Source organism: Nicotiana tomentosiformis, chromosome 6, assembly GCF_000390325.3.
Source record: "Nicotiana tomentosiformis chromosome 6, ASM39032v3, whole genome shotgun sequence".
Taxonomy (NCBI): Eukaryota; Viridiplantae; Streptophyta; class Magnoliopsida; order Solanales; family Solanaceae; genus Nicotiana; species Nicotiana tomentosiformis.
In genome coordinates, this window is record NC_090817.1 from 51045970 (window position 1) to 51118058 (window position 72089).

Genomic DNA, 72089 nt, shown 5'->3' on the forward strand with positions numbered 1-72089 from the left:
ATACTATAAATACAACTTCACGAAATTAATTTAAATAATGAAACTACAACTTTAGCAAAGAATAGAAAGATCGCCCCAAAAAGTCGATTCGGGCCCACGTCTCGAAATCGGGTAAAAGTCACAAAATACGAACATCCATTTGACCACGAGTCTAACCATACCAATTTTACAAAAATCCGACACCAAGTCGCCACTCAAATCCCCAAATTAAACTCTCCAAATCCCTAGCCTCAAACTCCTAAATTCCACCTTAAATGCACACAAACTAGGTGAGAAAATCAATGGGGAAACATGATTATTGATCAAAAATGAGTACAAGAGACTTTCCTCAAGAAATCCCTCGAAAATGCTCTCAAAAATCACCAAGATCCGAGCTCAAAATGTTTAAAATGAAGCAAAATCGCGAAGCCTTGTATTTAAGTGTTCTGTCCAGCACTTCAGCTTCTGTGAAAACTTAGCCGCATCTACGGCGTCGCAAAAGCGACAACATACCCGCTTCTGCGATTTCACTCGCTCCTACGGTCTCTTAATCCACTCCTGCAGGCCTCGCAGTCGCTTCTGCGGTCCCAACTTTCTTGCCAAATTCCGCTTCTCCGGTTCAAAGCCCGCTTCTGTGGGTGCGCATCTGCGCACTCATCCGCTTCTGCAATCACTCTTCCGCATAAGCGACTCCGCTTCTGCGGCCTTCACACCGAAACTGCAACCAAAAACCATTTCATCCTGCCCCGCATCTGTGCCCAAATGCTCACTTCTACGAGCTCGCACTTATGGTCAATCTTGCACAAGTGCGATTACACCAGAACTGGTGCACTTCAGCCATTCTCCCAAGTCCAAATTGATCTATTAACAATCTGCAAACCACCCGAGGCCCCCGGGACCTCAACCAAATACACCAACAAGTCCTAAAATAATATACGCACTTAGTCGAGTCTATAAATCACATCAAACAATGCTAAAAATACGAATTGCACATCGATTCAAGCCTAATAAACTTTAAAACTTCAAACTTCTTCATCCCACGCCGAAACCTATCAAATTAAGTCTGATTGACATCAAATTTTGCACACAAGTCATGACTGACATTATGGACCTACTCCAACTTCCGAAATAGGAATCCGACCCCGATATTAAAAAGTCCACTCCCAGACAAACTTCCCAAAAATCATCCAACTTTCCAAATTTTGCCAATTGACGCTAAAATGACCTACGGACCTCCAATTCAACATCCAAACACGCCGCTAAGACCAAAATCACTCTACGGAGCTATTGGAACCGTCAAAACTCTATTCCTGAGTCATCTTCATACAGTTCGAACTATGGTCAAATCCTACGATATAAACTTCCCTTTTTAAGGACTATGTGTCCCATTTCACTACGAAACCAAAGACAAATCCTCCCGGCAAGTCACAAAACCCAAAATTGAAATAGAGGGAGAAATAATTAGGGGTTCGGGTCTAATACACCCAAAGCGACCGGTCGGGTCGTTACATCCTCCCCCTCTTAAAACAAACGTTCGTCCTCGAACGAGTATAGAGATATACCTAAAGTGGTAAAAAGATGAGGATAACGGCTGTCTATATCATGCTCGGTCTCCCAAGTCGCCTCCTCGACCGGATGAACCCTCCACTGAACCTTCACTAAAGCGTTGCTCTTTGACCTCAGCTTTCGAACCTGCCTATCCAAAATGGCAATCGGCCCCTCAACGTATGATAGATCCTTGTCCAACTGGACTGAGCTAAAGTCTAACACATGGGACGGTTTGCTATGATACTTCCGGTGCATGGAAACATGAAATACTGGATGAACTACAGAGAGACTATGTGGTAGTGCAAGTCTTTAAGCAACCTCTCCAACCCTCAAAAAAATCTCAAACGACCCGATATACCCAGGGCTCAACTTGCCCTTCTTTCCGAACCTCATAACACCCTTCATGGGAAAAACCCGGAGCAAGACCCGGTCTCCAACCATGAATGCAACGTCGCGAACCTTCCAATCCACATAACACTTCTATTTGGACTGGCTGTACGGAGTCAATCCTGAATCAATTTAACCTTTTTCCAAAGCATCATGAACCAAGTATGTACCCAATAGCCTAGCCTCGTCTGGCTCAAACCAACCTACTAGAGACCGACACTGTCTACAATACAAAGCCTCATACGGGGCCATATGAATGCTCGTCTGATAACTATTGTTGTAGGCAAACTCCGCAAGTGGCAAGAACTGATCCCAAGCACCCCCAAATTCCATCACACACACACAAAGCATATCCTCAAATATCTTAATGTTGTACTCAACACCACCCGAGTACCCAACTCAAGCTGTACAGCTCTCCAGAACCGTGATGTAAATTGCGTATCCCAGTCAGAGATGATAGATACCGGTAGCCGTGAAGCCTGAAAATTTCGCGAATGTAAATCTGAGTCAGCTGCTCCGAAGAGTAAGTAGTAACCACAGGAATGAAATGAGCTGACTTGGTCAATCTATCCACAATCAACAAAACTGCATCGAACTTTTTCTGAGTCCGTGGGAGTCCAACAACGAAATCCATAGTGATCCGCTCCCATTTCCATTCTGGAATCTCTAGCTTCTGAAGCAATCCACCCGGTCGCTGATGCTCATACTTCACTTGCTGACAATTTAAGCAACGAGCTACATATTCCTCTATCTCAGCTTCTAAAGCAATCTACCCGGTCGTTGATTCTCATACTTCACATGCTGACAATTTAAGCAACGAGCTATATATTCCACTATGTCCTTCTTCATCCGCCTCCACCAATAGTGCTGCCTCAAATCTTGATACATCTTTGCGGCACCTAGATGAATGGAGTGCCGCAAACTGTGAGCCTCCTGGAGAATCAACTCACATAAACCATCTATATTAGGCACACATAGACTGCCCTGCATCTGTAATACACTGCCATCCCCAATAGTGACTTCCTTGGCATCGCCGTGCTAAACCGTGTCCTTAAGGACAAGAAGATGGCGGTCATCATACTAACACTCTCTGATATGATCATAAAGAGAAGACTGAGAAACCACACAAGCCAAAACTCGACTCGGCTCGGCTCGGAAACATCCAATCTGACAAACTGGTTGGCCAAGGCCTAAACATCCAAGGCTAAAGGCCTCTCTACTACTGGTAGATATGCTAAACTGCCCAAACTCTCCACCTTGCGACTCAAGGCATCGGCCACCATATTGGCCTTCCCGGGATGGTAGAGAATGGTGATGTCATAATCCTTAAGCACCTCGAACCATCTTCACTGATGCAAGTTTAGATCCTTCAGTTTAAACAGATGTTGTAGACTCCAGTGATCGGTGAAAACCACACAAGGAACACCATACTAATAGTGCCGCCAAATCTTAAAGGCATGAACATTAGCTGCTAACTCGAGGTCATGGATAGGATAGTTCTTCTCGTGCACCTTCAACTGTCTAGACACGTAGGCAATCACCTTACCATCATGCATCAACACCGCACTGAGACCAATGCATGACGCATCATAATATACCGTATAGGAGCCCGAACCAGTAGGCAACACCAACACTGGGGCTGTAGTCAAAGCAATCTTGAGCTTCTGAAAGCTCTCCTCACACTCCTCGGTCCACCTGAACGGAGCACCCTTTTGGGTCAACCTAGTCATAGGTGCTGCAACAAATGAGAAACCCTCTAAAAATCGACGGTAATACCCCACCAAACTAAGAAAGCTCCGGATCTCCATAGCTGAGGACGGTCTAGGCCAACCTTGCACTGCTTCAATCTTCTTCGGATCTAACTTGATCCCCTCACTCGACACTACATGACCCAAAAATGCCACTAACTCTAGCCATAATTCATATTTCGAAAATTTTGCGTACAACGTTTTTCCTCTCAAGGTCTGAAGCACAGTCCTCAGGTGCTTCTCATGATCCTCCCGACTCCAGGAGTACACCAGAATGTCATCAATAAACACAATTATGAAAGAGTCAAGATAGGGCTGAAATACACTATTCATCAAGTGCATGAATGCTACTGGGGTGTTGGTCAGTCCAAAAGACATCACAAGGAACTCGTAATGACCATACTGAGTCCTGAAAGCAGTCTTCGCAATATCTGACTCCCGAATCTTCAACTGATGATAGCCGAACGCAAGTCGATCTTAGAGAACACTCTGGCACCCTGAAGCTGATTAAATAGGTCATCAATACGTGGCAATGGGTACATGTTCTTCACTGTAACCTTGTTCAACTGGCGATAATCAATACACATTCGAATAGAACCATCCTTCTTCTTTACAAACAAGACAGGAGCAACCCAAGGCGACACACTGGGCCGAATGAAGCCCTTATCGAGAAACTCTTGTAGCTGTTTCTTTAATTCTTTTAACTCTGCTGGGGCCATACGATAAGGTGAAATAGAAATGGGCTGAGTGCCCGGTAACAAATGAATGCCAAACTCAATATCCCTGTCGAGTGGCATGCCCGAAAGATCCACCGAGAATACATCTGAATAATCCCTCACTACCGGAACAGACTCAACGGTAGGAGTATCAACATTAACATCCCTCACATAGGCCATATACGCATCACACTCATTATCAACCATTTGCTGAGCTTTAAGAAATGAGACAACTCTGCTAGGAACATGATCTAAGGTACCTCCCCACTCTAGCCGCAGTAGACCTGGCATAGCCAATGTCACCGTCTTGGCGTGACAATCAAAGATTGCGTGATAGGGCGACAAATAGTCCATGCCTAAAATAACATCGACATCTACCATACTGAGCAATAATAAATCAGATTTGGTCTCAAAATCACTAAGAACAATCAAACACGACCGATACACACGGTCAACAACAATAGAATCACCCACGGGTGTAGACACATAGATAGGTAAACTCATAGAATCACGGGATACACCCAAATACGGAGCAAAATAAGATGACACATAGGAATAAGTGGAGCCTGGATCAAATAAGACAGATGCATCTCTATGATAGACCGGAACAATACCTGTGATGACAGAATCTGATGCAACTGCCTCCATCCTAGCAGGAAGGGCATAATATATGGCCTGGCCTCCCCCTCTAGGGCAACCTCTACCTGCTCGACCTCTGCCTCTAGCTGGCAGTGCAGGTGGTGTGGTAGTTAGTGCTATAATCATAACTTGAGGACCCGGTGGAGCACGCGATGCCTGAGAAATCTGTGGAGGTGTATCCCTCCTAAGTCTGGGGCAATCCCTCACCACATGATAAGTGTCACCACACTCAAAACAAGCCCTCGGAGGACGTGGATACCTCAGTCAAACTACCCAACTCATATGCTCACCACCACTGATAAGTCGCTCCTCTAAGCTGGAACGTAGTAAAAGAAACCCCACTAGTCTTTGCAACACCCATAGTACGGAGGATATGGTGGCACTGCTCAAGGAAACCCTGGGCCTCCTATGACGCCAAGCCACTAAAAGTAGGAGGGTGGTACTTCTTGTACCTCTCAAGCCTGAGCTGGTCTGCCTCAGAAACTGCTGCCCTAACCTCGGGCTGAACTAGAGTTACCAGTTGCATCGATATGATATCTGGAACTTGGTCGACCTGGACCCGCTGCTTTGTGGTACTGGTGATGGGATTCTATGCTCCTGCTCCGGCCTGAGATGTTGTAGGAGCAAGTGGTATTGACCCAGCCTAATCCAAGGTGCTGAACATGCTCAAAAACTGGGCGAGAGTCTCCTGAAGGGCTGATGCAATAACAGGCATCTCAGGTGCCTGCCCTCTAACTGGAGCTACTGGTGGCTCCTCTGTAGTAACTCGTGCGGGTGCGCTGGCTGCACTATGTGGATGCCCTTAGCCTCTACCCAGGCCCCGGCCTCTCGCAACTCTAGCAGGGGGCACGAGTGTCTGATCATATGATCCAGTTGTACGTGGCCTCACCATCTATGAAAGAATAGAAGGACAAAAATTTAGAATCCGAAGTAAAAATCTCACACGATAAGGAATCAAAGAAGTGAAACTTTTCCTAACATTTCCATAGCCTCCCGAAGGTAAGTACAGACGTCTCCGTACCGATCCGCGAGACTCTACTAAACCTGCTTGTGACTCATAACACTTATGAGCCGAGAGCTCAGATACCAACTTGTGACGACCCCAATTTCCCTCCGTAGAGTATCATGATGGCACCTAGTCTTTAAGACTATGTAAGCCTAAATATTTTTGGAATAACTGAATATAAAACTGAACTCAAATCTCAACACATGAAATATAAATACGATCTGCGATTCAACTAATTTACAACTCCCAAAACACGGTAGAAACAAGTCACAAGCTTCTAAGAGAAAATACTAAGTGTCTCTATTCATCAGAGTCTAAAGAAAATAAGGAAAAACAACATAGTAAGGATAGAGGGGGGACTCCGAGGTCTGCGGACGGTGACAGATATACCTTGAAGTCTCCATGTACGGTCCAGTTCACTAGTATTTGGCCTGGTAGGAAGAACCTGGATCTGCACAAAACGATATGCAGAAGTGTAGTATGAGTACACCACAACGGTACCCAGTAAGTGCCAAGCCTAACCTCAGTAGAGTAGTGATGAGGTTAGGTCAGGGCCCTACTGGAATAAAAGGTAATGAGGCAGAAAATATAAAAATACAATGAAGTGACTGAGACATGAACAACGAGAAAATTTTAGAAAGTTAACAGCACAGCAAATAGAGGAAAACAATAGGGGTGCTCTCGAGGTATAGCCTTTGTCACGACCTGGTTCCCACCTTCGGGACCGTGATGGTGACTAACATTTCACTTGCCAGGCAAGCCAATGTTAAAGGAACCTTAAGCCAATTTTTAATCAATTAAAACAAGTAAAACCAGTTAAACCGAAATGAAACCAATACGGAATGCGGAATATCATAAAACCCATAATATTTAAGTACAACCCGGATCTGGAGTCACAAGTTCACGAGCATCTAGAGTTTCTACAAATAGGGTTTCAATTAAATGCAATTGTCTCGAATGAAAAGAACAGTAAATAAGGGAAGTGGAAGGGGACTTCAAGGTCTGCGGATGGCAGTAGATCTACCTCAAGTCTCCAAATGCAAATCCGAGCTGGTATGCCTCACAGACAACTGGGACCAGTACCAAAATCTGCCCAAGAAGTGCAGAGTATAGTATGAGTACAACCGACCCAATGTACTCCGTAAGTGCCGAGCTTATCCTCGATGAGGTTGTGACGAAGCTATGACAGGATACCCACGTAAATAAACCTGTACAGACGGAAATATATGTACAAAATAACAACAAATAAAGAATTTACAAGTACTAGTGGGAAGGGTATATGCGAAAAGGGTACAAAATACGGTAACTACAGTAAGGAATAATAACAAGAATCAGTCAATAAGCCTTCAATCAACAAAATGAACAAGCATAATGAATAAAACTGCATGGCATCACCATTCGTGCTTTTACTCTCATCCTCACCATGAAACAGTAATAAGGGCATGGCATCACCCTTCGTGCTTTTACCCTCACTCTCACCATAAAATGATAAATACGGCACGAGATCACCCTTCGTGCTTTTACTCTCAATTTCATCATGAATAATAGATACGGCATGGCATCACCCTTCGTGCATTAACTCTCAAATATGGCACGGCATCACCCTTCGTGCATTAACACTCAAATGCGGCACGACATCACCCTTCGTGCATTAACACTCTCCCTTACCATGTGACAATGAACATATAACAACAGGGAGATAGAATAAGCAAGATTAAGTCTTATGTCAATAATGGTTCCACTATACCAATCTCTACTTCAGAATCAATGCTCAATTATCACAGATAGTCCATAAGTGCGAAAAGAACAATCAATTTAGTAATTAACTAGTCTAATCATGGATGTTAAGATCAAAAAAAGAAATAAATTACAAGGAACAAGTCCCACCCGCATGCTTTAACCCAAAAACAACGCATAAGTACTCGTCACCTCACATATACGTTGTATCCAACATTTAGACAAGTAACAAATAGGCAAACAAGTCTTAATCCCTCGAGTCCAGGTTAACCACGATACTCACCTCGCTCCAAAAGTCAACTCAACGCTCTACCAGAGCCTTTCCCCTAGAATCTGTCTCCAAACCACTCGTATCTAACCACAATTGACTTAATAACGTCAAATATTGTTAAAGGAATCAATTATAATGCATAAATTTAGGATTTTCACACTTTTCCCCAAAAAGTAAAAAATCGACCCCGGACCCGTTTGGTCAAAACCTGAGGTTCGGACCAAAATCCATTTTCCTATTCACCCCTCGAGCCCGATTATGTAATTAGTTTCGGAATCCAACCTCAATTTGAAGTTTAAATCCCTAATTTGCAAAAACCCTCAATTCCTCCTAAATCCCTAGTTTTCTACCATGCAAGAACAAAGATTAGGGCTAGAAATTAATGTGTGATGTTAGAAATAGAAGAAAATGAGTTAAAGTGTACAAACCTACGAATTGATATTGAGTTTTCTCTTAAAAATCGCCTTTAGGCCGAGCTCTAATGGAGAGTTTATGAAAAAATGAAAGAATCCCATTTTGGTCTATTTTGAATCACTGGGCGTCAGGCCTTCTTCGCGTTCGCGAAGGGCTTGCCGCATTCGCGAAGTGCAGCAGCCTATATGGCCTTCGCATTTGCGAGTCCTTCCACGCGTTCACGAAAGCTGCTCCCCCCTCGCCTTCGCCTTCACGAGCCAATGCTCGCGTTCGCATAGAAGAAACAATGATAGTCGCGTTCACGAAGGGTAAGGCCCCATTGCTCCACATTCACAACCCAGTTACCATGTTCGCGATGACAAAAATCCCACCCAGCCCAGTTCACTCTTCGCGTTCGCGGGAGTGCCTTCGCGAACGCGAAGAAGGGAACACCAGAAACCAACAGAAGTTAAGAAAAACCAGATGTTTCAAAGAACTAAGGTCCGTAGGCTATCTGAAACTCACCCAAGCCTCGGGGCTCCAAACCAAATATGCACACAAGTCCAAAAACCTCATACAAACTCGCTCGTGCAATCAAAACAACAAAATAATGCCTAGAACTACGAATCGGACACCAAATCACATGAAATTTCCAATAAAACTTTAGAACTTCTATTTTAAAAATCGGACGTCCAAATCACGTCAAACTAACTCCGTTTCTCACCAAATTTGACAAACAAGTCATAAATATAGTAATAGACCTATACCGAGTTCCGAAACCAAAATACGGACTCGGTATCAACAAAGTCAAACATCCGTTCAATTTTTAAATGCTTTAAATCTTTAAACTTTAATTTTTTAACAAATTGCAATAACTCAAACTTGGGACCTCCGAATTTGATTCCGGGCATACGCCCAAGACCCAAATCAGGATACGGACCCACCGGGACCATCAAAACACAGATCAGTGTCCGTTTACTAAAAATATTGATCGAAGTCAACTCAAATATATTTTTAAGGCAAAATTTCATATTTTTTCAATTGTTAACATAAAAGCCTTTCGGAAAAAGACCACCGTACTGTGCACGAAAATCGAGGAATGCTTAAAGGAGATATCGGAGGCTTCGAAACACATTTTTAAGGTTTAAAACTCTAGATGGCCTATCGGGTCATCACATTCTCCACCTCTAAAATAATCGTTCGTCCTCGAATGGACATAGAAAAATACCTGGACTGGTGAAAAGGTGTGGATATCTACTCTGCATGTCCGACTCGGACTCCCAAGTAGCTTCCTCGACCGGCTGATCTCTCCACTGCACTTGAACTGATGGATAACTCTTAGACCTCAACTGTCGAACCTGCCGGGCTAGAATAGCCACCGACTCCTCCTCATAAGTCAAATCCTTGTCCAATTGGACTGAGCTTAAGTATAACGCATGGGACAGATCTCCGTGATACTTCCGAAGCGTAGACACATCGAACACTGGATGGACTGCTGATAAACTGGTTGGTAATGCGAGCCTGTACACCACCTCACCCACTCTCTCCAGAATCTCAAAGGGTCCGATGTACCTATGGCTCAACTTGCCCTTCTTTCTGAACCTCATCACACCCTTCATGGGTGAAACCCGAAGCAATACTCTCTCTCCGACCTTGAATGCAACATCACAAACTCTACGGTCGGCATAACTCTTATGCCTAGACTGAGCTGTGTGAAGTCGATCCTGAATAATCTTGACCTTATCTAAGGCATCCTGTACCAAATCTGTACCCAACAACCGAGCCTCCCCCGGCTCGAAGCATCCAACTGGCGATCGTCACCGCCTCCCGTATAATGCCTCATAGGGAGCCATCTGAATGCTTGACCAGTAGTTGTTTTTGTATGCAAACTCCGCAAGTGGCAAGAACTGATCCCAAGAAGCCCCAAAATCTATAACACAAGCATGGAGCATATATTCTAATATCTGAATAGTGCGTTTGGACTGTCCGTCCGTCTGAGGATGAAATACTATGCTCAACTCAACCTGCGTGCCCAACTCACACTGTACTGCCCTCCAGAAGTGCGAGGTGAACTGCGTACCTAGATTCGAAATGATAGACACGGGCACACCGTGAAGACAGATGATCTCGCAGATGTAATTCTCAGCCAACCGCTCTGACGAATAGGTAACTGCCATAGGAATGAAATGCCCTGACTTGGTCAACCTTTCAACAATAACCCATAACGCATCGAACTTCCTCTAAGTTTGTGGGAGTCCAACAACAAAATCCATAGTGATACGCTCCCACTTGCACTCAGGAATCTCTAACTTCAGAAGCAAACCACTATGTCTCTGATGCTCACACTTTACTTGCTGACAATTTAAACATTGAGCTCATAAGCAACTATGTCCTTCTTCATTCTCCTCCACCAATAATGTTGCCGCAAATCTTGATACATTTTGGCAGCACATGGATGAATAGAATACCGGGAACTGTGGGGCTCCTCAAGAATCAACTCACGAAGCCCATCTACATTAGGTACACAAATACGACCATGCATCCTCAAAACTCCATCATCTCCAACCATAACCTACTTGGCACCGCTGCGCCGCATTGTTTCCCTAAGGACAAGCAAATGAGGGTCATCACACTGCCGCTCCCTGATGTGCTCAAACAAAGAAGACCGAGCGACTGTACAAGCTAGAACATGACTGGATTCTAAAACATCCAACCTCATGAACTGATTAGCCAAAGCCTGAACATCTGATGCAAGCGGTCTCTCACCGATTGGAATGTACGCAAGGCTGCCCATACTCACTACCTTTCTACTCAAGGCGTCAGCCGCCACATTGGCCTTCCCAGGGTGATACAAGATGGTGATATCATAGTCTTTCAATAGCTCTAACCACCTCCTCTGCCTCAAATTGGGATCCTTTTGTTTGAACAAATACTGTAGACTCTGATGATCCGTCAAAACCTCGCACGACACGCCGTAAAGGTAATGCCTCCAGATCTTCAACGTATGAACAATGGCTACCAGATCTAGATCATGAACATGGTAATTCTTCTCATGGACCTTCAACTACCGCAATGCATATGTGATCACCCTGCCATCCTACATCAATACTGCTCCGAGCCCAACACGACATGCATCACATTATATCGTATAAGATCCTGAACCTGTGGGCAACACCAACACCGGCGCTGTAGTCAAAGCAGTCTTAAGCTTCTGGAAGCTAGCCTCACACTCGTCTAACCATCTAAATGGGGCACGCTTCTGTGTCAATCTCGTAAATGGGGCTGCTATAGACAAAAACCCCTCCACAAACCGATGGTAATAACCCGCCAAACCTAAGAAACTCCGGATCTCTATGGTTGAAGTGGGTCTAGGCCAGTTCTGAACTGCCTCAATCTTCTTAGGATCCACCTAAATGCCCTTTGCCGATACTATGTGCCCGAAGAAAGCAACCGAGTCCAACCAAAACTCGCACTTTGAAAACTTAGCATACAACTTGCTATCTATTAGAATTTGAAGCACAATTCGAAGATGTTGCTCGTGCTCCTCTCGACTGTGGGAGTAGATCAAGATATCATCATTAAACACAATCACGAAAGAATCCAGATAGGGCTTGAACATCCGGTTCATCAAATCCATAAATGTTGCTGGGGAATTTGTCGGCCAAAATGATATAACTAGAAACTCATAATGCCCATATTGAGTCCGAAAAAACTGTCTTTGGGACATCGGATGCCCTATCCTCAACTGATGGTAGCCAGACCTCAAATCAATCTTCGAAAATACCTTGGCACCCTTAAGTTGATCAAATAATTCATCAATCCTCGGCAATAGATACTTGTTCTTGATGGTGACTTTGTTCAACTACCGATAATCTATGCACATCCTCATCGACCCATCCTTCTTCTTCACGAACAACACAGGCGGACCCCAGGGCGAGACACTAGGTCTCATGACGCCCTTATCAAGCAAATCTTGCAACTCCTCCTTCAATTCTTTCAACTTTGGCGGGGCCATACGGTATGGCGGAATAGAAATGGGCTGAGTGCCCGGAGCCAAATCAATACAGAAGTCAATATCTCTATCGGGTGGCATCCCCGGCAGATCTACAGGAAACACCTCTGGAAACTCACGAACAACTGGTACCGAATCCATGGAAGGAACCTCCACACTAGAATCGCGGACATAAGCCAAATAAACTAGACATCCCTTCTCGACCATATGTCGAGCCTTCACATAAGACATAACCTTGCTGGTAGAATGGCCATGAGTCCCCCCCACTCTAATCGAGGCAACCCCAGTAAAGTTAAGGTCACTGTCTTGGCGTGACAATCCAATATAGCATGATAAAGTGACAGCCAATCCATACCCAAGATGACATCAAAATCTACCATATTGAGAAGTAGGAGATCTACTCTAGTCTCAAGACTCCCAATGGTAACCACACATGAATGATAGACATGATCTACAAAAATAAAATCTCCCACAGGTGTGGACACATACACAGGAGCACTCAAAGAATCACGAGGCACAACCAAATATGAAGTGAAATAAGATGACATGTAGGAATAAGTAGAGCTCGGATCAAATTAAACTGAAGCTTCCCTATGGCATATTAAAACAATACCTATGAAAATAACATAAATTGACTCAGCCTCAGGCCTGGCTAGGAAAGCATAACATCGGGGCTGGGCCCCACCACTCTGAACCACGTCTCTGGGATGACCTCTAACTGGCTGGCCTCTACCTCTAACGGCCTAACCTCCACCTCTAACAGCCTGACCTCCACCTCTGGCTGCCTAACCCCTGCCTCTAGCTAGCTGAGCAGGCGGTGAAGCAACCAGTGCCGGAACCATGGCATGAGAACCGTGCTGCTGTGAGCTGCCCGGTGCCTGAGGGAAAAATCTAGCAATGTGCCTCGGGTCACTACAAGTGTAACAGGACCTCGGCTGTTGTGACTGCTAACCCTGAAACTAACCCTATCAACCTATGTAACCACCCTGACAACTCTGGAGTAGAGGTGTACTAATAGGAGCTGGTGGTGCATTGTAGGCTAGCTAATCGGGGTGAGACATATGAGGGCCACGACCACCTGAAGCACTGTGAGATGCCTGGAGCGCTGAATGATCCTCTACCAAAAGTACCCCTACCTCCAGACGAGGCGCTACTGAACCCACCGGAATGATGAGGCATCTTAACAAACCCCTACCCTCTATCCTGAGCAGTAACCACCTCGATCCGCCTGGCGACATTGGCAGCTGCCTAAAATGATATCTCACCCCTAGTCTCCTTGGCCATCTGTAACATGATAGGGTGAGCGAGTCCATCAATAAACCTTATCACCCTCTCTCTCTCTCAGTAGGAAGCATAAGAAAAGCATGACGGGCTAGATCCACAAAATGCGTCTCGTACTGAGTAACAGTCATACTGCCCAACTAAAGACGCTCGAACTGCTTGCGGTAATCCTCTCTCAAAGTGGTAGGGAGAAACTTCTCTAGAAATAACTGTGAGAACTGCTCCCAAGTAAGTGTAGGCAACCCAACTGGTTTGGTCAACATGTAATCTCTCCACCGCCTCTTGGCGGAACCCGTCAGCTGAAATACAGCCAAATCGACCCCATTGGTTTCAACTATACCCATGTTCCGTAGCACCTCATGGCAGCGGTCAAGATAATCATGTGGGTCCCCAGAAGGTGTACCACTGAAGTGAACTGGGAAGAGCTTTATGAACTTTTCCAATCTCTATAAGCCCTCAAAAGACATGGCGGTCTTGTCACCGCCTGTACCGCAACAACTGGCTGAACTACCCAAATTGGTAGGGCTGTTGGAGACTGATACTGGGGAGCCATCTGCTCCGGAGTGTGAGTAGTGGGAGTTTGTTCTCCTCCCCGGCCTGAGAGATGGCTGGTGCCACAGGAAATGCACCGGCCTGGGCCACACTCTCCATAAGGCCCACCAAACAGGCTAGAGCGTCCTGAAGCACTGGGGTGGCGATGAACCCCTTTGAGACCTGAGTTGGTCCAACAAGTACAGTCTGAGCTAGAACCTCCTCATCAAAATCTACTTGAGGCTCCACTGTTGGTGTTGTTGCTCGAGCTCTAGACTGAGCTCTGCCTCTGCCTCGTCCTCTGCCCCTAGTAGGAGCTGCCACTGGGGGATCCGGCTGCTGTCCAACTGAAGATGTAGCATGTGTTCTCGCCATCTGTGGGAGTACAAGAATAGAAGAGTTCAATCAGCAACGATAGAATAAAATTGCACAACAGAGAAGAATAGAAGTGAAATTTGTTCCTAAACTTCATAGCCTCTGGAAGATAAGTACAGACGTCTCCGAACCGATCCTTCAGACTCTACTAAGCTTGCTCGTGACTCGTGAGACCTAAGTAACCTAGTGCTCTAATACCAACTTGTTATGACGCGAAATTCTCACTTTCGGGGCCGTGATGGCGCCTAACATTTTACTTGCTAGGCAAGCCAACGTTAGAGGATCCTTAAGCCAATTTTTAATCAATTCAAATATGTAAAACTAGTTAAACTAAAATGAAACAAATATGGAATGTGGAATATCATAAAACCCATAATATTTAAGTACAACCCGGATCTGTAGTCACAAGTTCACGAGCATCTAGAGTTTCTACAAACAAGGTTTGAATTAAATACAATGAAAAAAATAGTAAATACGGGAAGTGGAAGTGGACTTCAAGGTTTGCGGACGTTAGTAGATCTACCTCGAGTCCCCAAATGCCAATTCGAGCTGGTACGCCTCACGGACAGCTGAGACCAGTACCAAAATCTGCACAATAAGTACGGAGTGTAGTATGAGTACAACCGACCCAATGTACTCCGTAAATGTCGATCCTAACCTCGATGAGGTTGTGACGAGGCTATGACAGGAAACCCGCGTAAATAAACCTGTACATATGGAAATATACATACAAAATTACAACAAATAAAGAATTAACAAGTACTAGTGGGAAGGGGACATGCGAAAGGGGTACAAGATACGGTAAATACAACAGGGAATAGTATGAAGAATCAGTCAATAAGCCTTCAATCAACAAAATGAACAAGCATAATAAATAAAACTGCACGGCATCACCATTCGTGCTTTTACTCTTAGCCTCACTATGAAACAGTAATAAGGGCACGATATCACCCTTCGTGCTTTTACCCTCAATCTCGCCACAAAATGATAAATGTGGCACGGTATCACCCTTCGTGCTTTTACTCTCAATTTCATCATGAACAATAGATACGGCACGGCATCACCCTTCGTGCATTAACTCTCAATTATGGCACGGCATCACCCTTCGTGCATTAACACTCAAATACGGCACAACATCACCCTTTGTGCATTAACACTCTCCCTTACCATGTCACAATCAACATATAACAACATAGAGATAGAATAAGCAAGATCAAGCCTTATGTCAACAATGGTTCCACTATACCAATCTCTACTTCAGAATCAATGCTCAATTATCACAGTTATTCCATAAATGCAGAAGGAACAATCAATTTAGTAATTAACTAGTCTAAGCATGGATATTAAGATCAAAGAAAGAAATAAATTACAAGGAACAAGTCCCACCCGTATGCTTTAAGCCAACAACAATGCATAAGTACTCATCACCTCACACATACGTTGTATCCAACATTTAGACAAGTAGCAAATAGGCAAACAAGTCATAATCCTTTGAGTCAAGGTTAACCACGACACTTACCTCGCTCCAAAAGTCGACTCAAAGCTCTACCGGAGCCTTTCCCCTAGAATCCATCTCCAAACCACTCGTATCTAACCACAATTGACTCAATAATGTCAAATATTGCTAAAGGAATCAATTACAATGCATAAGTTTAGGATTTCCACACTTTTCTCCAAAAAGTCAAAAATCGACCCCGGGCCCGCTTTGTCCGCCATTTTCCCATTCACCCCCTAGCCCGATTATGTAACTAGTATCGGAATCCGACCTCAATTTGAGGTCTAGATCCCTAATTTGCAAAAACCCTCCATTCTTCCTAAATCCCTAGTTTTCTACCATGGAAGAACAAAGATTAGGGCTAGAAATTATTGGGTGATGTTAGAAATAGAAGAAAATGAGTTAAAGTATACAAACCTACGAATTGATTTTGAGTTTTCTCTTAAAAATCGCCTCTAGGCCGAGCTCTAATGGAGAGTTTATGAAAAAATGAAAGAATCATGTTTTGGTCTATTTTTAATCACTAGGCGTCAGGCCTTCTCCGCGTTCGCGAAGGGCCTGCCGCGTTCGCGAAGTGCAGCAGCCTATATGGCCTTCGCATTTGCGAGTCCTCCCACGCGTTCACGAAGGCTGCTCCCCCTGGCCTTCGCGTTCGCGAGCCAATGCTCGCATTCACGTAGAAGAAACAATGATCCCCCTTCCTAGGTCACAAGCCTATGCTTTCGCGGGAAGCTAGTCGCGTTCACGAAGGGTAAGGCCCCCACCTAGCCCAGTTCAATCTTCGCGTTCGAGGGAGTGCCTTCGCGAACCCGAAGAAGGGAACACCAGAAACCAGCTCAGGGCTCCAAACCAAATACGCACATAAGTTGAAAAACCTCATACAAACTCGCACGCGCAATCAAAACACCCAAATAACGCCTAGAATTACGAATCAGACACCAAATCACATGAAATTTTCAGTAAAACTTTAGATTTTCTATTTTAACAACCGGACGTCTGAATCACGTCAAACCAACTCTGTTTCTCATCAAATTTGATAGACAAGTCATAAATATAGTAATGGACCTATACCAAGTTCCGAAACCAAAATACGGATCTGGTATCAACAAAGTCAAACATCAGTCCAATTTATAAATTCTTTAAACCTTTGAATTTTAAAGTTTCAACAAATTGCGTTAACTCAAGCTAGGGACCTCCGAATTCGATTCTAGACATACGCCCAAGTCCCAAATCATGATACGGAACCACCGGGACCGTCAAAATACGAATTCGGGTTCGTTTGCTCAAAATGATGACATGCGTTATCTTAAATGGATTTTAAGGCAAAATTTCATATTTTATCAATTTTTAATATAAAAGCCTTTTGGAAAAATACACGGACTGTGCACGCAAATCGAAGAATGCTTAAAGGAGCTATCGTACGCTTCAAAACATAGATTTAAGGTTTAAAACTATAGATGGCCTATCGGGTCATCACAACCTCGTAGTCTCAAATGTAAATGCACAATAAGGGATCTCCCGAGGTAACGCCTCGTAGTCCCAAAAGTAAATACACAACAGGGGGATCTCCTGAGGTACCGCCTCATAGTCCCAAAAGTATATACACGATAGGGGGGGTCTCCCGAGGTACCACCTCGTAGTCCCAAAATTAAATACACAACTCATAACCTATGGAAAAACTAACTTACAGCAAGGAATCATACAGTTAAAGACTGAATACAAGATCATGGAAACAAGTAATTCACATAAGCATATTGCACAAATTTCAAGTAAGGGTTAAGACACGTAGACATGTGATACTAGGCTAAACATGACAGCTACATATGCGAAGGCAATTCAGTTAAGGAATTTGAAAGAAGACTACTCAGCAAGAATCAAAATTTCCATAATTAGCCCGTGTACGCACTCGTCACCTCGCGTACACGGTGCTCACATATCACAAATTGTTACAACAGTACCAAATCCTAAGGGGATTTCCCCCACACGAGGTTAGACAAGTCATTTACCTCATATCAAGCTCAATCAGTCAATGAGAATGCCTTTCCCTCGTCTTTCCGACTCACAACGGCCCAAATCTAGCCAAAATCAATTACATACTATAAATAAAACTACAAGAAATTAATTTAAATAATAAAACTATGACTTTAGCAAAGAATCAAAAAATTGCCCCAAAAATTTGACCCAGGCCCACGTCTTGGAATCGAGTAAATGACAAAATACGAACACCCATTCGACCACGAGTCCAACCATACCAATTTTACCAAAATTCGACACCAAGTCGCCACTCAAATCCCCAAATTAAAATCTCCAAATCCCTAGCCTCAAACTCCCAAATTCCATCTTAAATACACACAAACTAGGTGGGAAAATCAATGGGGAAAGAAGATTATTGATCAAAATGAATACAAGAGACTTACCTCGAGAAATCCCTCGAAAATGCTCTCAAAAATAGCCAAGACCCGAGCTGAAAATGTTAAAAATGAAGCAAAATCGCGAACCCTTATATTTAAGGGTTTTGTCCAGCACTTCCGCTTCTGCGGAAACTTAGCCGTATCTGCGGCATCGCAGAAGTGACAACATACCCGCTTTTACGGTTTCCCTCGCTACTGTGGTCTCTTCTTTCGCTCCTGCGGACTCGCTTCTGTGGGCCTCCCAGCGGCTTCTGCGGTCCCAGCTTCCTTGCTAAATTCCGCTTCTGCGGGTGCACATCTGCGCAAACTCGTCTGTTTCTGTGGACATACCTCCCAAGCACTCGTCTGCTTCTGCTATCATTTTTCCGCAGAAGCGACTCCGCTTCTGTGGCCTTCACACCGCACCTGCGACCACAGATCATTTCCTCCAGCCCCGCACCTACGCCCAAATGCTCGCTTCTGCGAGCTCGCATCTGCGGTCAATCTTGCGCAGGTGCGATTACACCATAACTGGTGCACTTCAACCATTCTCCCAAGTCCAAATTGATCAGTTAACCATCCGGAAATCCCCTAAGGCCCCTGGGACATCAACCAAATATACCAACAAGTCCTAAAACATCATATGAACTTAGTCGAGTCTCTAAATCTCATCAAACAACGCTAAAGGTACGAATTGCACATCGATTCAAACCTAATGAACTTGAAACTTCAAACTTCTTCATCTTACGCCGAAACCTATCAAATCAAGTTTGATTGACCTCTAATTTGCACACAAGTCATGACTGACATTACAAACCTACTCCAACTTCCGAAATTGGAATCCGACCCCGATATCAAAAAATCCACTCCCGGTCAAACTTCCCAAAAATCTACCAACTTTTCAACTTTCGTCAATTGACTCTAAAATGACCTACGGACCTCCAATTCACATCCGAACACGCTCCTAAGACCAAATTCACCCTACGGAGTTATTGGGACCATCGAAACTCCATTCCGGAGTCATCTTCCCACAGTTCGTACTATGGTCAAATCCTACGACTTAAACTTCCCTTTTTAAGGACTATGTGTCCCATTTCATTCTGAAACCAAAGACAAATCCTCCCAGCAAGTCACAAAACTAAGGAAATAAAGGGAGTTATAATTAAGGTTCGGGGCTAATACTCTCAAAACGATCAGCCGGATCATTACAACAACAAATAAAAGTAAACAACAGGAGCACTCCCAAGGTACCACCTCGTAGTCCCAAATATAAATACACAATAGGGGGATCTCCCGAGGTATTGCCTCGTAGTCCCAAAAGTAAATATGAAACATGGGGATCTCCTGAGGTACCGCCTCGTAGTCCCAAAAGTAAATATGCAACATGGGGATCTCACGACGTACCGCCTCGTAGTCTCAAAAGTACATATGCAACTCATAACCTATTGAACAATGAATTTACAGCAAGAAATCATACAGTTAAAGACTGAATTCAAGATCACGGAAGTAAGTAGTTCAACTAAGCATGTTGCACAAATTTCAAGTAAGGGTTAAGACACGTAGACATGTGATACTAAGCTAAACATGACAGTTACACTTGCTAAGGCAACTCAGTTAAGGAATTTAAAAGAAGACTACTCAGCAAGAACCGGAATTTCCACATTTTGCCCTTATACGCACTCGTCACCTCGCGTACACGACACTCACAAATTATTACAACAGTCCCAAATCCTAAGGGGAGGTTCCCCTACACAAGGTTAGACAAGTCACTTACCTCACATCTCGCTCAATCAATTGATAAGAATACCTTTCCCTCGACTTTCTGACTTCGAACGGCCCAAATCTAGCCAAAAGCAATTACATACCATGAATACAACTACAAGAAACTAATTAAAATAATAAATCTACGACTTTAGCAAAAAGTCAAAAATCGCCCCAAAAGGTCGACCCCGGGCCCACGTCTTGGAAGGTAAAAGTCATAAAATACGAACACCCATTCAATATCGAGTTCATCCATACTAAAATTACTCAAATCTGATACAAAATTTTCGATCAAAACCTCAAAATTCGGCCTAAGAATATTTCCACTTTTTTCACAAATTTCACAACCCAAATTCTTAATTAAAGGACGAATAAATGATATCATAGTGGAAATAAATCAAAAACAAGTCAAGAATTCTTATCCAAATATTTCCTCTGAAAAACCCTCGAAATTTTGCCTCAATCCGAGATCTCTACGTTCACAAATGGAGAATGAAATTAAACCCTCGGAATTGGCTATTTCCTGCCTAGCGAAGTCACACCTGCGAATCCACAGCCGCATCAGCGGCTCCGCACCTGCAAAATTTCCATCGCAGGTGCGGTTCTAACCTAGTCCAGGCTCGTCCGCTTCTGCGGACCCAAATACGCCTCTGCGCTTCCGTTCCTGCGACCAAGGAGCGCTTCTGTGCATTCGCTCCTGCGGACCTCGTCCGCATCTACGATCAACATGCCTCTCTGACCTTTCTGCTTCTGCGCTCATACTTCCGCAGAAGCAACTCCGCTTCTGCGGCCTTCAAGTCGCACCTGCAACCATAGTCCACCTTCTCCAGGTCCTCTTCTGTGCTTGGCCTCATGATTCTGCGGACCCGCACCTGCATCCAATCTTGCACAGGTGCGGTTGCACCATAATTGGTGCACTTCAGCCATTCTTTAAACTTCAACTTGATCCGTTAACCATCCGAAATCAACCCGAGACCTCCAGGACCTCAACCAAACATACTAGCAAGTCCTAAAATATTATACGAACTTAGTCGAGCTTCTAAATCACATCAAACAACACTAAAAATATGAATTAAGTATCGATTCAAGCCTAATGAACTTTAAAACTTCAAATTTCTACAGCTGATGCCAAAACCTAATAAATCAAGTTCGATTGACCTCAAATTTTGCACACAAGTTATAATTGACATTACGGACCTACTCTAACTTTCAGAATCAGAATCCGACCCCGATATCAAAAAGTCCACTTCCGGTCAAACCTATGGATGCTAAAATGACCTATGGACCTCCAAATCAATATCCGGATACGCTCCTAAGACCAAAATCACCCTACGAAGCTATTAAAACCGTCAAAACTTCATTCTAGAGCCGTCTTCATAGAATTTAAATTACGGTAAATTCCTAGAACTTAAACTCCTAATTCAGGGACTATGTGTCCCATTTCACTCCGAAACCAAAAATAAATCCTCCCGGCAGGTTACGTAACCCCAAAATAAAATAAAGGAAGCAATAATTAGGGGTTTGGGACTAATACTCTCAAAACGATCGGGCGGGTCATTGCAAAAAGATTCATAAAGTTCATCAAATATTTTTCACGCTATTGAATCAGCTGGGTGCCTCATTATTTCATCATCAATGCTTTTGTCATGATGCCATCTCATCAGAGAAGAAATTTTTGAGGACATAAATAATCTTTGAAGTCTTGGCTTTAGAGAAAAATAACGTAAAATCTTGTATGGTATCTTTTTTCCACTTTTAAATTTGGTTTCCCCACTACGTTTATCCTCCTTCCATCTAGACGCACCACAAACTTTGCAAGACTCAAGAGACTTATCATCCTTCCAGTATAACATACAATCATTCTTACATGCATCAATCTTCTTGTAAGAATGCTCTAGGTGTCGAATTACCTTCTTTGCTTCGTAATATGAATCTGGCAAGTTTGATCCATCCGACAATAAATCTTCCTTCAAGAGCTTTAATAATATTGTAAATAACGTATTACTCCAATTACCAATACTTTTAATATGAAGCAACTTTACCAAAGTAGAAAGTTTAGAAACTTTTGAATCTTGGTACAATGGTTGCTCAAAATCCTTTAAGATCCTATAGAATCTTTCTACTTCAATATTTGGTTCCTCCTCAAATAGCCCATCACCCTCTTCAATGATATTATCATCTACAAATTCATAATCTGAAGAGGACTCACCTAATCTCTCCCCATGGTGATACCAAAGGGTATAATTTTGAACTATTCCGTGTATAATTAATTATAACCTAACCAGCTCACGTGTCTCCCAATCTTTTAAAAGCATAATCCATAAAGTTCTCCACCCCAATGTATCTAAGTGTTATCAAGCCGATCATGAATAAGTTTCATCCATTGCTTATCAGGTGCCATAATCTGGTACATGCACAAAATTAATATACATATATACTCAACCAAAAAATATTAGTATAGCAATGAATAAGAAATGAACATAAGTGAACAAAACCATATTAGTCACCTTTACTAAGGAATATTAGTCAATTTACTTTCGAAGATTATTTTTATAATCCATTTGAATAATTTCTCACATCCACCATATCACTGGCCTATAACCCAAGTAACAACCTTAATATTTTTACAATAAATATGTTAAATTTCTAGTACTCTTGATAATTGAGAATATTTTTTGATAATGATTTTATAAATAAGCTACAAATCAGAGAAACTAAAAAATAATTTACTCTGTATTGATGCTCTTATAGTGTGGTTGTTGATTAAGAAAATAGTACCTTAAATTACCTTTAGAATCTAATCTTGGTATACAAACTAAAGAATGCTCTATCTTTTATTTGTTCTCTTAAGACAGTACACTCCATCTCTATAACTTGTAACAGAGAAAATTCTATATTCACTATCCCTTGGCAAAAGATCATAACTAGACAATACAGAGAACCTTTGTAAGAGTAAATTTAGCAACATCAAAACTATCTAAAATCTATAGTCAATATATAGCTATAACAAAAGTGTTAGTCTTATCTAATAGAAGAGAGGAATCTAAAGTCAATCACATCTATAAGGAATAATAATTTTTACAGTTACACCACTCACCAATATTTGATCTAATGAAGTATTATTCACATATGCACGGAGAAAAAAAAAACATAAATAAGTAAAAAATGCATTCTTGGATATTCATACAACAACAACAACATACCCAATATAATCCCATAAGAGGTTATTTTTGATAGACCCTCGAAAAAATAAACCAATACAATAGAGAATTTAATTATAAGGATCCAAAGCTTCAAATTAACATTGTAGCATACGCTAGACTTTTAAAAGATCAATATAGCAATGTTGCATCAAGGTGAATATATATATATATATATATATATATATATATATATATATATATATATATATATATATATATATATATATATATATATATAGCCTAGTATATGAAATTTCTCGACCAAATCTAAAAAATTTCATTAAAAAAAAAATACTTAAGTAAAGACTTTCTTTATCTTCTAAAGGAATGGACCTAAAGCAAAAGCAATTCTAACATCTGTAAATAAAAACCAGTAAAAAGCCATATGGGTCAACACACATATAGAATTGAGTATTAATTAACTAGCAACCTATTTGTGAAGGGCCGAAATCACTAATTCAAATTAGAACGTCATCTCTTCACACTGTAGAAAGCAAATCGGAATTGAACCAGATGTTGTTGGTTCAAAATTGGAGGCTAATGTTGCAAGGAATGGTATAAATAAGCTTCTGTCTACAACAGTTTCTAGGGCTGCTACAGTTAGTGTTCATGCAGTTCTAGGTAAGGTAACTCAGGATTTGATGACTGCTAATGATCCTAAGGTTTATCAAGAGGTATCTAAGGCTGCTACAACTACAGATGTTGGGAAAAACATTTATGTCCAGGGGAAGTCTAATATGCAGAAAGTAATAGATGTGCATGAGAAGAGAGCTGGGGTGCAAGTTTGACCTATTGTAGCACCTGCTGAAACAATTGAAAAATCAGCAGGTATTCAGGCCAACGCTGGTGCACAAATATCTCTTTTGAATACTGCAACTGTTAATATGGAGGGACATGAACATGTTTCAACTTCCTCTAATGAAGATGGACTTAATAAGAGCACAACAGGGAATGATTGGACTGTGGTAATGAAAGCTCCTACTAGGAAGAACACACCTACAGGTGCGAATATACAACAGCAAAAGATGAGGGGTTCAGGTGATCGACGAAATATTCTACAAATTGTCACCAATCCAAACGGATTTGAAATCCTAGCAGATGAGGAGGGCTAAAATATAAACTCTTCAACTTTGAACATCCTAAATTATTGCAGAAAATAATTCCAGCTACTACCAGTGACAAACACAAACGAGGCAATGTATTTTTTTCTAAGGATTTGAGTGTTCGACGTAATGTTTCAGAGAATAATTTAACTGGGATGTTAAAGGCTGATCAAGTAATATTTTCCAGCATACCTAAGCTACATTTTTTCAGTCCACATAAACAGGTAGGGATGTTCATTGTAGACTCATTAAGCCATTAAAAGCGTATGAATAAAAGACTTAAGACAAAACATCAATAGGAATACAATAGGCCTTTAAAGATTACTAAGTTCTCTTGGATAGCTAAGGATAGTGAATTATTCTTTGATGAATCTATTGCAGAACGCCTTTTATATCAATATTACTAAAAATCAGTACATCTTCGTCAATCAATAGACTCGGTTCACCTACATAAGTAAATCAGTGTATTTTTCCTAGAATACTACACAGCCAGTTCAAATAGTTTTGGCTCGAGATGGACGTCCCCACTTAATTGAATCAGGCAAAACTATCTTTGACCATTTTATTTTCCTAAATTAAAATCAAAACAGAAATTTTGGAATGAAGAAGTTTCCAATCATCGGCAATAATATATTAGTTGTGTGCTACAGAAAACTGAATGAGAAATATATTACTAATTACTTTTTCGTTCAAAATAGAAGCAAAAGACAGAATCTTGGTTTCCCACTAACAAAATATGAGAAATAAGTAAGATAGGCATAAAAACACTCCCATATAAACACAAGGTAAAGGGAGACTTATAGAGAGATAATATAATGTATTCGATTATGGTTCAAATCCAACCACGTTAAACTCTCCAGGAACTCCACTTTCGAAAGATCAAACTCTAATGTATTCCTTGACAAATCAATTAACCTAAATTTCTTGTTCCTCCCAAATAAGAAAGAAATATCACCTTCTAACTTGTTCCATGAAAAATCAAGTTTTGTAAATTTTAAATTGCCTAATGATTTTGGTACTGTGCCAGTGAGGCTGTTATGTGAAAGATATAGATTTGGGATTTGTCCTCTAAATTTTGCAAATGATTCTAGAATTTGTCCAGTGAGTTTATTGCGGTGTACTAGATTGCTGATAAATTAGGAAGTTCAGAAAGTGATGGTGGGATTATTCCAGTGAATTGGTTGTAGTTTAATTCAAGCAAAGTTAAATTCTTGAGTTAATTAAGAAATTTAGGAATATAGATAAAGTGCCCAATTTCACAATAGTACTGCAAGATTAGAACTTACCTCGAGAAGAAGAAGAATGAAACCCTACGGTTGTAGAGAGGAACATAAGACCTGATGCTTTATAGAGTTCGACTGCCCAATTTCAAGTATACCCTGGCTGTAAGTGATCGTATGATAAAATAGAAACAAAAGTGGGTTGGAAAAATTATGGGTTGGGCAAAAAAAGAGGGGAATGTAACGTGAGTGGGCTGATTTATAACTTTTAGGGACCGAATATTATCCCTTTGTTAATATCAAACTAAAAATTAACTTAACGACCGGAAAAAAAAGTGATCGCTATTGATACACCTATAACGGCCGAATTCATATCCCTTCATCAAAAATTATCGTTAAAAGTCAAAATTCTTGTAGTGATGCTTTTTCATCCGTTTTTGGGCTTTGACAAGATAGCTCTGCACTATCTCCAAATTTCGCTTCCATTCCTTCGAGAAGCTAGCAGCTCGAGGAGATTTCGACATATTTGTGGCATTCACAGTGTGTGAGAGTAGTGGTTGTTGTTCGATAACAATTTAAAAAGTACTTTTGTTTGTACTAAAGCTCTTTTATGATTGAAACACAGTTGAGTAGCATCCAGAAGCTTCACCCAATTCCTTTGCGATCCAGTAACAAAATGGCGGAGGTATTCCTCCAGCATTCCATTTAACCGCTCCGTCTGGCCATCATATTGCGGATGGAAACTTGAACTGTGGCTCAATTTGGACCCGAGGCACTTAAAGAGGTGAGTCCAAAAGTTGCTATTGAAGCAAGAGTAGCGATCACTAATGATGTCTTTAGGCAGGCCCCAATATTTGACAACATGAGATAAGAAGAGTTGAGCTGTATCTTCTGCTGATATATATTTTGGGGTTATTATAAATATAGAGTATTTGGAAAACCGATTTACCACAACCAAGATAGTTGTAAGATCTTCGACCTTGGGCAACCCGGTGATGAAATCTAGTGACACGCTTTCCTACGGTCTCTTAGGTATAGGCAATGGCTCTAAAATTCCTGCTTGTGTCAAGCGGTCTGACTTGTCTTTCTGGTATACCAGGCAAGTCTTCACATACTGAGCAACATCATCAGCCATTTGAGGCCAATAATAAGCACGACGCAACAACGCCATGGTGCGTTCTTCACCTGGGTTATTGGCCCACAACGTATCATGGAATTCCATGAGAAGAGTCCTTCGCAGATTTTCTTCTTTAGGAACATAAAGTCGGTTCCCTTTCACCTTTAGGAACCCATCATCCATGTAGAACTAGCGAGTCTTGCCCTATCCTACCAAATCGACCAAATACAGTGCAGTAGGATCCTTTGGGAGTAGATCTTGTATCTGGTCTCTTATAGTGGTGGCCACTTCACTCCCCCTTGGATGGCGAGTAGGCACACCGATGCTAGGTCGGCCCTCCGACTAAGCGCATCAGCAACTTAATTGGTCTTCCCACTTTGGTTGTAACGACTCGGCCGGTCGTTACAAGTATTTTAACCTCAATCTCCTAAATTATGTTTCCTCTATGCTATATCGTGGTGTTGCAACCTGCCGGGGTATTTGGTTTTTGGATTCGGAGTGAAATGGGACACATAGTCCCTAAGTTAAAAGTTTTAGTTGTAAGAGTTGACCGTAGTTTGACTTTTGTGTAGACGACCCAGGAATGTAAATTTTATGATTCCACTAGCTTTGTATAACAATTTTAGACTTTGGAGCGCGACCAGATGTTTATTTGGAGGTTCGTAGGTCATTTCGGCGTAAATTGGCGAAAGTTAGAAAATGAGAGATTTTTGGAAAGTTTGAAAACTCATAATTGCGATTCGAGGTGCAATTCGTAATTTTGATGTTGTTTGATGTAATTTGAAACTCCGAGTAGGTCCGTGTTATGTTACCGGACTTGTTGGTATATTCGGACGGGTCCCGAGTACCCCGAGTGTGATTCAGATCGAAATCGGATCCATTTTTGGACTTAGGCAAATTCTGAAATTTGCAGCTTCTGGTGTCACCGCACCTGCAGAGGGACTAATCACAGGTGCAGACTCACACAAGCGAGTTGTGGCTCGTAGAAGCGGACAAAGGGCTACCTAGTTGGAGTCGCAGAAGCAAAATGAGCTCAGCAGAAGCGAAGGCACTTCTGCGATGGAATGAACCGCAGAAGCGAAGGCAGCGCAGAAGTGGGAGACGGGGTCGGACCTGCGGTTGCCCAGAAGAGGACCATTGTCCGCAGGTGCGAAGGAAGCTTTCCAGTGCTTTTTCGCAGAAGTGGAAATGCGGTCGGAAATGCGACTCCGCAGAAGCGATAAAGGTGTCTGCAAATGCGAAAATACCTGGACAGAACATATAATTCGGGGGTTCACCATTTTTACCCATTTTTGGATTTTAAGAGCTCGGGTGAGGCGAGTTTCGGGAGATTTTTCAAAGAACACCTTGGGGTAAGAGTTCCTAACTCAATTTTGATTAAAGTATCCGAATCTATGGTTGTTTTTAACATTTAATTGGTGAATTAAGTTGGATAATTTTAAAAACCCTCTTGGTTAAATTTAAAGATTTGAAGGCCAAATTGTTAGCGTAATTTAGTAATTTTAGTATGGTTGGACTCATCGTTGAATGGGGGTTCGGATTTTGTAACTTTTGTAAATTCACGATGTGGGCCCCGCGTTGACTTTACGAGTTGACTTTTTAATTTCTTTGTAAATATCATAAATTTTATCGTTCGAATTAGTTTCCTATAGTTATATTTATTGTATGAAATTGTTTTGGCTAGACTATGAGAAGAACTCTCTCACTCTCCATGAAAGCTACATCATGAACCCTCTTATCAGCATAACTCTTCTGCCTAGACTGCGCTGTACGAAGCTGCTTCTGAATCAATTTGACCTCTCCAAAGCATCACGAACTAGATCAATTCCCAAAAACCTAGCCTTCCCAGGATCTAACCAACCAACCGGAGAATGACATCGCGTTCTATATAAGGCCTCATAAGGGGCCATATATATACTCGACTAGTAGCTATTATTGTAGGCGAACTCTGCTAATGGTAGAAACTAATCCCAATGGCCTCCAAAATCAATGACACAGGCTCTTAGAACATCCTCCAAGATCTAAATGGTATGCTCGGACTGCCCGTCCGTCTGAGGATAAAATGCCATACTCAACTCAACCTACGTGCCCAACTCATGCTACAATGCTCTCCAAAAATGGGATGTAAACTGAGTGCCTTGATCCAAAATGATAGACACAGTAACACCATGACGACGAACAATCTCTCTAAGATAAATCCGAGCCAATTGCTCAGAAGTGTAGGAAGTCGTGACCAAAATGAAATATGCAGACTTGGCCAGTCTTTCCACAATGCCCCACACAACATCAAATCTCCTCAAGGTCTGTGGCAACCTAACCACAAAATCCATAGCGATACGCTCCCACTTCCACTTCGGTATATCTAACCTGTAAATCTCACCACCCGGTCTCTAGTGCTCATACTTGACCTGCTGACAGTCAAACACCATGAAACATGTTCAATATTGTCCTTCTTCATCCTTCTCCACAAGTAATGCTGCTTTAAATCTAGATACATCTTCGTAGTGCCTTGATGGAAAGATTACCGTGAACTGTGAGCCTCCTCAAGAATCAACTCCCTTAAACCATCCACCTTAGGAACACAAATCCAACCCTGAAGCCTCAATACCCCATCATCACCAATAGTCATATCCTTGTCACCACCTTGTCGCATTGTGTCCTTAAAGATAGGCAATGGGGATCCTCATATTGGCGCACCTTAATATGCTCAAACAATGACGACTGCGACTCAACACAAGCAAGTACCATGCTGGGCTCTAAGATATCCAACCTCACAAAGCTGTTGGCCAAAGACTTAACATCCATAACTAACAATCTCTCTACAGCTGGAATAAAATCCAAACTCCCCATGCTCTCCGCCTTTCTACTCAAGGTGTCAACTACTACATTAGTCTTCCCGAAATGATAAAGAATGATGATGTCATAGTCCTTCAGCAGCTCCAACCATCTCTACTGACTCAAATTCAAGTATTGTTTTTGAACAGATGCTGGAGACTCCAGTGATTTGTATACACCTCACAAGATATATCATACAAATAATGCCTCCGGATCTTGAGTGCGTGTATAATAGTAGCTAACTCCAAATCATAAATAGTTCTTCTCATGGGGTTTCAACTGGCACGACGCACAAATAATCACCCTACTATCTTGCATCAATACACATCCAAGACCAACCCTCGAAGAATCATAATAGACCATATATGATCCCGATCCTAAAGGAAACACCAACATTAGAGCCGTATTCAATGCCGTCTTGAGCTTTTAAAAGCTCTTCTCACACTCAACTAACCACCTGAACGGAGCTCCTCTCTGATTCAACTGAGTCAATAGGGCTGCAATAGATGAAACCCCCACCCCCACAAAGCGGTGATAATACCCACCCAGTCCTAAATAACTCTGGATCTCAAAAGAGGTAAAAGGTATGGGCCAACTTTGAACTGCCTCAACCTTCTTCGGGTCCACCTTGATACCATTACTAGATACAACATGACCCAAGAATACCACAAGTCGAGACAAAACTCACACTTGGAGAATTTAGCATATAGCTTTTTTTCCCTCAAATTCTGGAGCACAATCCTCAAATGCTTCTCATGCTCCTCAGCACTACGCAACAAAAAAGACATCACTAAAAACATATAATGCCCATAACGAGTCCTGAAAGCCGTCTTGGGAATGTCCAAAGCCCTGATCTTTAACTAGGGATACCCCAATCTCAAATTAATCTTCGAGAACACCCTAGCACCCTTAATCTGGTCAAATATGTTATCAATGCGAGGCGATGTATATTTGTTCTTGATGGTACCTTGTTCAATTGCCTGTAGTCAATATAGATTCTCATGGAACCATCCTTCTTCTTCAAAAATAATAGTGGTGCACCCCACGGTGATACACTAGGCCCGATGAACCCCTTATCTAACAACTATTGCAACTATTCTTTTAATTCTTTCAACTCTGCTAGAGCCATGCGATACAGTGGAATAGATATGGGCTGAGTGCTCGGCACCAAGTCAATATCAAAATCAATATCCCTATCAGGTGGCATACTCGGTAGGTCTGTTGAAAACACATATGGAAACTCCCTCATAACTGAAACTAACTAACCGGTAGGAGTATCAACACTAACATCTCTCACAAAAGCCAAGTATGCCAAACACCCCTTCTCAACCATATAATGAGCCTTCAGAAATGAAACCACCCTACTAGAACTATACCCAAGAGAACCTTTTCGTTCCAACCTTGGCAACCCCGACATAACTAACGTCATGGTCTTAGCGTGACAATCAAGAATAACATGATATGGAGATAACCAATCCATACCAAGATCACATAAAAATCTACCGTACTAAGAAACAAAATATCAACACTGGTCTCAAAGCCCCGAATAGTAACCAAACAAGACCTATATACATGATCCACCACAATAGAGTCACCTACTAGTGCAGATACATGAACATGAATGTCAAGAGCACTACGAGATAAACCCAAATACGATGCAAAGTATGATGAGACATAGGAATATGTAGAACCAGGATCAAATAGAACTGGTGCATCCATGTGACAGACTGAAACAACACATGTGATAACTGCGTTAGAGGCCTCTGCCTCGGGTCTATTTGGAAATGCATAACATCGGGCCTAACCCCCTCCTCTAGGGCATCCCTAACAGCCTAAGATCCCCCTCTAGCTGGTGGGGCTCGTGGTGTAATAACTGGAACTGGAGTCACTACCTGAGAACCCTACTGTGTTGCATCTATGCCACATCTGGGGTAATCCCTCTTGATATGCCTTACCTTTCCACACTCAAAACAACCTCGAGCTGATAATGGCTACTAAATCTGAGGCTGCCTCTAATAACTCGAGTACTCACTGGAGTAACCCTAGCCTGAAGGAGCACGATAGCTGCTCGGTGCTGGTAATGCACTGAATGAAGACTGAATTGGAGCACCACGAGTGGGATGATAAGCTGAAGGATCTGTCTTGTTAGGATGACCTCTTGCAGAAAGATCCCTACCTCTATATGAGGCACCACTAAAACTGCCAAAATACTGGGGCTTCTTTCCTTTCGATGCCATGGTCTCCCTGCTCTGACTCCGGATGCACTCAATCATGCGCACTATCTCCACAGCCTGAATAAATGTAGTACCAGTCTAAGCCTCCCTGGTGGTAAGAATCTTGATACCAAAATTCAACCCCTCAATGAACCTCCTCACATTCTTAACCTCGGTGGGGATTAGAAAAGTTGCATGATGGGATTGATCAGTGAATCTCATCCCATACTCGGTCACAGAAATACGACCCTACTAGAGGTGCTCGAACTGACCCCACATCTCCTCCCTCTGTGTAAGTGGAATAGAAATTCTCTAATAAGGGATGTGAGAACTGACTCCAAGTGAGTGTAAGTGACCCATCTGCCCTCTTACGCTCATATGACTGTCACCACCTCTTGGCTGGCCCCTCAAGCCTAAAAAGTATAGAATGTAACACCATTGGACTCCACTAAACTAAGATTCTGTAGAATCTCATGACAACCATCTAAAACCTCATTAAAAACACGCTCCTCCGTCAAAGCTACTGACGCCTCCACAGTGGCTGCTTTAGCAGAGGCTCTGACTGCAGCCGAGGCCCTAACTCTACCCTCGCACCGCCCTAGCATGAGGGGCTGGTGCCTAACCAACTTTTCTCGATGAACGTGTTCTAACCATCTGGGAGAGAATAGAAAGATAAGGATTCAAACTCATATCAAATAAGTCACATGATAAAGAATGAAATAAGTGTAGTTTCCTAACATCATATAGCCTCTCAGAGATAAGTACAAACATTTCCGTACCGATCCACAAGGCTCTACAAGACTTGCTCGTGACTCATGAGACTTATAAAACCTAGAGCTCTAATACCAACTTGTCACAACCCAAGATCCCGCATGAAGGTCGTGATGGTGAGCCTAACTTTCTAAGCAAGACAACTCAAGGATAACAAATAAAGTCTATTTTTATTAATTAACATAGGTATATAACAATAAAAGATGGAGATTGTCTAAAAAATAGTGATAATATCTGATAAAATCACAAGCAAGTCTTAAACACACCAATACAATACACCCCCAAGATTAGGTGGCACAAGTACAAGAGAAAACTATGAAAATGAGATCACGTCTATTTGCATGTCAAAATGTCTAAAATACAACAGACAGAAATGTATAAGAGGAACAAGTACCCGGGAACTTTGAAGTAAATTTATGTAGTTGTTACACCCCGTACTTCTGTGATGTCGTATATTGTGTAAATAACTTTCTAAGGATGATTTAAATAATTTTAAAGTCATAATATGATTATATATGATGTTTGGATATAGAATATAAAGTTTTGGGAAAAATCAAATTTAAGTTGCGGAAAAGCCAACCAAGGATTTGCCTTGTAATGAAGCGTTATGAGCAATTAGTTTCGTGTGTTATATAAGGTCTTTTGGGGAAATATTACATACAAAATTTATGGTATTGAAATTTAGTTTCCAACATTCTTGATCTTTCATTCATACGGCATCCAGATAAAGAGATATGAGCGTCAGAAAAAGGGAAAGTGAAGCACACATGTGGTTGAATTTTCAACCTTACTATAAATGGAAAACTTAGTCTTCTTTTTCCTTATTTCTCAGAAACTTCACGCAAAATAATAGCTTACATAGCTCTCTAATAAGTTCCTTAGGATTTTGAAGTAAGTCCATCATCCGCAACTCAAAATCAAGAAGCGAACACATCAACACGATCCTTACGACATAGGTAAGACTTTGTCGTCCTCCTTTATCCTTATAACTCAAGTTTTGAAAAGAGATTCACGGATAAAAAAGCTTTTCACCTTTGTATTTTAGCTATACAATTATAAGGAAGGGTGTGGATCAAAGGGAACAAGGTTTTGAAGCAAGAACACTAGAGGAATGTAAGGTTTTAGTTTCCTTTTCGGCATAATTTGGTTCAACTATGTTCTAGCCTTTCTTCTTGATCTTTTAAGAGTTATTCCAGCGGAATTTCAGCATTTATTGTATCATTTTATTGTATTCAATTACATATGTGATGTACGGAAGAAACTAATTTAGGTTGGAACTTCAAAACACAACAAAACAAAAAGAGCGAATCGCCCATTTGGCCTATGGCATCCAGACTTCTGTTTGTTCCGTTCCTTTGATCTTTTTATGTATACCTAACCTCCATATGATCCTAATAGCTTCATTTAATATTATATGAGCTTAATTATCATATTTTGATGCTTATATTATTCCTAAATTATATTTAGACTTTCATGTCACAAGTTAGCTACTATGATCCTACATTACGTTCATAATTCCATTTTGTCGATCGTTTGACACTACTGTGGATAACCAGATCTCATTATGTTTGATTTTATCATATTATCTGGATATACATTCCCATGTATATATTGGTGCTTGCTGTGTTTATGGGATCATCTAATTTTAGGGGAAACTCTGCCGAAATATTTGGAAATACGAAGAGTTGGACAAATTTTGAGTTCCTTGGTTCAAAATTGATTCTAGAGGGATCATAGCGAGTTAATTAGCCTTAGTATCTCATGTACATACTCAGTTTCTCCCTAAAATGGGGATAGTCTATTCCATCCAACTTATGGACGACGAGCGTCAGATTACGTTTGTGATTCGATTTATGGTTTCCTTCATGATCTCTTGTGTCCATATGATGCTACCACATGTGTTATACCTCATACATGCTTACATTGAATATTCTGCGGGGGGGGGGGGGGGGGGGATATAGCCCATAACGCCAGTGAGGCCTATTGCTTATATGCTGGGGGGAGATAGCCCATAACACCAAGCGGGCCTATTGATTATATATTTACCTGCTGGGGGGATATAGCCCATAATGCTTGTCAGACGTATTATATGCGCGTATATAGCTAATGTTTGTATTTAATGACTATACATGAGACTATTTCAGATGTACAGTTACCTGATTGGGGATATATAGCCCATAACGCTAGACAGGTACCAGTTCAGATAGTAGTTCAGTTTCAGCTTAAACTTCGGTTTAGTTCCAGATCAGTTGCTAGTTCAGACTCTTGTTTAGCTTTAGCTTATATTCAAAATCCCATCTTACAGTCACACTTTAATATGATTTACATATTCTTTCCACCTTATATACTTTTTACATATCGTACTTACGTCCCTTCTGGGGCACCGCATTTCATGCCGCGCAGGTACAAATAGATCAGTGTTTGAGCCACATTAGTAGGCCATCCATCAACTATTGGAGTCACTTCGCTTACTCCCGGAGTTACTTATCTTTTGGTATGTGTATATTCAGCTAGTTTGGGTATGGCGGGGCTCTGTCCAGTCCAGTATTTTTTCAGTTCAACACTCCTAGAGGCATGTAGATATGTACTTGTACAGTTAGTATGTTCTTATATGTCAGCTTGTCTTAACCTTGTCGACTTTCCATATTGTACACCTCTTATCAACTATGTTTATGTTTGTTATGTTTATAAGTTTATGTTCATGATTAGTAGATTATCATCAGGTTTAGTGATGATCGACACTGAGTGTCAGTTATCTGTTGCGGCCCTAGGCTGGGTTGTGACAAACATGGTATGGGAGCAGGTCAGTCCTAGGGTGTCTATAAGCCGTGTCTAGTAGAGTCTTGTTCAGGAGTATGTTGCGCGCTATACTTATGAACATGAGGCTACATGCATTATAGGATGGTTTTCCTTCCTTCTTCTCTAGATCCCGCGATAGAGCTATGTTTTATGAATTCAGCCTTTTAACTGTCACACCTCCTTTTTACGGGGAAATGAGTTTTTTCAATTAAAGTGACATTATTGAAAAGGAATTATTTAATATAATTTTAAGAGTCGCCACTTGGGATAATTATTAAGGTGTCCCAAGTCACCGGTTTTATTTTAAATCCTAATCAAACTAATTTGAAGCTATTGGTTAATTGCTAAATCATCTTTTCTTTGTCACAAGATAGTTCATTGAATATCTAGAACTACTTATAAATTGATCATGTCTTTACAGTAATAACAATTGATAAAGCTCATCACATTGAGGTCCAATTAGCGTTGTAGAACCAAAAAAGAAAAAACTGGGCTCAGGTGGAAAAGCCAAATCAAAAATCATACATGTCCAGCAAGGAATCCAAATGGACCATGTGGCACTAGATAACAACGTTGGGACTGTGTCCACTCAAATATGGGTCCATCAACAGGCTTTAACAAAATAAGGTTGTGATTTCAATTACATTTGTAACCGTCAATTCCAGCTATAGCCACTACTCTAAACTCTATGAAATTCATTTCTAATTCCAGATAGGCAACAAGACTTAAAAATTAATTGTGAAACATGAGAGTACTGTTACTGCATTCAAAGAACAAAATATCCAAAATACGATAATTATTAGCAATTACATGACACGACTGTCGTGATTAAAATGAACTCATATCCATATATCCAGATCTTTAGATTAACAGAGAATTGACGGCAAATATACATTATTTTCAAAGCTTACAATTAAATCTCACTACTAGTTACATCTTAGAGGTTACAACTAGAGTCTCTTAATTACATTTTGTAAGGGACTTCGCGTAATTAGGAACTCTCCAATAATGTATATTCATCTAATCTAGTATCTAAATCTAAAACACAGAAGATAAATTTCTAACCTACACTTGACTAGCATCTATAGCCTCGATATTCCTGGAATTTCACTTTTGGCTTCACATTTAACAACCTGACCAATTATTGACTAGATATGTAACTAATAGCCACACAAGACAATAACAACCTCTTCTCATCACCCATTACTACACACAATTGCATTTTTTATAATTAAATTCACATTTAACAGTCATAATATACAAATCAGTAGTAGAATAACATCAAACTTGACATGGAAGAAACATGATTCACATTTCACATACTATCAATCCAAAATGAACATATTCTCATTTGATTCTAGTGATGAACACATAATAAGAAGAGTATTTAGTACCTGGACAACAATAAGAGACCTTAGAATAGCAAAATACTAGAAGTAAATCCAAGTTGATGTCTGGCTACTAATTGACAGAGAACAACAATGAAACGGTAGATAATCCAAGCTAGATCCAATTTCGAAGCCCAGAGATGCAGGGGATTTGTTTTTGAATCAAATAGAAACAACTACATATTTGTTTTTGAATTGTTTTCAATATAAAAGCAAATTAAACTCTGTTTGGAGCTTTTCAGATCTGGAATCCTCAATTCCAAAATTTCCAGCTTATTTTTCTGTGTATTGGAGCGTGAGTGTGAGTGTATGAAAGTGTGAGTGAAAGGGTGAAAAGAGTGTGAAGGGTGATTCCCTTTTTATAATAGAATTTCAGGATTGCTTGCATTTATGTAATGACCCGGCCGGTCGTTTTGAGTATTGTAGCCCCATTCCCCCATTTATTACTTATTCTGTGTTCATTTATTATTATGTAACTTGTTGGGGTAGTTGGTTTGAATCCGGTGATATTTCGGAATAAGTTGGGACACTTAGTCCCAAGGTTGGGAGACTAAGTTAAAAGAGTTGACTGGATGTGACTTATATGTAAATGACTCCGGAATGGAGTTTTGATGATTTCAATAGATTCATATGGTGATTTTGGACTTAGGAGTGTATCTGGATATTGATTTGGAGGTCCGTAAATGATTTTGACTTGAATTAGCGAAAGTTGGAAAAGTTGAAGTTTGGAGAGTTGAGAAGTTTGATCGAGAGTTGATTTTATTGTTACCGAGCTCAGATCTTGGTTCCAGAAGTTGGAATAGGTCTATTGTGTCATTTATGACTTTTGTGCGAAATCTGAGGACAATCGGAGTTAGTTTGATAGGTTTCAGCGTCGATTGTAGAAGTTAGAAATCCCTTAGTTTCATTAGGCTTGAATTGGGGTGCGATTCGTGTTTTTTGATATTGTTTGATGTGATTTGAGGCCTCGCCTAAGTTCGTATTGTATTTTAGGACTTGTTGGTATTTGGGTAGGGCCTTGGGTGTGATTCAGAATGAAATCGGATTGGAAATTTGGGCTTGTGAATTTCTACTGTGTTGAGACCTGGTGTCACCGCACTTGAGTGAGTTTGGCTATAGGTGCGGAGCCATAGAAGTGGACAAGGGGTCGCATATGCAGTTCTTGGCGAGTTGGATTGGTTGCGCAGGTGTGAGGGATTTTTCACACCTACGAGGTCGCATATGCGGATGTGTGATCACAGGTGCGAGCTGGAGTGAAGGTGGGGAGGCTCGCATAAGCGGGTGTAGCTCCACAGAAGGGAAGGTTCTTCTACGATGAAGAGACCACACGTGCAGAGTTTGGGATTTTGGTCTCGTCGCGCAGATGCGGACGCGGTCTCGTAGGTGCGACCTCTTTGTCGCAGAAGCAGTAGGTCGGGGTCTAGCATTTTTTTGCAGTTGCGGACTTTTAACCGCAAAAGCGGTACCGTAGAAACAAATAAGTGGACCGCAGAAATGGGACCGCTAGCAGATTCATAAGGTCGAGGGTTAGAGTTATTTCTTCATTTTTGGACTTTGGGAGCTCGGGTTGAGGCGATTTTTGAAGGAGTTTTCACTAGACTTCGAGAGGTAAGCCGTGTTTGATCATTTTTATTCATTAATATTGAATACCCGTAAATTTCCCACACCAATTTTGATCCTCCCTTTTAAATTTAATTTATGTATACTTAAATAATTACAATGAATGTTTTGAAAGTATTTTCTATCAATAAATATCTATTTTGCAAAATTTATTAAGTATTAGTTTTGAAATTAATAACCTAGTACTAGCATTATGTAATTACAAATATACTTACTACTTTTAATATCATTAGAACAATTTCTAAAATACGCCACCTAGGCTTTATAATTAATTTAATTATTTCTCAAATTCTAATTAATTAGATTATTATGTTCAAAATTAGTATTATATGTTAGAAGACAAATTATTTTATAAATAATTAATTATAATAATTACTAGTATATTTGATGATTATAATTTCTACTATATTTTGTTGAAAAATAATTAAATATTTAAATTAATTTCAAAAGTGATTAAAAGGCAAAAAGGCTACAATTGCAAATCTCTAATTAAATACATGAGGGCCACATTTTAAATTCATTTTGGCCCAAATGACAAGCCCAATCTGTCACGACCCAATTCTAGTTTAGGCCGTGATGGCGCCCAACACCGTTACTAGGCAAGCCGACAATGAACAATCTAGTGATTTCCATTTTTAATAAGTGAAACAACTAACTTTCTTTAAAATTTAGAGAATTTAACAAATAACGGAATTTAAAGTGAACAAAATGAAAAAAACTAAATAAAATCATAAACGTAGAAATACAACCCAATATCATAAGTATGCTAGTGTGTGCCAAGACCCGGTGTCACAAGTATATGGGCTACTAGTAGAATATACAAAAGAATTCTAATCTATTGTCTGAAATAGGATAGATAGAACAAATAAACAAAGAAAAAAGACTCTGGCTGCTGCAGAACGGCTCAGAAGGGCAACTCACCATGTAGTCTTGTAGCGGAGATCAAATATGCGCATCGGACTAGTAATCGGATGTACCTGCCTCAGATCCTGCACAATCAAGTGCAGAAGTGTAGCGTGAGTACATAAACAACATGTACCCAGTATATATCCAGTCTAACCTCGAAGAAGTAGTAACGAGGGATCGACTTTGACACTTACTATGGGCCAACAATGATATATCAAATATATACTAAGCATGGATTTCATGAACAATACTGAAAGCTCAATATCAGGAAATAGTAAATTCTTCTGTCGCAAGTATTAAATCCCAAGTTTAGTTTCATTATTTAACAGCTTGTAATTCAAGGCATTTTAAGCAATGTAAATAATGAATAGTTCCAATGGTTTTCTTGCGCATATTATGCCGACGTTGTACGGCCCGATCCAACATAATATTTAAACTGTGCACTGCCGAGGGTCAAACGACTCGAACCACAGATGCATCTATCTGCTACCGAGGCGTTTGACGAGCTCCACAAATAGAAAACATTTCATGTAACACACAAATTCTCATTTATAGTCAAGTGTTCCATTCACAACTTTAAGTGAGTAACTTTAACCTTTTTAAATTCTCTTATCAAATTCCAATATGCCTTAAGCAATTAAATCAACAAATGGGAGTGCAAACATTTCAAGTATTGCATGGTATAGGTCCTAGATTACCTAGACAATAGCATAATTAGTAGCTATGTACGGACTCTCGTCACCTCGTACGTACGTAGCCCCCACACGTAGGAGCACATTTTAGTTATAAATCAATCAATCTATGTTCAAAAGTTCATATCTCCACTATTAGAGTGATTACACAACCCAAATTAGAATATTCCTAAAATTCACCCTCAGGCCCACATACCCGAATTCCGAAAATGTTTGAGAAAAGTTGTTACCCATCACCTTAGGAACATAAATATATGGTTTTTACTAAGCTTCATAATCATTTTCCTGGTAAAATCTCATTTTTATTAAACCCCTAGGTTTTTTATCTAAGCCCATGATTTCTACCAATTTTCATGTTGAAATCTACCCATAATCGATGTATTACACTCACATTAAGGAAGGGATTACTTACCCTCAATAGCTAGGTTGAAGTCTCCCTTTTTGAAGCTCTAAAATCGCCCAAATGTGTGAAGAATGGGAGAAAAATGCCTAAGTCCCGTATTAAAAGAAGTTCAGTGCCTCCAGCGATTTCTGCACCTGCGGTCATAGGGTTGCACCTGCGCCCTCGCTTTTGCGTACAAAAGTCCGCTTCTGCGGAACTCCCCTAGGCCGGCTGGCGTCGCTTCGGCGGATGAGTTTCCACTTCTTCAGTCCCGCTTCTATGGAGGATGGGCCGCACCTGCGGAATCTGGGCTGCCCTTCCTTGGCCGCTGCTGCGAGGCTTGGCTCGCACCTGCGGCTAGCCAAGCACATGTGCGATTATGACATACCTGATGCTTCAGCTGTTGCTCCAAATTCTCATCTTGGTCCGAGCCTCGTCCGATTGACACTCGGGACCCCCGGGGCCCCGCCCGAATGTACCAACAAGTTTGGAATCATAAAACGGACTCACTTGAACTCTCAGAACACCCAAAACAACATCAAAACTAAGAATCGCACCCCAAAACCAATTAAATCGAACTTAAGAACTTCACGTTTTTCAATTTACTTCCAATGCGCCAAAACGTACTTAAACTACTCGGAATGACACCTAATTTTTGTGTGCAAGTATTAAATGACATTACGGAACTATTCCCGGTCTCGAAATTCTGTTTGGACCTCGATATCACCAAAACCCGCTCCAAACCTAATTTAATGAACTTCAAGATTCTTCATGAACCAACTTTCACTATTAGGCGCCAAAACGCTCCCGGGTCATCCAAAACCCGATCTGAACATACGCCGTCTTAAATCATCATACGAACCTATTGGAACCATCAAATCCCGATTCCGAGGTCATTTACTCAAAATGTTGACCGAAGTCAAACTTGGCTTTTTTAGCCAACCTTAAGGAACCAATTGTTCCGATTTCAACCCAAACCCTCCCAAATCTCGAATCAACCATCCCCGCAAGTCATAAGTTAATAAAAGCACATACGAGAAGTCTTATTTAGGGGAACGAGTTTCTAGAAAGTAAAACAACCAGTCAGGTCGTTACATTCTCCACCTCTTTAACAAACGGTCGTCCTCGAACGGGTTTAGATTCATACCTGAAGTGCTGAATAAGTGTGGATATCTGCTCCGCATGTCCTCCTCGGACTCCCAGTTCGCATCCTCGACTATTTGCCCCCTCCACAACCTTTACCACGGAAATCCTCTTGGATCTCAACTGACGTTCATGCCTATCAATAATGGCAACTGGCTCCTCTTCATAACCCAGACTCTCATCTAACTGAATCGTGCTGAAGTCTAACATATGCGTCAAGTCGGGATGATACCTACGGAGCATAGACACATGGAAAAGCGGATAAACTCCCATAGACTGGGGGATAGAGTAAGCTCATAAGCAACCTCCCCAACTCACCTCAACACCTCAAATAGGCCTATAAACCTTGGGCTCAACTTTCCTTCTTCCCGAATCTCATAATCCCCTTTATCGGCGAGACTTTCAAGAGAACCTTCTCGCCCACCATATATGATAAATCACGCGCCTTCTGATCCGTGTAACTCTCTTGTCAAGACTAAGCTATGCGAAGCCGCTCCTGAATCAACTTTACCTTTTCCAAGGCATCCTTCGCCAAATAAGTCCCATACAATCTAGCCTCGCCGAGCTCAAACCACCCAATGGGAGAACGACACCGTCGACCATATAAGGCCTCGAACGGAGCCATCTCGATGCTGGACTAATAGCTATTGTTGTAAGAAAACTCGGCCAAAGGCAAGAATTGATCCCACTTCCCTCCAAAGTCAAACACACATGCTCTGAGCATGTCCTCAAAAATCTGAACTGTCCGCTGCAACTGACCGTCGGTTTGCAGATGAAATGATATGATGAGCTCTATGCGGGTCCCAACTCACTCTGTACCGCTCTCCAGAAATGTGATGTAAACTGAGGACATCTGTCTGAAATGATGGAAATGGGCACACCATGCAGCCAAACTATATCCTGGATATAAATCTGGACCAATCTCTCTGTGGTACATGTAGTCATCACAGGAATAAAGTGTGCCGACTTGGTCAATCTGTCTACAATGACCCAAACTGCATCAAACCTCCGCAAAGTCCGCGGCAACCCAACCACGAAATCCATAGTGATGCGCTCCCACTTCCACTCGGGTATAGTCATCTGTTGGAGTAGGCCTCCTGGCCTCTGGTGCTTATACTTAACCTGCTGGCAATTTAAGCATCTAGCTACATACTCAACGATATCTTTCTTCATCTGCCGCCACCAAAAATGCTGCTTCAGGTCGCGATACATCTTCGTAGCACCTGGGTGAATTGAATATCGAGAACTGTGTGCCTTCTCTAGAATCCTCTCCCTCACGTCATCGACATTAGGAATACATAGACGACCCTGGAGTCGCAGAACACCATCCTCACCAATAGAAACCTCCTTGGCACTACCCTGTAGTACAGTCTCTCTAAAAACTGCCAAGTGCAGATCATCAAACTGTCGAGCCTTAATATGCTCCAATAGTAAAAACTGGGCAACAATACATGCAAGAACTCGGCTGGGCTCTGAAATATCCAACCCCACATGTCTGTTAGCCAGGGACTAGATGTCCAAGGCTAGGGACTAGATGTCAAGCTACCCATACTCTCTGCCTTTCTGCTCAAGGCATCTGCGACCACATTCGCCTTGCCCGGATGTTAAAGAATAGTGATGTCATAATCCTTCAGTAACTCAAGCCATCTGCGCAGCCTCAAATTAAGATCCCTGTGCTTGAACAAATGCTGCAAGCTGCAATGATCAGTGTAAACCTCACAGGACACCCCATAAAGGTAACGCCTCCAGATCTTAAGAGCATGAACAATCGCGGCTAACTCTAGGTCATGCACAGGGTAATTCCTCTCACGAATATTCAACTGACATGAAGCATATGAAATAACTCGCTCCTCCTGCATCAGTACACAACCCAAACCAATGTGTGAGGCATCATAATAGAATGTATATATCCCCGAACAGAAAGGCAACACTAGAACCGGTGTTGTAGTCAAAGCTGTCTTGAGGTTCTGAAAGCTTGCCTCACAATCCTCGGACCAACGGAACGAAGCACCTTTCTGGGTCAATCTAGTCAAAGGTTCTTCAATAGATGAAAAGCCCTCCACAAATCAGTGATAATAACCTGCTAATCCCAAGAAACTCCTGATCTCAGTCGCCAAAGTGGGACGAGGCCAACTCTAAACTTCCTCAATCTTCTTGGGATCCACCTTGATACCCTCGCCTGATAACACATGCCCCAAGAATGCCACGGAATCTAACCAAAACTCACACTTGGAGAACTTAGCATATAGCTTCAGTTCCCACAAGATCTGAAGCACTACTCTTAAATGCTGCTCGTGCTCCTCCATGCTACGTGAGTAAATCAAGATGTCATCAATGAAGACAATAACAAAGGAATCAATATAAGGCCTGAACACCCTGTTCATCAAATCCATAAACACCGCTGGGGCATTGGTCAAGCTGTAGGACAACACTAGAAACTCATAATGGCCATATATAGTATGGAAGGCAGTCTTCGGAATATCTGCGTCCCGAATCTTCATACTGATGGTACTTCGATGTCAAGTCAATCTTAGAAAACACCCTAACACCCTACAACTGGTCAAACAAATCATCAATACATGGCAACAGGTACTTGTTCTTAACGGTGACTTTGTTCAACAGGTGGTAATCAATGCACATTCGCATATTCCCATCTTTCTTCTTCACAAATAATACTGGTGCACCCTAAGGTGATACACTTGGCCGGACGAACCCCTTTGCTAACAACTCCTCAAGTTGTTCCTTCAATTCCTTCAATTCCTTCGGAGCCATATGGTATGTTAGGATAGATATAGGATGAGTGCCTAGAGCCAAGTCAATACAAAAATCAATATCACAATCTGGTGGCATGCCTGGAAGGTCCGAAGGAAACACATCGGCGAACTCCCAAACTACTGGCACTGAATCAATCGTCGGAGACTCTGCGGTAGTATCCCGAACATAGGCTAGATAAGCCAAGCACCCCTTCTTGGCTATGTGTAAAGCCTTCATAAAAGATATAACTTGACTAGATGTACTAACAGATGAACCCTTCCACTCCAATCTCGAAAATTCTGACATCGCTAAAGTAATGGTCTTGGCATGTCAATCAAGGATGTCATGATATGGGGATAGCCAGTCCATTCCCAGGATGACCTCAAAATTGGTCATATCAAACAACAAAAGATACGTCCTAGTGTCATATCCACAAAATATAACCACTCAGGTCCGATATATCCGATCCACAACAACAAAATCGCCCATAGGAGTGGACACATAAACAGGAGAACCCAAGGACCCACGAGGAATATCCAGAAAATGGGCAAATAGGGATGACACATATGAATAAGTAGATCCTGGATCAAATAATACTAAAGTATCCCTACCGCAAACAGAGATAATGCCTGTGATCACGGCATCTAAGGCCACTGCATCTGGTCTAGCCAGAAAAGCATGCAATCTGGCTAGAGCGCCCCCCGACTGGCCTCCGCCTGCCTGACATCCTCCTCTGGGATGGCCTCTACTCACCTGCCCTCCGCCTTTGGGCGGCCAGACGACTGGTGCAACTACTGGAGCTGTAATCATTGGTTGGTGGCCCTGCTGCACTGCCTTGCCCCGAAGCCTGGGGTAAAATCTCCGCACATGACTAAGATCCCCACACTTAAAACAACCTCTCAGCGAGGTGATCTGCTACCCAGAAGTCTGACCCCGATGGACTGAATACCCATCGGAAGAACCGTGAATAGCTGGTGGGCGATATGACCTCTCTGGCATGGCACTGAAGTAAGAACTAGAAGAACCCTGATGACCGGAGTACCCACTAGAAGGACCCTGAGTAGCTGGTGGTCGATAAGAACTCCCCGGCTTAGCGCTGAAATAGGGTCGCGCTGGAGCACCCCGTGGAGGCGGTGGTGCTGGATATGGGGGCCTACTGGACTGACCCCTCCTGAACTGACCTCTTCCCTTAACTGGGGCACCTCTGAACTCCCCAGAGTAACGGACCCTCTTATCATGCTGCATCTACTCCCTATCCCTCTGGCGATAACCCTTGATCCTCCAAGAAATCTCCACTACTAGCTGGTAGGAAGTCCCCATCTCTACCTCTCGGACCATACTAGCCTGAATACTTGAGTGCAACCCCACAACAAACCTCTGTACCCTCTCCGCCTCAGTAGGGAGTATCATGAGTGCATGGTAAGAGAGCTCAGAGAACCTCGCCTCATTATCGGTCACAGACATTTGACCCTGCTAGAGCTGCTCAAACTGGAATCGCAACTCTTCCCTCTAAGAGGGTGGAATATACCTGTCCAAGAATAGGCATGTGACCCAAGTCATGGGAGGAGAATCTGCTGGTCTACCAAGAAGATAAGACTGCCACCACCTACGTGATCGGCCCTCCAACTGAAAGGTAGTGAAATCCACCGCGTGAGACTCCAATATCCTCATGTTGTGCAGTCTATCCCTGAACCTATCAATAAAGTCCTGAGGATCCTCGTGTCGCTCACCCCCAAAGACCGGAGGGTGAAGCCTAGTCCATCTGTCTAAAATCTTCTGCGGCTCGCCGACCGTAACTAGTGTAGGCTCAGGTACAACTGCTATGACTGGCTGGGCTCTGCTCATGGGGAGAGTGCCCGGGGTATGATATACAGCAGCTGCATGCCCAGGAGCCTGATCGGTAGGGGTCTGTGCTCCCCGTCCCACCTGAGGGGTGGCGGGGTTCGCTGGAAATAAACCAACCTGAGTCACAGTGTCCATGAACCACAACATACGTCCCATGACCTCCTGAAAGCCAGGTGCTGACATGAAATCTACTGAGGCTGGCTCTGCTGCGGGCACCTCACCCGCTCCTCAATGATGGGATCCTCCACTGGATCCACTAGTGGTGCAACTGGGGCAGCTCTGGGACGTCCTCGTCCCCTACCTCGGGCTGGTGCCCTCCCTCGGCCTCTAGCAATGGGGGAAGGGGGGGCAGTTCCTCCCGGGTCTGGAATGTCCGCCATACGCGTTCTCACCATCTGTGAGAGAATGAGAGAAAGGAACTTAGTATACCATTAACTGCACGATAAGACATGAATAAAGAGTAGCTTCCTAACACCCTATAGCCTCTCGAAGATAAGCACAGACATCTCCGCCCCGATCCGCAAGACTTTATTAGTTCTGCCCATAACTTGTGAGACCTATGTGAACCTAGTGCTCTGATACCATGTTGTCACGACCCAATTCTGGTTTAGTCCGTGATGGCGCCCAATATTGTTACTAGGCAAGCCGATAGTGAATAATCTAGTGATTTCCATTTTTAATAAGTCAAACAGGTAACTTTCTTTAAAATTTAGAGAATTTTACAAACAACGGAATTTAAAGTGAACGAAACGAAAACAACTAAATAAAATCATAAACATAGAAATACAACCCAAAATCATAAGTCTACTAGTGTGTGCCAAGACCTGGTGTCACAAGTATATGGGCTACTAGTAGAATATACAAAAGAATTATAATCTACTATTTGAAATGGGATAGACAGAACAAATAAACAAATAAAAAAGACTCTGGCTGCTGCAGAACGGCTCGGAAGGGAAGCTCACCGTGTAGTCTTGTAGCGGGGATAATATATGCGCACCGGACTGGTAATTAGATGTACATGCCTCAGATCCTACAGAATCAAGTGCAGAAGTATAGCGTGAGTACATAAACAACATGTACCCAGTAACTATCCAGTCTAACCTCGAAGAAGTAGTGACGGGGGGTCGACTTTGACACTTACTATGGGCCAACAATGATATATCAAATATATACTAAGCATGGATTTCATGAACAGTACTGAAAGCTCAATATCAGGAAATAGTAAATTCTTCTATCGCAAGTATTAAATCCTAAGCTTAGTTTCATTATTTAACAGCTTGTAATTCAAGGCATTTTAAGCAATGTAAATAATGAATAGTTCCAAAGGTTTTCATGCGCATATTCTGCCGACGTCGTACGACCCGATCCAACATAATATTTAAACTGTGCACTGTCGAGGGTCAAACGACTCGAACCATAGATGCATCTATCTGCTACCGAGGCGTTCGGCCAGCTCCACAAATAGAAAACATTTCAAGTAACACACAAATTCTCATTTATAGTCAAGTGTTCCATTCGCAACTTTAAGTAAGCAACTTTAACCTTTTTCAATTCTCTTATTAAATTCCAATATGACTTAAGCAATTAAATCAACAAATGGGAGTGCAAACATTTCAAGTATAGCATGGTATAGGTCCTAGATTACCTAGACAATAGCATAATTAGTAGCTACGTACGGACTCTCGCCACCTCGTACGTACGTAGCCCCCACACGTAGGAGCACATTTTAGTTATAATTTACCTATGGGGTTAATTCCCTCTTAGAAGGTTAGAAAAGAGACTTACCTCGTCTCAAAGCCTACTTCCCAATTATAGAATGCGCTCAAACCTCCAAATTTGATGCCAAACGACTCGAAACTAGTCAGACATTACATAAATCAATCACACTATGATCAGAAGTTCATATCTTCACTATTAGAGTGATTAACCAACCCAAATTGCAAGATTCCTAAAATTTACCCCCGGGCCCACATACACGGATTCCAGAAATGTTTGAGGTAAGTTGTTACCAATCACCTTAGGAACATAAATATAAGGTTTTCACTAAGTTTCATAATCATTTTCGTGGTAAAATCTCATTTTTATTAAACCCCTAGGTTTTTCATCTAAGCCCATGATTTCTACATATTTTCATGTTGAAATCTACCCATTATCGATGTATTAAACTCACATTAAGATAGGAATTACTTACCCTTAATAGCTAGGTTGAAGTCTCCCTTTTTGAAGCTCTAAAATCGCCCAAATGTGTGAATAATGGGAGAAAAATGCCTAAGTCCCGTATCAAATGAAGTTCACTACCTCCAGCGATTTCCACACCTACGGTCATAGGGCTGCACCTGCGCCCTCTCTTCTGTGGACAAAATTCCGCTTCAGCGGAACTCCCTTGGGCCGGCTGGCATTGCTTTTGCGGACGGGTTTCTGCTTCTGCGGAGGATGGGCCGCACCTGCAGAATCTGGGCTTCCCTTCCTTGGCCGCTTCTGCGAGGCTTGGCTCGCACATGCGAGCTTGCACCTGCGGCTGGCCAAGCACAAGTGCGATTATGAGAGACCTAATGCTTCAGCTGTTGCTCGAAATTCTCATCTTGGTCCGAGCCTCGTCCAATTGACACTCGGGGCCCCCGGCGCCCCACCCGAACGTACCAACAAGTTTGGAATCATAAAACCGACTCACTCGAACTCTCGGAACGCCTGAAACAACATCAAAACTAAGAATCGCATCCCAAAACCAATTGAATCGAACTTAAGAACTTCAAGTTCTTCAATTTACTTCCAATGCGCCGAAACATACTTAAACTACTCGGAATGACACCAAATTTTTGCGTGCAAGTCTTAAATGACATTACAAAACTATTCCCGATCGCGGAATTCTGTTTGGACCTCTATATCACCAAAACCCGCTCCAAACCAAATTTAAAGAACTTCAAGATTCTTCAAGAACCAACTTTCACTATTAGGCGCCAAAACGCTCCTGGGTCATTCAAAATCCAATTCGAACATACGCCCAAGTCTGAAATCATCATATGAACCTATTGGAACGGCACGATTCCGAGTTCGTTTACTCAAGATGTTGACCATAGTCAAACTTGGCCTTTTTAGCCAACCTTAAGGAAGCAAGTGTTCCGATTTCAACCCGAACCTTTCCAAATCACGGATCAACCATCCCTGCAAGTCATAAGTTAATAAAAGCACATATGGGAAGTCTTATTTAGGGGAACGGGGTTCTAGAAAGTAAAACGACCGGTCGGGTCGTTACACAATCCAAAAGATTACCCAGTCCAAACGACCCTCTAATCCACTGTGGCAATCCGCATCTCTCTCCCTAAACCAATCAGTGCTTACCATGTCACTCATCCCATTCCCTCACAAAAGAAACATAGATCATCTCAGTCGCTGATCCATAGCATCAACGGATCGAATTTAATCCCGTTTTTGGTTTATTTTTCAAAGGGCTATTGTGTTTTATCTCCGCCGTTGGATCACAACAATCCAACGGCCATGGATTTTCCCATTTTTATTATTTATAAAATCCCTAATTATCAAAACAATCGGAGCCATTGATCAAAAGATCCAATGGCTCCCGTTCCATCTCCCAATTTTAACTCTAAGACACCCCAAAACCCTACACATTTCCCATTTTACCAGCCACCTCTCTTTCCTCTTTCCTCTTTTCCTCTCTAATATCTCAAACCCTCCATGCCCACCAGTCCAGAAACCCTACACAAATCAGTGCAAGGTCATAAATCCTAGCCTTACAACACTCAATCTATCTCCTGTCCGCTAATCTCGCCGATACCTACCCCGTGTCATCGCTTAATTTTAAAACGCCTAAAATCTAGAGCCCTAGCTTAAGGATGCAAATACAAATAGTTCAAATCCTCAAATGCTCCATCAAATCGGAGCATGCACGGAGCTGATGGTAGGCTATAATTGCGTATTTTAGTTGCTTATCGCACTCTAATTTACTGCACTTTAATTGATTTTGAGCGTTAATCGCTAGTGTTTTGCACTAATTGTGTATTTTATGCCTTGTAGGAGTGATACCGAACTATGTAGATGTTATGTCATGAATTCAAGCTATTCTGGAGCTTTGAAGTCTGAGTAAAAGCTCAAGGATTAAGTTGGGATCGTGTTCAGGGATAAACGGACAATCATGCACTTAACGAAATAAAGGAGAATTGAGCAGGACACCAAATAGGTGCGCAAGCGTGCACTGGGAGCGCATATGAGGCAGTATACCTTCCAAAGTGCGTGGCCATATGCACGAGCACACTCCCAGGTGTGCGTCCGCGCACGTCCTATTCTGGAAAGAGTCATATTTCGTGTAGGTTACACTTATAGCAATACTTCATGACTCTATCATGACTTGAGAATAGTGAGTGCTTTAGTGTGATGCTTAGGCTTAGTTTTTGACTCTTGCATAAGTACCTTAAATTGTATGTTCTTGACTTTGCTTGACTGCTTTGACTAGAGAGTCTTGATAATCCAATATTGAGTGAGTTATGTGCCATGTGTGTGTGAGGTTTTTTGTGTTATTTTGTGTATTACATTTGATGTCTAGAACTTGTCCCGTTTATTTGCAAAGCGAAATAGTAGTTTTATTCAGTCTTGGAAGTGATATAGGCATTTCTTTGTTAAGCCAATGATATGCGTTTACCCACCAAATTGTTATGTATATTAGTTAACCCCGTTGAGCCTATAATTCTATTTCGTTGGTAACCACATTACTGGTCTTATCCAGTTGTTTGAATTAACCATCTATTTGAACCATTTACCTCTCGTGAGCATTTGAAATTGTATGAACTTTGTAAAAGTTAAAGTGTGGGGTGATTGGGTTGGTTTTTGAGTAGTGCTAATGAAATTAGGAGAAAGGTGCACTGTTTGGAAAAAGTAAGAGCCACTTAAATTGAAAAAGAAAAAAAAATACATAGTGTATTGTTGTGAAAAGTATTCATTGATAAGTGGTAACTCTTGATGTATTTGTGCTTTAAGAAGTTGAGAGTTAATGTAAATTGACGTGAATGTGCGGTATTGGTTTGAAATAAGTGTGAGATTTTAACAATGAGATGTATGTATTAAGGTTCTTAGGGAGTTTTAGTCACCCTATATCTAAATGTATACTACCCGTCCCTCATCCTACATTATAAACAATGAAATTCCTACATGAGCCTTGATTGAATGAGTTCAATTAGTGGAGTAGTACACTACGGGAAAGCCTATGGTTCATATTTTGTGACATATGAATGTTGTTTCTGAGAGTGAGCGAATTCTTTCTATTTGAAGTTCCTAATTGTTCTTAAATTTAATTATGTGTGGAACTACTCTCTTTTGTTGTGAGGGCACGTGATTCATAAAGGAAAGGTAATTTTGTTGACCTCTGTGTTAGAGTAAGTGAGCGAGTTATAAATAATGCGTGGTGTTGTTGAGTCAAATCTTGAGGCGAGGATGTTACTTAAGAGTACTTAGTTTATTTTAAATATTTCTTGGTATGATGAGTTATGAGAATTATTTAAAAAGGTCATGTCATTATAAAGTGTAGAACGATTGCTCAAGGACGAAAAATGGTTTAAGTGTGGGGTGTTGATGGTAGGCTATAATTGCGTGTTTTAGTTGCTTATCACACTTTAATTTACTGCACTTTAATTGAGTTTGAGCGTTAATCGCTAGTGTTTTGCACTAATTATGTGTTTTATGCCTTATAGGAGTGATCCCAAGATATGTAGATGTTATGGCATGAAATCAAGCTAATATGGAGCTTTGAAGTCTGAGTAAAAGCTCAAGGATTAAGTTGGGATCGTGTTCGGGGATCAAGGGAGAATCATGCACTCTACGAAAGAAACGGAGAATTGAGCAGGACGCCATCCAGGTGCGCGAGCGCACACTGGGCGCGCATGTGAGGAAAATAACCTTCTAAAGTGCGCGGCCATATGTACGAGCACACTCCCAGGTGCACGGCCGCGCATATCCTATTCCGAAAACGTCCTATTTCGTGTAGGAGAAGGTGTGTTCATTTGGGCCCGATCCTACTTGGTATATATACATGAAAAAATGGTATTTTTGGGGACTTTTGACATTCTTTAGACCTAAGGAATCTAAGGAGAAGGGGGAGAAGCAAGAGCACAAAGGATTTCATCATTCAATCCTCACTCAGGACAAGAGTTTGGATCGTTGTATGTTTTTCTTTAAGTAAAACTTATTTGTGATGAATTACTCCATATCTATGGAGTAGTTCTCTTTAGGGATTGATGGATTTGGTGTATTGAGAATTGTTTGTGGACATTAACTCTAGTTCTTATGTATTGGATCATTTTGTGTGTTTTAATTGTTACATCTATTTTCATATGTTCATGTAATTGAAAGAGGCATAACTTGTGATGTTTTTGCATTATCTTGTTGGTTGAATTGATTGATTCTTCATAGTAATCGAAAGAGGCTAGTTGAGTTATTGTTTAGACCTAGTTAGGAGGATAATCGGAAGAAGTTCTCCGAAAGACCAATCCACTATGAATTCTTGCATATCTTCACCGAGCTTAACTTAGTTCATCTTGTGAGGTTTAGACTTAATCGAGAGAGGAGTTTCCACTGAACGTTTGAACTAATAATTGAGTGAATTCAAGAGACTCACTTGAACCTTATAAGTGAATCGACTAGAGTTAAATCCCAGCCAAGTATCTTGCACCTATCCAATCAACTCCTATTTTTACCATTGATATCTTCTTTGCTTACTCTTGTCGCGATTGTCATTAGCCAATAGTTTAGACTTTTAGTTAATTATAGTTTTTAATCACATAAATCTCAACTGTTGATCATCTTGGATAACAACCAAGCTATAAACTACAAAATACTATTTAACTCCAATCCATGTCGATACGATATTATATTATACTATATTTGACTAGCGAGCATATTTAAGTGTGTGTTCTGCGCTCGTTAGGAGCTTCTTCAGAGATTCATCATGAGAATTCTATACCCAGAGGTCAAATGCAGTGACCTCTAGGTTTTAGGATTTGTTCATTGATTCTTTGCTTTCAACGGTCGATTCCTCCTCTCAGGTAAACTTCTTCATCATTTTCCCTCTGTTTTTAGTCTGATTTCACCCTCCTTGCTATCATCATCCGTCTTTCGTCATCTTTCACTATCGATTTGAATATGTTGAAACCCTAATGGCTCGATGGACACTATATATAGGGCTTTCATTGCTCTTACCAACTAGACCTAACACACAACAAGATATACCTACCAACTACACTTAGCATTTGAAAATTTAATACTTGTTTGGGAAATCTCGATAAAAGTTTATGTTTTGATCAATTTCAGCTTTTCCTCTCTTTCTGATTTCGAGTGTGATACTGATTGAGAGCTTGAGCTCTTGGTTTTCCTAAAGGATAATTTGAACACTCGTTTGGTCTGCTGCCCCCAAAAAGGTCAGTAAGACCTTGACCTTATTCTTCGTTTACTAGTTCAAATTCCTGAATATGACATGCTTTACTACCTTTGCTGAATAATTTTTTCAAGTAATGTGTTAATTATTTTTTACTGTTTTGTATGTGTACGAATGTTAAGTAGATTCAGCTATCATGAACTTTCTTAAGTTGCTGAAATCAGAATTATATGTTGATATTGATGTGTATTCGATGACTCATGTCTGCTGTTAACTTTGAAAGTGGCTAAAGAACTTCTCTATGTTTCTAATACCTAGCTCCAGACCTCTTTAATGATTCTATTAGCATTATTCTTACTATTATGCTTATCTACTTCGAATGTTACTTTGTCGTTCACTTACTGGTCCAGATTTGAACAAAGTATGAATCATTTCAATGAAAACTAGTTTGCTACCTTAGTTTCGAAATACCAGATCATGACTCTAAACCTATTCTTATCTCTTTAATATGCCTCTATGATCCTGTTAATCACTTGATTAAACTCATGGCTGTTTATGCATGCCCGCCCTAATCTAGTTGGATCTTTGTATCACTTTTGTGTATGTTCTGAGATTACTTTACACTTAGTTTAAGCCATGGAGTAAGGATGAGATGTATTAACATATTTGTTTAACTAAAATAGTGTTGCTAAGTTCCATCATACCTAAGATCCTATCCCCGATATGCTTAACATGTTTCTTCAATGTAATGATACCCTTATCATTTTCTTGGAATTCATCTGATGATGTTGTTAGTAATACTTGCATAATTTGTCCTCTGCTAAGTGTCCTTTGTCTATGTTCTTGTAATCCTGCACTCATTATTATTCTCCGATGCCTCTATTTGTCATTCATGATCACATACATGCCTGCATTGTCTTTGAACCTCTGTTAAAACTTTTTGAATGTTCTTATTGAAGTCATCAACTTGTGCCTCTTAATAAAAGTTATTGATCTGTATCTCTATTTGGAGTTGTTGACCTATATCTGTATTGACACTCTTTAGAGAACATTAGCTATAGTGATTAACCTGTAGTGCTGTTAACAATCCTCAGGAGGCTTAACTATGGTTGTCAATCTTCCCTCTCCTAATCCCCGTTAGAAGTTAATCGAAGATGTTCTCCTATATCTTTGTGAATACTTTAAGGAGATTCAACTGGGGCTGTTAAACTATGTGTATGCAAGGCATAAGTTAAAACCAATATTTGATTGGTCTAATTGAAGATTGTTAGGGCATATGTGTTTGTGTTCGTAATTGTTGCAAACTGGGGATATATGCTTTCCTATTCTTAAGATATATGATCTCATATGTTTTAATTCTTTAATAGTAATATGATAATATTCCTCCCTCTATGTGTGTTTGGAGCTGATTTCTTTGAACCTGCTTAGCATATTACTCATAATGAATCATCCATTTATCTTTGAAATATGGTTATAATAATATGAATAGGTTGTCTTGTGGTATTCTATATATGTGCTTATGTGGCATGGTATTACTATGGTGTTGGTATTCATATTGAATATTCCTCATTGACACTTAAACCTGTAGGGAAGAATGAGTGTGAGTGGTTAGGGGTATTTGGGAGTAGAGTTTAACTATTGGTTGGGCTACTCTGCCTGGCACAAGCACTGCCCCGGGCCTTGAGACCCTTGGAAACTTTAAAGTGTCAGGGATCCAAAAAGAGTCTTGGCCTTGAACAGAACTCTACCCTTAGCCTCTAATCTATTGACATTTATTACTCCTTTTAGGTTTAGTGTTTAATGACAACAAAAGGTCTTCAAAGTGACTCACTTCGCCATAGGTGACCCCACATTAGTATGAACTCTCGTAATTCAAATTACTATCGGTTTGTTATATTTTGTTTAAGTCATTTACCTATATATGTCATGTATGATTGTATAGTGTATTATATGTGATGACTTTCTCGCTTTATTTTTGAACATGTATAAAAATTGAGCCTGCTGAGTTTTCAAAAGAACTCAGGCCTAAATCTTTACCCGCGCACTTGGGAGTTTGAAGCCCACTAATATCCATTCCTACTGTTTGCTGGGCCTACCTTTTTCAGGACCAAACGAGAGGCCTTCCTTACTCCTCGATGCTTTATTATATTATGTTATTTATATTTCCTTACATGTATATGACACTGCACTTATCATATCTGATTAAAATATTTTTCTTCATCCTTTGAATTATGTAAGCAACTTAGGCAAGCCATAAAGAACATAGGATTAAAAGTAATAATAGACTAAATAGTAATTATTATTTTTTGTTTGTTAACCTTTACTGCTCATGTCATTAATATCTTATGCCTTACTAACAGTTCGTGAAAGTTTTGAAGTCAAAAATAGCTTAGCAAAGGACGACAATATCTATTTTCAAAACAAAAAAATGGAATCTGATACTGGTCTTCTAAAAGAAAATCGAACCTTTCAAAACAAAGTGTCGCCAATCAGCGAAAAATTTTCAAACGACTTCCTCAAGTGTAGGAATTGAGATTTTGAAAGCAAGGTACATCCTACGCTCATTTTCATATAACATCTTTATTTTATTACATAAAACAACCATATTTTTAAGATACAAAGTGTTTTATAACTTAGTCCCTTTTTACATAATTCATAAATATAAATCATCATGAACATATTTTAAACTCTTTCAATTATATATATAACTATTATCTTCAAAGACTCTTTTCATAAACTCATTTCCTTTTAAAAATACACTCATCCCTTATAGATATTATACCCTAATATATGGTAAGCTATACTTTTCTGAACACTAGTTAAGGCATAGCACAAACAATTAGTCCTAAATCTAGTCTAAGTCATATGGAGCTACCTCATGTAGATTTTAAGGGGTGCCTAACACCTTCCCTTAGAAGAACAAGAACCCTTACCCATAATCTCACCAATTAGCAGACTTGTAAAGAATATAAAATTTAGTAATTAAATAGGTACCCTGATATACCTTTAAATATTAGGTGGTTGTTGCTACACCCTTATCCTTTACCTATTTACATATACTATCATCACGTTTCTTCCTATCGAGTCTTGGCCGTATACTATCACACACAATGGCATGAGAGGGTTATCTTTTACACCCCTCCGAACCTTCTTTTCAAAACTCTCTAGTATCAGAGAATGGTTTTGTCAGGTCAACTGACATAACTTCTCGCAGTCTTCAGTCCAACTCAAAAGTAGGAAACACTCCACTCTAGCAAAAATAGGTCATATTAGATAAACCTTAGGTGAGTTGGTCATTGGCATTGACACATAATTAGGAAAACTACCATAATGTCAATGGGTCATGCACCCAACGACATGACTTCTGTGGAAAGACGAACAAACCTGATGAGACATCTAAAGATCCGAAACAAACACTTACCAAAAACCTTTCTTTACCCACTTCATAAAATGAAAATCAACCAAAACATCCCCGAGATTTACATGGTGATAGGAGCACCACACAAGTTGAAGAAGTGGTGGAAGAACATTCGCCGAAAAAATGGAGATGAGATTCGGACACACCTGGGGGCACTGGCCGCTTTGCTAAACATCCAAGTAGACATGGTGCTCACTCGCCTACTGATAGAGTTCTGGGATCCGGCCAAGGTGGTGTTCAAATTTGCTGACTGTGAATTAGTACCGAGATTGGAAGAAGTTACTAGTTTCACGGAGCTGCCATTCATAGAAAGGAAGGCAATACTACCAGTCACTATGTCCAATTATATGTTCTTGGATGCTTTGGGTCTGGCTAACAGCCGAGGTTTGAGAAATATCAAGGTCGGATGGGTGAGCCTAGATCAGCTGTTCGATAGATTTGGACATCGTGAAAGCTATGAGTGGTATTCGGGAAAGTTTTAGTTTGATCAAGCAACGTGGGAGAGTCTCAGGCCTATCACTTTCTCATTAGCACTGTTGGTATTGTTGGTCTTCCCGTAGAGGAGGGGTCGGATCAACATCAACTTATTACCCGTGGTTCTGGCAACCTTCCATGGTAACCTTCAAGTTACTCTGGTGCCGATGGTGTTAGCTGAGATTCCAAGAGCTTTGTCTACATGTGCATGGGGGTATGATTTCTTTAAGGGTTGTAAGTTGCAACTTCAGATATGGGCCACAAAACATTTATTCCAGCGAGAGGCCACCATTGACTACTTAGTGGGCATCAGCAACATGATCCGCAGCCACAACGAGAGGATGAGACACTGGGTCTCCCCGCATGGGCAAGAAAAGTGGAGAGAAATAGTGACTAATCTAAGTAGAGAATGGGTCAACTGGAAGCTGTCATGGTTAGGAGGGAGGGCAATCTTAAGGACTCCTCATAAATATTTCATTGAGTTGATCAGACTTGAGGGCATCCAACCATACTCACCCTTGCGGGTTCTCAGACAGTTTGGGATAATCCTGGACATGCCTCTATGGACGAGGACATCGCTATATGTGGATGACTACAACGGATATATTCCAATCCTTAGGATAAGATGACTCCAAGAAGAGTGGAACGATCTGATCACTATGCCGTTGGGTCAAAAGTTATGGTGTACTCCTAAGTATTAGGTCTGGATCAACGAGGAAGACGAGCTAGCCCGACCAATCAGAGAGGGTATAGCCTGACTAGAGGACACATTGGCTGCTTTGCAAATCTACCAAGAGATTCTGCCACATTACTTTGTGACTACTTCAATGCACCGTCAAGTGTTCCCAGGATCCATCGATCACATGTTGCCACCTGCTGAACACGATGATCGGGTAGTGGAGTGCATCCAATAGAGTCTTGGATAGAGCCGGAAGAAGATCCAAAGGAAGGGTCTCAGTTCAACGATGATGAGGAGGAGTTTGAAAAAGACCCGGTGGAAGATCCTGAGGAAGAGCCAGAAGAAGAATAGGAGATGGGAAATGATTCCGGGGATGGTTACTAGATGTTGGTTGATTTTCCCTTCTTTCCCAATTTGTACCCTTATCCCCAGTTTTTTCTTACTATCCTAAAGGGCAAGTTGTTTAAGCCCATGCAGTTCTATGAATATCAGAAATAGTGATGTAACCTTTGTTCCCACTTAACTCAGTCCTAACATTATCAAAGAAAAAAAAAATTGCTTCGGATCTAAATGTGTCAAGTCTAATTGTTTGTCAAACATCTGCGATTTAGGCCTACCGCCGGCAATGAGTGGTCCCATGAATTCTAGGAAAATGCACTAGCATGAATACGTGATTTAATTGCTTTGTGTGATTTCCTGCTTATATAAATGAAGAAATTGACTTTTGTTTATTTTTCTTTACTTTATTATTACTCCATAAAAGAAAAGTTGGTTTATGTCGACCCAAAATTGGGGGAACCATCGTACAATCTAAGATCAAAGGCAAAGATGTCTGCTACAGAAAACTCGATTGAACATGCTCTGGTCATAGCCAATAGCCCGGGGCGATCAGGAGAGAAGGAAGATACCTAGAATGATGAACATGTGGCTAAGATGGCCCAGGAGATTGAGTCTTTAAGGGAGGAAGTACATCATATCAGGGAATTAGCACATCTGGCCATGACAACGTTCCCTCAACCACCCCGCTTTCATTCGTTAGATTCAATTCTTGACCACTTTCCTTCCACATCACGCCAAAACAACAACACCCAACTTTAGTCCCCACGACTCAAGTCATGCCTCAGTAACCCCGGTAAATCCACCAAATCCCCCTATCCGCATGTCACACTCCAAACTCAGGGAGCGCGACCTGCGCTCAACCAAGTGAACCCGGTCGAGCAAGCCTATTAGATTTCCTTCTACCCAAACTCATCCATGAATAAGGATAATACATATTTTCGTTAATTAGACAATAAGGTGATCATGTCTACAATACCAATTCATTACCATTAGTTATCTCATTTAATAATTCTCAAAACACACACACACCCCTTCATGGTTCAAAGTGGAACGAGTGATTTAATCATAACACAACTTGTTTAATAGTCACAACACCCATATACAACCCAATCTTAGTCTACGGAGCCTCTAAAAATACAAAGAGTACAATGATAGTGCCGGAAATAAGGCTCTGGCTATACCTCAAAACACGATAAAACATACGAAACAAAAGATGCACAACCCCGGAATGAGATGGGGCTCACCAAGTCAGCTGGGAAGAATGAGCATTGCTATCACTAGTCAGTATCCTCCGCTGTGGAACCACCTACATCCACTAAAGATGCAGTTCCCCCGAAAAAAAGGGACGTTAGTACATGTCGAATAGTACTAGTATGAAAACCAAACACCAATTTAAGAACTCAAAAATACAGTATGAATATGATGAATCAAGGCGACAATAGAATATCATAGATAGCCGTTTAAACCAAAGCAAGCTTATCAAGAGCTGTCATTAACATTTATAGAATTTAAGGTGAGATTCTCTGTAACCATTTTCACATAAAGCGGCCCCGCTTCCTCACCCCAATGTATGTAGGTAGAGGTGTAAGCACAATACCAAATCTATACTCAAGCGGCCCTGCCACCTTACCCCAATGTATGCAGGTGGAGGTGTAAACACAATACCCATTTTCACACAAAGCGGCACCGCCGCCTCACCCCAATATATGCGAGTGGAAATGCATCAACGATACCAATATCTACACAAAGCGGCCATGCCACCTCACACCTATATATATATAGGTGTGTGGTGGTGCAACAACAATACCAAAATCATACATAAAGCGGCATTGCCGCCTCACCCCAATGTATGCGAGTGGAGGTGTAATCCCAATCACAATCTCTATACAATTTGGCATAATTATTTTCACATAAATCACGACTTGGAATCATAACATGTAGATACATAATCCATAGTTTGGAACACATCCTCAATTTATAATACAATATGATAAGAGCATTTGAAACACGAATTGAACATATATCTTTGTTACAAAACTTATTCGGAATACTCGATTTGTAATAAATATCTTGGAACTTACAAGGATACTGGGGTTCCAATTCTTAAATAAGAGTTTAGCCAACATACCTCAATTTAGCTTCCTTAAACTCTAAAATGTTCCGAAATTCTTAGCAACTTCAATCTATTTTAGAAATATAACAAATTGAACCAAAATCATGAAGATGATCATGGTTCTAGTTCATTTGAGCATTTTATCAAACACTAGGTGTGCATTAAGGTTTCAAGGTCCTTTTGTGGGGTATTCCATCATCCCACAACCCACTCTTTACAATTTTTAGTTCACAATCTTCCTACACCCTTTGATAACACATGCATGCAAAATAAACAACTCCCATACCCAAGAATTGTCTTGCTAATTACCCATTCTTACATAAATTTCGGTATTAAGGCCTAGGGTGTAGAATCTTACATCTAGGATGAAGACCTAGTGAGTTTTCCTTGATAATCTTCAAAGATTCAACCAAGAATTGAAGAACAAATTGTTGAAGATCACTCTCCCACTCTAGGGCACTCTCTCACCCTTAAAATATCAGATTTTAGCTCAAAAGTGGTACAAATCGTCTATTTAATGAAGTAGGGCCGGGTTATAAAAACTCAAAAATAAAGCTTTGGAAAAGGATATGCGGTCGCCTATGCGATGCGACCGCATAATGCTTATGCAGTCCGCAGAATAGTCCGCATAATTGCCCTCCAGAACTGGGCAAATATGATTCGATTTGCGGTCATTATGCGGCCCACAGACCTGTTCTGCGGTCGCATAATGCACTGCAGAACCTCCCTCCGAAAAATCTCAAAGCTGGATATACGATCAGAGTGCGGCCCGCAAAATGGTTTTGCGGTCGCATAATGGTATGCGAAAATGACATCAAAAATGGCCCAAAAGAATGTCTCACTCTGCGACCATAATGCGGTCCGCAGAGTGAGTTTGCAGCCATATAGTGTGCCGCAGAAGTGCATTTCTTCTGCCCAAAATTTTCAATCCTCAAACACGTAAGCCCAATTCGGCACCACAAAATATTATTTTTCCTTTGTGAAATTTTACGGGGCCTTACACCACACCCCTACGTGACACAGTACGTTCAAACACGAACGTAACACACACCCCTCCTCGTGACGGAATCACTTTTACCACTCACCCAAATGTCACGACCCAAATTCTCCCTCCGTGAATCGTCATGACGGCACCTAGTCTCTATGTCTAGGTAAGCCTAACACTTGTGGAAATGAGATGAAAAAAACATGAAAATCAACAACCAATAGTAACAGATATTTTAATAAGCAATTGAGATGCCGCTCGGCATATACAATAATCAACTCTCGAAATATACATGATACTCCCAAGACCCGGAACACCGTAAGTCACAAGCTTCCACGAAGTTCTAACTGTTCTATACATCAGTGTCTATAGAAATAAGAGAAGAATCAACATAGGGGGATAGAGGGGGACTCTGAGGATCTGTGGGTGCGTGCAGATGTATCTTGAAGTTCTCCGAAACAACAATTATAGCAACTAAGGACGAGGCTGGTAAAAGGAACCTCGATCCGCACACAAAAAACATGTGCAGGAAAGGGTGTGAGTACACCACAGTAGTATCCAGTAAGTGCCGAGCCTAACCTCGGTCGAGTAGTGACGAGGTTAGGTCAGGCCCACTTGTATATAATAATAAAAATAGGAGAATAAGCAGTATAATAAGAGACTAAAGTTCAACAAAGAAAAGCACAGTGAAATAACATAACAATGCACAGAATTAAGCGACAGGGGATATCCCGAGATACCGTCTCGTAGTCCCAAAAGTAAATATGCAGGTAGAACTCCTGAGGTACTGCCTCGTAGTCTCAAGGTAAATATGCAGGGGGTTCTCTCGGGATACCGTCCCGTAGTCCCAAAAGTAAATATGCAGGGGGATCTCCCGGGATACCGTCTTGTAGTCCCAAAAGTAAATATGCAGGGGGATATTTCGGGATACCGTCCCGTAGTCCCAAAGTAAATACACAACACAATCAATTACAAACGACAAGTACAACAAGAGAATCTATAGTCTAGACTAAGTACAAAGTCGGGAAAGAAGCAGGAATGCAATAGGCATGCTGCAAAGAGTTCAATTAGGCAAATAAGGCACGTAGACATGTTATTCTAAGCTAACACGGTAACTACGCATGCTAGTATATTCAATTAAGGTGGAAACAGGGAATTTCTCAGTAAAAATCACATTTTTCAACAAATAGCCTATGTACGCACTCGTCACCACGCGTACACAGCACTCACATAGTAAAATAAGTACCAAATCCTAAGGGGATTTCCCCAACACAAGGTTAGGCAAGCCACTTATCTATAAGAATATCCGGTAGCAAGCTAAATCAGTCGGTAGCAATTCTCTTCCCACGAATATCCGGCTCCGATTGGCCCAATCTTAGTTGAAGAAATTCTCCCAATGTTTCCCAAATTTCAACCCCAAAATCTGAAATTAAAGATGAAATTAATGAAAGATTAGTGGGATATAACCAAAATAGCGTGTAGAATCATTACCCAATCGATGTCTCTGAAAATTTCCCAAAATCTCATCCAAATCCGAGCTCCCAAACTCAAGTTTTGATAAAAATGGGCAAACCCTCATTTTTGAAATATTTAATACTGCCCAGTGATTCCTTAATTGCGATCGCGGAAATTTTCTCGTGATCGCGAAGCACAACTTCGCTGCCCCAGAATTTAACCCTACGCGAATGCGGAAAATGCAACGTCAACGCGATTCACTGGCCTTCATGCTTACGTGATTCACTGGCCTTCATGCTTACGCGATTCACTGGCCTTCATGCAACCCCACACATTCGCGAAGAACAACACTTGAATTCCACTGCTGCTTTACTTCCTCTTCGCGAACGCAGCCTAGCCCATGCGTTCGCGACGCACAACCTGACCAACCTAGGCGATCGCGTCCCCATATTTACGAATGCAAAGAACAACTTCAGTTGGCCTCTCAGATGCATTACGCGATCGCAAGACCTCTCTCGCGAACGCGATGAAGAAAAAGTTTGCAACAAAACACCAGAAAATCTGCTATCTTCCACAAGTCCAAAATGATCCATTAAACATCCGAAATCAACCCGAGGACCCCGGGACCTCAACCAAACATACCAACAAATCCTAAAACACCATAAAAATTTAGTCGAGCCCTCAAACCACATCAAACAATGCTAAAATCATGAATTGCCCTCCAATTCAAACTTAAAGAACTTAAAACTTCCAAATCCGACAACCGATGCCGAAACCAACCAAATAATGTCCGATTGACCCCAGATTTTGCACACATGTCATATTCAACCCTACGGACCTATTTCAACTTTCAGAATTGGAATCTGACCCCGGTATCAAAGTTCCACTACCGGTCCAAATCTCCAAAACTTTGACTTTCGCCATTTTAAGCCTAAATGAGCTACAGACCTCCAAAACACTATCCGGATATGCCCCTAAGTCCAAAATCACCTAACGGAGCTAAGAGAACCGGTGAAACTCCATTACGGAGTCGTCTTCACACAGTTCCGACTACGGTCCAAATCCTAAGAGTTAAGCCTCCATTTAGGGACTAAGTGTCCTAAAATACTCCAAAAACCAAAATGAAACCTCCCGGCAAGTCACAATAGCAGCAAAGGATACGGGGAAAACAGTTAATAGGGGACTGGGCTATAACTCTCAAGACGACCGGCTGGGTCATCACATCCTCCCCCTTTTCGAGTATAGAGACATACCTGAAGCTGTGAAAAGATGAGGATAACTGCTGCGCATATCCTGCTTGGCCTCCCAAGTTGCCTCCTCGACCGGCTGACCCCTTCACTGCACCTTCACGGAAGCAATGTTCTCTGACCTTAGCTTTCTGACCTGCCTATCCAAAAATAGCCACTGGCTCCTCAGCATAAGTTAGATCCTTGTCCAACTGGTCTGAGCTAAAATCCAATACATGAGCCGGATCACCGTGATACTTCCGGAGCATAAAAACGTGGAATACCGGACGAACCCCTGCAAGGCTGGGAGGCAAGGCAATCTCATTAGAAACCTCTCCAACATGCCTCAACACCTCAAAAAGACCAATGTACCTTGGGCTCAGCTTGCCCTACTTCCCGAACCTCACAACGCCTTTTATAGGTGATACCCGAAGCAAGACCCGCTCTCCAACCATGAATGCTACATTGCGAACCCTCCGGTCGGCATAACTCTTCTGTCTGGACTGGGCTGTGCAATGTCGATCCTGAATCACCTTCACCTTATCCAGGGTATCCTGGACCAAGTCTGTACCCAATAATCTGGCCTCGCCCGGCTTGAACCAACCCGCTGGGGACTGACACCGCCTACTATGCATATCCTCATATGGTGCCATTTGGATGCTCAACTGATAACTGTTGTTGTAGGCGAACTCCGCAAGTGGTATGAACTGATCCCACGACCCTCCAAACTCCATTACATAAGCATAAACCATATCCTCTAATATATGAATAGTGTGCTCGGACTGTCCGTACGTATGAGGGTGAAATGCTATGCTTCGCTCCACTCGAGTACCCAACTCATTTTGTACAACCCTCCATAACCGTGATGTAAACTGCGTACCCTGGTCAGAGATGATAGATACCGGTATGCCATTAAGCATGACGATCTCACGGATGTAGATACGAGCCAGCTGCTCGGAAGAATATGTAGTCATCACAGGAATGAAATGAGCTGACTTGGTCAGCCTATCCATAATCACCCAAACCGCATCAAACCACCGTTGAGTCCGTCGATGCCCAACAATGAAATCTATAGTGATCCACTCACATTTCCACTCCGGAATCTCTAGCTTCTGAAGCAACCCACCCGGTCGCTGATGCCCATACTTCACTTGCTGGCAATTTAGGCACCGAGCCACAAACTCCACTGTGTCCTTCTTCATTATCCTCCACCAGTAATGCTGCCTCAAGTCCTGATACATCTTCGCGTCACCCGTATGAATGGAGTACCGCGAGCTATGAGCCTCTTGAAGAATCAACTCACGCAAACAATCTATATTAGGCACACATAGCCTGCCCTGCATCCTCAATGCGCCATCATCCCTAATAGTGATCTCCGTAGCATCACCGTGCTGAGCCGTGTCCTTAAGGACAAGCAGGTGGGGGTCATCATACTAACGCTCCCTGATAAGATCATAAATAGAAGACCGAGAGACCATACAAGCCAACACTCGACTTGGCTCATAAATATCCAATCTCACAAACTGGCTGGCTAAGGCCTGAACATCCAATGCTAAGGGTCTCCCTACTGCTGGAAGATATGCTAAATTCCCCAAACTCTCTGCCCGGCGACTCAAAGCATCGGCTACCACATTGGCATTCCTCGGGTGATACAAAATGGTGATATCATAATCTTTAAGTAGCTCCAACCACCTCCGCTAATGCAAATTAAGATCCTTTTGCTTGAAAAGATGCTGCAAACTCCAATGATCAGTGTAAATCTCACAAGGAACACCGTACAAATAGTGGCGCCAAATCTTCAGGGCATAAACAATAGCTGCTAACTCAAGGTCGTTGACATGATAGTTCTTGTCATTCACCTTCAAATGTCTGGACACGTAGGCAATCACCCTACTGTGCTGCATCAACACCGCGCCAAGACCAATTTGCGACACATCACAATATACAGTGTAGGACCCCGAACCTGTAGGCAACACCAAAACTGGGGCTGTAGTCAAAGCAGTCTTGAGCTTCTGAAAGCTCTCTTCCCACTCCTCTGTCCACCTGAACGGAGCACCCTTCTGGGTCAGCCTTGTCATAGGTGTTGCAATAGATGAGAATCCCTTAACAAAACGACAGTAATACCCCGCCAACCCAAGAAAACTGCAGATCTCTGTAGCTGATGAAGGTCTAGGCCAGCTCAGAACTGCCTCCACCTTCTTCGGATCTACCTTGATCCCATCCCTCGATACTACATGACCCAAGAATGCCACTAAGTCTAGCCAAAACTCACACTTCAAATTTTTTTTATACAACCTCTTCTCTCTCAGAGTCTGAAGCACAGTCCTCAGATGTTGCTCATGATCCTCCCGAGACTGGGAGTAAACCAGAATGTCATCAATAAACACAATGATGAAGGAGTCAAGATAAGGCCAGAATACACTGTGAATCAAATGCATAAAGGCTGTTGGGGCATTGGTCAGCCCAAAAGACATAACAAGAAACTCATAGTGACCATATAAGGTCTTGAAAGCAGTATTCGGGATATCTGGCTCCCGAATCTTTAACTGATGATAGCCTGAACGTAAGTCAACCTTGGACAACACTCTGGCACCCTGTAACTGATCAAATAAGTCATCAATACGAGGAAATAGATACATGTTCTTCACTGTAACTTTGTTCAGCTGGCGATAATCCATACACATATGCATAGAACCATTCTTCTTCTTTTCAAACAAGACCGGAGCACCCCAAGGTAACACACTGGGCTGAATGAAGCATTTATCAAGCAACTCCTTCAACTTCTCCTTCAACTCAGTAGGAGCCATACGGCATGGAGGAATAGAGATGGGCTGAGATCAATATCTCTGTCAGGCGGCATGCCCGAAAGATCAGCTGGAAACACATATGGGAAATCCCTCACTACTGGAACTGACTCAACTGTAGGGGTATCAATACTGACATCTCTCACATAAGCTAAATACGCGTTGCACCCCTTCTCAACCATTCGTTGAGCCTTAAGAAATGAAAAAACTATGCGGGGAGTATACTCTAAGGTACCTCTCAACTCTAATCGCGGTAAGGCTGGCATAGCCAGTATCACGGTCTTAGCGTGACAATCAAGAATAGCATAATGGGGCGACAACCAGTCCATGACCAAGATAACATCAAAATCTACCATGCTGAGCAATAATAAATCGGCTCTGGTCTCAAAACCATTAAGAGAAATCAAACATGACCGATACATGTGGTCCACAACAAGCGAATCTCATACAAGAGTAGACATATAAACATGGGAACTCAAATAATCCCAAGATACGCCCAAATGTGGGGCAAAATAAGAGGACACATAGGAATACGTAGAGCTTGGGTCACATAATACCGACTCATCTCTATGATAGACGGGAACAATACCTGTAGTGATAGAGTCAGAAGCAACTACCTCTGTACGGGCCAGAAGAGCATAATACCTGGCCTGGTCTACCCCTCTTGGGTCACCTCGACCTCCCCGACCTCCACCTCAAGCTGGCTGAGCAGGTGAGGCGGTAGATGGTGCTGGAATCATGGTCTGAGGACCCGGTAGAGCACGTAGTGGCTAAGAAGTCTGTGGAGGTACAACCCTCCTATGTCTGGGGCAATCCCTCACCATATGGCGGGTGTCGCCACACTCAAAGCGACCCCTCGGAGGGTGTGGCTACTGTGACTGACTCGGGCCAGGTCTGTTGGACTTGACGCTAAAAGCACCCCGAGCAGGAGGCACACTAGATACTGGCGATGCATAATAAGGCTCCTGGGGCCTAGAAGGGGATGGAACACCACTAGTGGCTGGAAGAGCTTAATGAATGGGGCGACGCACATAACCCCTACCATGGCGAGTTGTTGGGGCACGAGCTCCAGAATAAGAACCAGTCTCTTGAGACCTCTTGGCCTCTCTCTGCTCTCGGTCCCGGGAGAGCATGCCCTCCAATCTCCTGGCAATAATCACAACCTGCCGATAAGGGATATCCATCTCCAACTCCTTGGCCATACTAATCCGGATACTGGGATGGAGTCCCTCAATAAACTGTCGAACCCTCTCTCAAATTGTGGCAACTAAGGCCAGTGCATGTCGGGCCAAATCACCGAAAATAACTGCATACTCTGACACAGTCATAGCACCCTGGCGCAGCTGCTCAAACTCCGTGCGCCATGCATCCTTGAGGCTCTTAGGGGCATACTCTCTCAAAAACATGTCCGAGAACTGAGTCCATGTAAGTGAATTTGCCTCATCCGGACTACTCAACTCATAAGCACGCCACCACTGATAGGCTACTCCTCTAAGCTGGAAAGTGGCATAAGAAACCCCACTCGTCTCCGCTACGCCCATAGTAAGGAGAATACGATGACACTCCTCTAGAAAATCCTGAGCATCATATGTAGCCAATCCGCAGAAGGTAGGTGGGTGGTACTTCTTGTACCTCTCAAGTCTGAGCTGCTTTGCCTCAAAAGAGACTATCCTAGTCTCGTGCTGAACCGGAGCTTCCGGCGGTATATGAATGAACTCTAGGGCCTGATCAACCTGGACCCTCTGTTCAGGAGTACGGGCTGTGGGAGTCTGTGCCCCTCCCCCGGCCTGAGATGTGGCGGGAGCTAACAGAACCAATCCAGCCTGAGCTAAGGTGCTGCATGCTCATGAATTGGCTAGAGTCTCCTGGAGGGCTGGTGCATCAATATAAATCTCCGGTGCCTGCCCTCCAGTTGGAACTGCTGGGGGCTCCTCTGTCGTAGCTCGCACGGGTCATCTGGCTGCATCGCATGGCCATACTCTACCCCGGCCCTGGCCTCTGGCGGCTCTAGCAAGGGGCGCGGGTGCCTGGTCATCAGATCCTTTGGTACGGGTCCTCACCATCCATGATAAAGAATATAATAGAGAATGTTTAGAATTTGATGCCAATAACTCGCAAGACAGGGAATCAAAAAATAATGTGATTGTTCATAACAGTTCCATAGCCTCCCGAAGATAAGGACAGACGTCTCCGTACCGATCCGCGAGACTCTAATAAACTGGCATGTGACTTACTACACCTATGAACCTAGAGCTCTGATACCAACTTGTCAAGACCCAAATTCTCCCTCCGTGAATCGTCATGGCGGCACCTAGTGTCTACGACTAGGTAAGCCTAACACTTGCGGAAATGAGATGAAAAAAAAACATGAAAATTAACAACTAACAGTAACAGATATTTTAATAAGAAATTGAGATGCCGCTCAGCATATAAAATAGTCAACTCTCAAAATATACATGACACTCTCAAGACCCGGAACACCGTAAGTCACAAGCTTCTATGAAGTTCTAACTGTTCTATATATCAGTGTCCATAGAAGTAAGAGAAAAATCAACATAGGGGGATAGAGGGGGACTCCAAGGATCTACTGGCGCGGGCAGATGTACCTTGAAGTTCTCCGAAATAGCAACGACTACAACTAAGGACAAGTCTGGTAAAAGGAACCTGGATCTGCACACGAAAAACATGTGTAGGAAAGGGCGTGAGTACACCATAGCGGTACCTAGTAAGTGCCGAGCCTAACCTCGGTCGAGTAGTGACGAGCTCAGGTCAGGGCCACTTGTATATAATAATAAAAATGAGAGAATAAGCAGTATAATAAGAGACTAAAGTTCAGCAAAAGAAAGCACAGTTAAATAACATAACAGTGCACGGAATTAAGTGACAGAGGATCTCTCGAGATACCGTCTCGTAGTCACAAGAGTAAATATGCAGGGAGAACTCATGAGGTACCTCCTCGTAGTCTCAAAGTAAATGTGCATGGGGATCTCCCGGGATACCGTCTCTAAGTCCCAAAAGTAAATATGCAGGGCGATCTCCCGGGATACCGTCCCATAGTCCCAAAAGTAAATATGTAGGGGGATCTCCCGGGATACCGTCCCGTAGTCCCAAAGTAAATACACAGCAAAATCAATTACAAACGACAAGTACATTAAGAGAATCTAAAGTCTATACTAAGTACAAGTCGGGAAAGAAGCATGAATTCAATAGGCATGCTGCAAAGAGTTCAACTAAGCAAATAAGGCACGTAGACATGTTATTATAAGATAACAGGATAACTACGCATGCTAGTATATTCAATTAAGGTGGAAACAAGGAATTTCTCAGTAAAAATCAGTTTTTTCAACAAATAGCCTATGTACGCACTCGTCACCTCAAGTACACGGCGCTCACATAGTAAAATCGGTACCAAATCCTAAGGGGATTTTCCTCACACAAGGTTAGGCAAGCCACTTACCTCGAACCAAGGTAAATCAGTCGGTAGCAATGCTCTTCCCACAAATATCCGGCTTCGAATGGCCTAAATCTAGCAAAAATCAATTACATACCATAAATATAGCTATAAGAAACTAATCTAGTCAATGAAATCTAAGCTAAAGCGAGAAATTAGGAAATTGCCCCAAAAGGCCTCCCCGGACCCACATCTTGGAATCAGGTAAAAGTGATAAAATATGAACACCCATTATGATACGAGTCCAACCATATAAAAATTACTCAAATCTGACCACGAATCCCCTTTCAAAACTCAAAATCTTCGTTGAAGAACTTCTTCCAGTTTTTCCCAAATTTCAACCCCAAAATCTAAAATTAAAGATGAAATTAATGATAGATTATTGGGATATAACCCAAATAGATGTGTAATCATTATCCAATCGATGTCCCTGAAAATCCCCCAAAATCTCATCCAAATCTGAGCTCCCAAACTCTTGTTTGATAAAAATGGCCAAACCCTCGTTTTTGAAATGTTTAATACTACCTAGTGATTCCTTAATCGCGATCGCGGAAATAGCCTCGCGATTGCGAAGCACAACTTTGTTGCCCTAGAATTTAACCCTACGCGAACGCAAAAAACTCAACGCGAATGCGATTCACTGGCCCTCATACTTATGTGATCGCGAAGAACAACACTTGAATTCCACTACTGCTTTACTTCATGTTTGCGAATGCGGCCTAGCCCACGCGTTCGCGATGCACAGCCTGACCAACCTTCGCGATCGCATCCCCATATTCACGAATGCGAAGAACAACTTCAGCTGGCCTCTTAGATGCATTACGCGATCGTGAGACCTCTCTCGCGAACGCGATGAAGAAAAGTCTGCAATAAAACACCAGAAAATCTGCTATCTTCCACAAGTCCAAAATAATCCGTTAATCATCCGAAACCAACCCGAGGCCCCTGGGACCTCAACCAAATATACCAACCGATCCTAAAACACCATAAAAACTTAGTTGTGCACTCAAACCATATCAAACAACGCTAAAATCATGAATCGCCCTCCAATTCAAACTTAAAGATCTTGAAACTTCCAAATCAGACAACTGATGCCGAAACCAACCAAACCACGTCCGACTGACCCCAAATTTTGTACACAAGTCATATTCAACCCTACGGTACTATTCCAACTTCTAAAATCGGAATCCGATCCCGGTATCAAAATTTCACTACCAGTCCAAATCTCCAAAACTTCGACTTTCGCCATTTCAAGCCTAAATGAGCTACAGACCTCCAAAATACTATTCGGACACACCCTTATGTCCAAAAATCACCTAACGGAGCTAACGGAACTGACAGAAATCCATTCTAGAGTTGTCTTCACATAGTTACGACTACGGTCCAAATCCTAAGACTTATGCCTCCATTTAGGGACTAAGTGTCCCAAAACACTCCAAAAACCAAAACGAAACCTCCCGAAAAGTCATAATATTAGAAAAGGATATGGGGAAAATAAGTAATAGGG